A 55,753-nucleotide genomic window follows, 5' to 3' on the forward strand; every position below is an offset into this window, starting at 1 on the left:
CTCTAAACTCTTCCAATGGGAAACCGCTGGAAGAATGAACATGCTGCATCTCTTAGCCACGTGGACACGTTGTGTATTTGTCAGCCAAAACCAGGAGTGGGTGATATATACAGAAGTGGTGACGTGTTTCTATTATACTTTTGGCTTACACATACGGAGGTAAAATACTGACCAAATACTGAACGTGTGCACATGGCCAAAGGGGTCCGAACCCTGAAGCAGTTAATAGAAGTGGCATTAGATGGAACATGTACACAGCTATGCCATTTTGACATTGCTGTGCTCTATTTTCATTTTATAAGGTGCATTTTTAGGCAAATTCCAGGTGGAATCTGCCTGAAAACGATGCCATGTGCACATACCCTCAGGCTTATAAAACCCTATGGACATGTTAAGTGTGTGCACTGGGAGCTTTTCCTGGAGTACATGCTGAACATGGGGCAAAAAGACATGTCCGTAACGGTGCTGATTAAAGTGATACCTTTGGTGAAGAAATCTGACCATTGGTTCTTGTTTAACCCCTTCACCCTGTTTTCACCTTACTGACCAGGCCAAATTTTACAATTCTGACCAGTGTCACTTTATGTCAGAATAATTCTGGAACACTGCAACATATCCCAGTGATTCTGACAATGTTTTTTTTTTGTGACACATTGTACTTTGTTAGTGGTAAATTTTGGTCAACATTTTTGCATTTATTTGTTAAACTATTGGAATTTGTCAAAATGTAGCAATTTTCAAACTTTAAATTTTTATGCCCTTAACCCCTTCCCCTCCCAATCCTGTTTTCACCTTCATGACCAGGCCAAATTTTACAATTCTGTGCAGAGTCAATTTATGAGGTAATGACTCTGGAACGCTCCAACGGATCCCCCTGATTCGGAGACTGTTTGTGACATATTGTACTTCATGATAGTCATAAAATTTGTCCTATATGACTTGCGTTTATTTGTGAAAATATCGGAAATTTGGCGAAAGTTTGGAAAATTTCTCAATTTTCAAACTTTTAATTTTTATGCCCTTAAACCAGATAGTTATATCACACAAAATAGTTAATAAATAACATTTCCCACATGTCTGCTTTTCTGCATTGATTTTTAAACATTTTTTTTTATAAGAAGTTAGAAGGGTTAAAACTTTATCAGCAATTTGTCTTGTTTTCAACAAAATTTACAAAACCATTTTTTTAGGGACCACATCACATTTCAAGTGAGTTTGAGGGGCCTATATAAACAGAAAATACCCAAAAGTGACACCATTCTAAAAACTGCACCCCTCAAGGAGCTCAAAACCACATTCAAGAAGTTTAATAACCCTTCAGGTGTTTCATAGAAATGAAAACAGTGTGGAAGGAAAAAAATTATATTTTGCTTTAGTCCCAAAGTTTTTATTTTCACAAGAGTAACAGGAGAAAATGAAGAATATAATTTATTGTGCCATTTCTCCTGAGTACGCAGATACCAATATGTGGAGGAAAACTACTGTTTGGGCACATGGCAGGGCTCGGAAGGGAAAGAGCACTGTTTGACTTTTTGAACACAATATTGGCTGGAATTGATAGCGGACTTCATGTCACATTTGCAGAGCCCCTGATGCACCTAAACACTGGAAACCCCCCACAAGTGACTATTTTGGAAAGTACACACCTTAAGGAACTTATCTGGATGTGTGGGGAGCACAGCCAGTTTTAATCAAAGAGGGGCCCTAGGAAAAAGTTTAAAGTGGGGCCCCAAATGCGTATTGCGCCATCACACAGAAACATTTCGGTTGTATTTACTTCTTGAATTCAGGCCGTTAAACGACCGTGATCGACAGTATTGAAGTCGTTCGGCGTTTGTTTTCCGGCTTCTTTACAACGGCTGAGGATGAATGATGGGCACAGAACAATCACTAATAATTCAATCTGTCCTCATACAGTATCATGTTATCAGCAGCATATCTGCAGTTTACACCAGGGATGTGCTGCTGAGAACAATGATTTTTGTTCCAGCATAAACAATCCAATCACTCGACGAATAGCCATTTTCCTAGTTTAGTATAATGCACCCTAAAGTCCTCCATATAGTATAATACACTTCCCATAGTCCTCCATACAGTATAACATACTCCCCGTATTCCTCCATAGAGTATAATGCACTTCCCATATTCCTCCATATAGTATAATGCACCCCCCATATTCCTCCATATAGTATCATGCACCCCCCATATTCCTCCATATAGTATAATGCACTCCCCTTATTCCTCCATATAGTATAATGCACTCTCCATATATCTCTATATAGACCCATCCTCTCTAACTAGCTATCGCCCCATATCACTTCTCCCCTATGCCTCAAAACTACTGGAACAACATGTCCACTTTGAACTGTCCTCCCACCTCGCCTCCTGCTCTCTCTTTGACCGCCTCCAATCTGGCTTCCGACCTCACCATTCCACTGAAACTTCCCTGACTAAAAAGTCACCAACAACCTACTAACCGCCAAATCCAAGTGACATTACTCTGTCCTCCTCCTCCTGGACCTGTCATCTGCTTTCAACACAGTGGACCATTCCCGCTTACTACAGACTCTCTCATCTCTCTGCATCACAGACTTGGCCCTATCTTGGATCTCCTCATACCTAACAGACAGGACATTCAGTGTCTTCTACTCACACACCACCTCCTCATCTCGCCCCCTATCTGTTGGTGTTGTCCAAGGTTCAGTTCTAGGACCCCTGCTCTTCTCCATCTACACCTGTGGCTTGGGACAGCTCATAGAGTCTCACGGCTTTCAGTATCACCTCTATGCTGATGACACACAGATCTACCTCAATGGACCCTATATCTCCTTCCTACTAACCAAAATCCCACAATGTCTGTTCGCTATTTCATCCTTCTTCTCTGCTAGATTTCTAAAATTTAACATGGACAAAACAGAATTCATCATCTTTCCACTATCTCATTCTTCCCACCCACCTGACCTATCTATCGAAGTCAATGGCTGTTCACTCTCCCTAGTCCCGCAAGCTAGCTGCCTTGGGGTAACCCTGGACTCTGAGCTCTACTTCAAAGCACATATCCAAGCCCTTTCCACTTCCTGCCGACTCCAACTCAAAAATATCTCCCGGATAAACACATTCCTCAACCACGAATCTGCAAAAACACTAGTGCACGCCCTCATCATCTCCTACCTCAACTACTGCAACCTCCTGCTCCGCAGCCTCCCTTCCAACATTCTTGCAAAAAAAAAAAAAGGGAAACGCGTCGGGAGCCTGCCTATATTGGAACACTGCCAAAGTAAGTAAAAGAAACTCTCCCAGTATATGGTGATGTTGATCCATTTTTGAATATAGCAATAGTGATCATGAAGTTATAAGGTTTTATGTCTCTAGCACTCATAATGCTGTATATGGAGATAAGGTGCCTGTGACAAGCTCTCATGCAATACTATGTACAATTCTTGAGATATTCTGATGTCAGGGCATTTTTCAGCAATGAAAACGCAATTCTTGGTATAACTCACAGTTGCTGTAGGTGAAATGGTTTATTCCACACATATGACCTGCATTTCCCCTTTTGAATAAAACCCTAAACACAATGAAAGGTTGGGAACCATAATTTATAAAGGGGGACTGTGTTGTACCATATGAGTGACAGTGTGCCTTGAATATATACATTTTTCTCAAAAGGCTTACTAAACCTAATAGAGTTATCTACCTTCTATTTTTTTGAGAGGTAGTAATAAAGCTTATTTTAACCCCTTTGCTACATCCATAATTACTATTTGGGTATCACACACGTTAGTTATCTTGGTGTAATCTTCTCTCAGGTTTGAGAGAAGAACCGCATACCTAAACTCTGGAGTCACTACCACCTAAAAACAAAAACTCAACCCGATCGGGGCACGGTTAAGCCAGATGTACAGAAATCTAGCTATAGAAGTAGTAGCAATTAGAGGGTTTGGAGGACAATGTAGATGCCTCCCAATTTTTCTTCAAATAAGCACTGTGCAGACATCTGTGCAAATCGGTCCTTGATTAGACCACAATGCATGAACTGGCAGAGGTCTCCAGACCGGAGCGTGACAGCCTCATAGAAATACATGAAGCTGTCAAGGTGGGGTTGTGAGACCCATGGCCAGTCAGTGCATTAGTCTCCCGTTTTTGGAACAATTGGCACGGACATCTGAATGAGCCCATAATATCATCATTCCGATTCAAAGGATATTTAAAGAACCCAAATCAAAGAGAAGAACTGATCTCTTGCTAATTTTAGCTACAACAGCATCAATTTTAGGGGCTCTTTCCCAATATTCTACCTTTATTCGGGCATTTTCCATTAATTCGTAATGAAACCTTGTTTTTATTTACATGGAAAAAAAAACTTTAGCTTTTCTTGGCTGAAGCCTCTTAAATATGTGGCTATGGACAGACTTAGAACTTTTTCCTTTTCCACTTGTAGCTTTTATTAAAGGATGAATATTTTCTGCCAGCAATTAAAATCTCCCCAATCTTCCACTGAAGACGACCCAGACACCGATACTATTCCACCATCCTCATTATTTCAGAAGCACTATCCCTGAAGAATCCAACAGATAAACCTGAATAGTAGATAGGCCACTTTCTTGGGAAGCATCGGGAAGAGCCCTTTTACTTTTCTCAAAAGAATCACAAACTTCAGCCTTAAACTCCTTAATATTCTGAAGTAGTGATGGAAGTTCTTCTGCAAAGTTGACACAAAGGTTTAGTGTAGGAGTTTAGTAGCTTCTTTATCATTCATCCTATTTTTAGGCTTGTGAGGTTTTTTTTCTAGGGGTATCCTTATGACCTTATATAAAAAAAAACACTATATATAAAAAGGGGGAGAAACAAAAGGACTTTGATAACATCTCTTCCCCCAACAGACTACCTAGTTGCCATCAAGTTATCTGGAATTGCAGCAGAGAACTTTCTCCTTCATTCAGCATGGTTACAGGAGGACAGGAACACTTCTTTCCACAACTGCAAATGTGAGACGACTGCTTTCTCTTTAAATAAGGTGTTGCTTGTGCCTCCTGGCACCACCTCCAGGCTGATAGTCCAAGGGAAGGATAGCACACTGTCCAATAGGAACCCTCACTGCGTATCAATGACAGTCTCCTCCCATAATCACCCACCACCACTGACCACAAGCAGCACCAATAACCGCAAGCCAGGATGCCCCTCCTACAGTGGAGAGGAATATGAGAAACCATCTACCATAGCTTGTAGGACACGTGCAAGGCAGCGGTCTACTAGAGCCAGACAAGAGTCTCACACCAGAAGGGACTAAAAGAAAGGTGCAATCAGACTACTAGTGACTCATAAGACTTATGCCAGCCCAGGAATCTCAGCCAATAACTCTGGGGGAATAGAGGCTTTGCAGCTCCAAGAGAACGGCCAAGTTACTCTACCTTTGCACATGGACAGGAACGGAGGTGGCAAGAGATCCTGGAGGAATTCGGTTCTTTTTTTTTTCCTGTCTGTAGAAAGAGTACTCTCTCACTGGTGCGGTCATAGGCATAAGGGAAATAATCACTTTTCTAAGTCACTTATATTGCCAATTTGGTTTCTAAAAAGCAGGGCTGATATTTTGCATTTTGTGCTGCCGAAATCTTTGCATTAAGAGAGTCATCATGCTCTGGCTCAAAAGTTCCTCCCACATCCAACAGGGAGGTGAGCACTGTAGACTGGCTGCAAAACTGAATACAGAAGGGGTGAGGATCCAGTTGTACTGACGGGGCTTATATAAGGTTTGAATATGGAATGGAGATGGTCTGCTATGAGGTGGGATTATCGCCTGACTTCCATGGCTGATAGTGTCCCAAAACAGTTTCAGAGCATTTGGGCTGAGGCCTCCCTGACCCAGACATCTGCCCAAATGCTCTGGAACTGTTTTGGGACACACTATTGGCCACATCCCCCTCTCTGGCCATGGACGTCAGAGGACTTTTGCCCAAGTGTTCTGGAACTGTTTTGGGACACACTCTGGGCCATGGAAGTCAGAGACAGGGGAGCTTCTGCCCAAATGTTCTGGAACTCTCTCTGGGCAATGCCGCCCTCTCTGGCCATGGAAATCAGGACACCTTTCTGAAGAATATAAAAGCTGTTGGTACGAGAGAAAATCTTAAATTGGAATAATGGTGCGGATTTCATAATGAAAGTGTATTAGTAAGCTAAACTAAATAGTTATTTAAATCTTTTGCAAACAACCTTTGACTCACACAGCCCTGGACATGGTCATTCACATACTATTAGATTTAATTTAAACATTAGAGATAATTGTGACTAGTATGCAGTCTAATCAAATAGAAGATACTACGTTCACAGCCGTGTGTTCTTCACTTGGAAACAAAAACTCCACACGCTCAGATGTAAAACATAAATCCAGCACTTTATTTCATTATGAAGTCCAAGACATACAGTCAATCTCCGTCCATTAACTATTGTATTGTAGGGGGCTCTGTATTGGCCATGGATTTTAGCTTAGTGATAAAATACTTAATACTTTCAGATTGATCTGTTGATGGCGAAATGTGTATGATTAGCCACCAGATACCTGCAGGCATCATCTCTTAGATGACCATTAGACATTTAAATGCCAATTCCCATTCTCCCAACAAGTAATGCATGAAAGGTGCCTGCCCACTGTTCCCTTTCCTCCTGTATATTAATGAATATGTTTTTATATGTTACTGGTGATTGGGGTGGTTATTAGGCACACTTCTAGGTGAAACATCTTTAACCCAACAACTGGGGTCTATAAAGACTTTTAAAGGTTATTCTCATATTAAAATGGGTTAAAATAAGCAACTTTGCAATCTTCATTTTATTAAAAATCTCGATTTTAGAGAATGGAGGGATTTTTTTACTTCTAGAATTTAATGCTTGTTGCCTCCGAGGCGAAGAGCGCAAAGCTCGCAAGACGTTTCCAACTGAGATTATAAAAGCAGCGCTGAAGTGAGCCGGTTGGCTGAAGCCAGCTTTAATGGCTCTGCGCCCCTACGATGCTGCATGGGCAAAGTTGCCTAATATAACAGAATCGGAGGGCAGACAGATTGGGCCAGAGAAAAGGTCACTGGTCTGAACTGTCAATCAGGAGTGCACCGCTACTCAGAAGAAGGAAACCGGGGAGCGGTGCGCTCGTGTTCAGAAGATTGTGTCAAAGTTGTTTCACGTGTCTAAGGATACAAAATCACCGCTGTCTGACAGTCTTCATAGATATTCAGCGTTTTAGAGTAGTGGTTCCCAGCTTCAGTCATCAAGAATGAATCACAGGTCAGGATTTCTTCAGCATTGTAAAACTAGGCGCCACAGATTGGCACTGGTGTTCTCTCCATGGCACAGGTGCACATCTTGCTGCCCTCAATGTCATTGTGGGCAGCCGACAGCCCCATATTTATGATCCCTCACCGTTCAGTACTCCAGAGAAGAAGTAGATGGTTGTGGATGGCCACCTCAACACCTCTTCTCTGGAGTACAAAGTAGGGAAGTAAATAAGTGGAAGTTCAGATGTTTCTAGGATATGTCAGAAGTATGGCTCCGATGGAAATACTCCTTTAAGTTCTGATGCGTCCTTAGGAGTGGAATAATCTAAAAATATACATTCCTGTTCTATAGGAGCCTTCAAATCATGACCTGCTGGGAACAAGGACTGTAGTTTTCTTTTTTTTTTTTGTACAGGCAAGTTTTAAAAAAGCTGAATAGGACTGCAGTTCTGCGCCATTTATTGCAACCACAAGTCATGTTTGGGTCATTAGTACTGTGCACCCATATTACCATCACATGAAATTAGACTCATAGTCTTATACTTTCCTTCAGGATTTTTACCAAAATAAGGTAAGGAACTCCAATAGGTTTTACTTCCTCTACATATAATGTCCTTATTTTTTTTTTTTTTTTAAGAAATAAAATAAATAAAAATAAGGGGAACGTGCAAATAACATGTGTTCCTATAAAGCAAGCCCTTAGTATTGACAGATCAGAACTCTTCTCAATGCAAGTTCTCAGTGTACTACATACATATGGATTGCCGAGTCCTAAAATGAAAAAGGGAAAATATGGCACGTTTTTTTTTTAACAAGTGGATCTGGTGCCTTTCTCCAGCTGAAACACTAATGATAATGGAGCCGTCGCTTCAACCTTGTGTAAACCATAGATTGACTACAGGTAAACGCTTACATCTTTACTTAGTAGCAAATATCCATACATCTTCAAGAATCCTTCAAAGTAAGAAAATGCTTAAAAAGAATAGCCGTGGTAGATGAAAGCGAAATGCACTTGCACCTATGTATTCAGGGTCCAGGACATATTCTCTAGCCCTTGTGTAAAACTTCTTCCTCCGTGGAGGTTGCTGGACGCTCTGGAATGAGAAGAATACAGTCATCCCATGTTCTGAACTTCATTGATTTTCACAATGTCCCATAAAAAGCATGTAGATAAAGAGCTGGACATGACGTACTGACCGATAGCAGCGCTGGAGGGTGGAAGTTCAGTCATTTTGCATTATGTCGTTTGTTTCACATCCATGTTCCAAGTGAGATATGCAGAACAGTAAGTCACAGGCAAGGTGACATTAATGGCGCCGGTGGAGTGGTCTCACCCCCCTTGTGCTGTGGGAAGTTAGTTTCCCAACTTTATAGTTGGGGAAGGCACTTGGGTAACAATTCTATCCAGTTTTCCATTTGGGAGGAGGGCAGCTATAACTATGTAGTCCAGGTTCTCCTTCCTCACTGGCAGTATTGCCGCAAGTTCAGCTATTTTAAACACTGCTCACAGATTTCTACATGTAACCTAAGAAAAAAAAAAAAATCTTGTGTCTCATTTTGCAGAATACAAGAGTAGAAGTTGTAAAACGGAGGCTCCAAGTGATTACAAGGCATCTCCTGCCATGCCGTGGACTGCAGCCTCAGGAGAGAATACGAAGGACGGCCAGATTAAAACCATTCGTACCTGGACAGTATATGTTAAATAAATGCTACTGCTGCCCTCAGGGTCCACATGTGGTTTCACAGTACAAGTAAATCCAGAGTCGATATGCCTAAGGTGCTCTCACATTAGATGGTACGGCGGGTGAATGATCGTATGTTGTATGGTATTACAATGCAATAGAAGCCCAAGGAAGGCATCAGGGATCCTGGACAGTGACCCAACAGGATGCTGAAAGGCAACGTCTGACATGTCGTCCATATTCTGTACAAAAAGTAGACTTGAATTTGAAGGAATTCTGGCACAAGTGGGAGACCCCTCTCCAAACATTATCATGTGGAGATGCTTGGTCCCGATGGGGGCATCCCTGCAGTGGCTTCTTATTTTATATGTAGAGCAGGAAGCTCAGGTCCTAGTGTGTTAACGTTGGTGCTTTGGTCCGAAAGATGAGGTCAGACGAAGGTTTACATGGCCGCTGTGTCTATCTGTACGTACAGCTGCCTGACGCCAGCCTAAAAAAAAAAAAGAAAAGTATGTTTTAGATGATTTCTCTGATGGCAGATCACATTAGAAAGCCCCAAAATGTAGTGTAAATAGACACTCCAGTTATTATTTTCACTTTCTCTTAGGGAGGGAGTCTCGGACCACCAGGCCCCACACACAATGTAGGTCCTGACTTTTAACCACTGTTGAACTTATTTTGGACCTGTGCTTTCAGGGGCACAACATGGCCCAGTACCTGTGGATAATGATAATGTGGAAAGATTAAAAATAAAACCACAAAGTTTTTGTTTTCATTTAATGCAACTCTCCATTAAATATTTTTTTTTACTTTAAAGGGAACCTATCAGTTGTATTAAACATCCTGAAGTGCCACCAATGCCTCAGTGTGGCTGAATCGCTTTGTAGACAGCCCCTTTGCAGAGGTTGCCTGGCTGGGTGGTAGGATGAGCAGCTACATTAGGCTGTGACACCTTCTCATACAGTGTCAGCAGCCAAGTGCTGAGAGCCTGAGATCATAGTGTACAATACACGCTGGGGAATATGGAGTAAGACTAATGCAAATGCACAAGTGCTAATATGCAAAGGACCATGACAAACCTGTGTGAAAATATTATGAGTCTGACTGAGAATCCAGCGGGCGTCTGCCTCTGGTCCCACCACCAGTTTCAGGGTCCCAATATAAACATCAGTACAGAGAGTCCAGAAATGGGGGTCGTGTAGATGATAAACGCCCTGGAGCTGTTGCACCTAGAGAAAAAGAAAAAAAATAGACTAAAAATAATTACATGACCGTCCAAATGCCACATTAAACCCCAGTAGCAGAATTTTATTCTAACTCCACTAGTGACATCCGGTGAGTTGGCGAGGCGTCATGCACTATGCCCCCTTCTTCTAATTCCATCTACAGTATATTATCACTTCTGACTTGTCACGGACATGACAAGTTTTCATGGACTGTAACAAATGGGTTGTGGTGCTCTGCATAGACGGGACAGTCAGGGGAAGTAACATCCACAGTGGACGCTGCTCTGCGGAGCCCACAGCCCTGTATGGCAAATGGGAAGGGCACTGCCCATAGATCTGAACCAGATCTGTGCACATTCAATACAAAGTTACAAAGTTTATAAGGCCGAAAAAAGACAAGCGTCCATCCAGTTCAGCCTATTTCTTGTGCACTGCAGCTATTCGGCAGCGTTGATCCAGGGGAAGGCAACAAAAAACCATGAGGTATAGGCCAATTTACATCACTGAGGAAAAATTCACTTCCCGACACCAATCTGGCAGTAAGATTAAACCCCTGGATTAATTAACTAAGCATAAGATGTAATTTTATTGTTCTCAAGAAAGGCGTCCAGGCCTCTCTTGAACTCGTTAAGTGAGTTGGACATCACCACTTCCTCTCCCAGAGAGTTCCAGAGTCTCACGGCTCTGACCGTAAAGAATCCCCTTCTATGCTGGTGCAGGAACCTCCTTTCCTCCAGACGCATAGTGTGCCCCCTCGTCTTTGTCACCATCCTTGGTATAAACAGGTCATGGGAGAGATCTCTGTACTGCCCCCTGATGTACAGGGGGAGATGAACGCACAAAGCAGGATCAGAAGGTGGCACAAGGCTTTATATACATGCACAATGATGTGGACGTGTATACTAACCCGCTGGTAACATTCAGGGAGCAGATTATCCAAGGCTGGGGGAGTTCTCTGCATGAGGATCCCAATTGACTGCTTAAGTAAAGGAATAACACTGGAAGGAAAAAACATTTTCTCAGATTAATCAAACATTTCTTCTATTCCCTGCACACTCCATAGAGAACAATCTACAGCAATCTGTTCTATAGTAGCCACCTGCAGACAGCACCAGGAGTTTCCCCACTTATATAATACCTTTCTGGTGGCATTTGTTGGGAGTCTTCCTGCAGAGGTATATATCTGGAAATACTCCATACCTATGTCTCCAATAGAAGGCAAAAAACAATTGTGGACAAAGCTGTAGAACAGCAGTATCGGATCTGTACCAGAACCCCAGCAGATATTGTGGCCACATCTTGGCGGAGGTGTAGCTCAGCCCTTCCCAATACCGCTGGCATCATACTGTAACGCTAGGTACCAGAATGCACATTTATGTGGTTACCAAAATATGCTAAAAATATATACTTCGTTTTATCTTACGGACAGTCAAATATTCTAATCTGATCCTCATGTCTATCCTACACTGAACACAGAATATCCCTTACAAAATAAAAAGTATCTCAGCACTTCTCTATCTCATCATTTTCTTTTGTCTCATTTTACAATAAAAAAAAAGTAAGAAATATAAGATAACATATGATCTCAGCTATAGGACGTACACCTCCACCTCCCGTCTTGTGTGTGGCTGTTGGGCTACTGCCTGCAGCACAAGCTTCCTGCAGCGACCTGTCCACAGCAGGACAGAAGATCACTAAGGCACTCCCCCTTGGCTAAAGGGGCAGGACATCAGCCAACCACTGGCCAACTATGGAAGCGATCAGCAGGAGAGTCTCTGCAGAACTTCTCCAAGACAGTTTTAGGATTATTGAGAAAATGCCGCAGACTAACTAACAAGCAGTGAGGACAAATATATCTCCAGTCTTAATGTAACGTTCATTTCTAGGTTTAATGTTCCTTGAGAAGTCACAGACAGAGGAGGAGCCCTTGACCTTGGCAGATGGGAGACCATGTGGGCCTATTTTTAGTTCTACTTCCACATTTGATACATTGTTTCTCTCTTGCACATCTGTTCTGGGGAAAGATTTCAAAACTGGCCTGCTGTGCCCCAGGCACGAGTATGTACACAGGTCAGGAGACCCCCGGCCCGGAGAGACCAATGCCCCGTGCACCCGGCCCTCCCAAGGCTCCATGCAGCACCCTCTCACCCTATTTAAAGAGGACCTGTCATCTGTTTTTGCTCTTACTTTATTCCCGCTGATCCCCTGAGTGTGCAGTTTTTCATTTTATTAAAATTGCCATACAATTCCAAAGATATGGGGCCTTTTTACACAGAGCAAATTTTTCTGGTTTTAATCAAGGGGGCAGAGCTTCCAGGATAATAATGCAGCGCAACCTAAAGACACGCCCTCAGAGGATCTGTGACCACGCCCCCTTGGTAAAGGTTAGAATTTTTTTAAAAAAACAAAAAACATTATGTCCAAAACTGTATAGTGGATTAAAAAAAGATGGAGTACTAAAGGGAGCAGCAGGAATAAGAGCAAAGCAAAGCCTGCCGCCTGCCCACCTTTACCTGGTGACAGGTCCTGCATAAATAATTGGGAAGGAAAAGGAATGACAATTCCCTGCATGATGCATCACAGGCCCTATTCTGGCAGCACACTGCCCTGCTGGACCATAATTTTAAAGTGTAACCATCATTTTCTAAAACTTTATATATTATAGGCACTGGATTATGTTGCAGATCAGAGGTGGTCTGGGTCCTAAGACCCCCACCAAGTGGTCTAAACACGGCTCTGTAGTGCCCAGCTCCTGCATTAGAGGTGTAAGAGCTCAATATTAGGTGTATGGGTCCGTACATTCACTCTCACAGACACAGATGTACTATTGAGCCCGTACAGCACTCTGTGCATGTCAAAGCAGTGTTCTGAACAATCAGTGGGGGTCTCAGCACCCGAGCCCCTACCAATCTGCCACATTAGGCAGCCCTTTTAATAAAACGTTTAACAAAATGACAGTTACCTTATGTAGTTTAGACAACATTTTAATAAAAAAAAAAACGAAGTCCGCTGCTGCAGAATATTTTTTTAAAAAGACGTAGAACATTTTCTAAAGTGGATTTGCCATCATTGCGGTGGGGAGAGGAGAGTGCAGCTGCTGAGCTCTCCTGTACAGCGGCTTCCTTGCACAGAACGGTGCTGTGGTTCTCTGCACAGCAGGTGTCAGAGCTCCGCTGTGCAGGGTAAAAACAGTGGAGGGCTTCAAGTGCTGATTCTATGCTGCGGCTCCCTTATTCTCAGGATCCTGGGGATCCCAGACTGAACATGGACCCTCGTGGATGACAAAAGTGATGGTATCGTAGGAAATGGTCATCACTTTGAGAGATGGGAAAGACCAAGAAGGACATTTTTGTCCACCATTGATGGATATGAAGCACCCTTATAAGTTTCAAGAAGAGGGTCTGAAGATGTGGGATCTCACAGGAGCTAGGACACACTGCACAATACAAAGAATAGGAGAGGACCATCAGACATGATAGGAGAAGAAAATTACTCAGTCGGATTATTCAAAGAGATATTCTGATTCAGCGTTGTAGTCCCTTCACAGTTTTCCCTGTGCAGCGGCTCCCGGCCGTTCAGGACCTGCAGCCAGCCCTATTCACCAAAATGAGCCCAAGCCTCTGTTCTCTTGTGGATCGATTGGTCAAGGGCTGCTGAGCAAGGAAAGACTGAAGGGGCTCAGTCCTTACAGCCCATCACTACTGCAGGTACAGATGGACTAGACATCACTACTGCAGGTACAGATGGACTAGACATCACTACTGCAGGTACAGATGGACTAGACATCACTACTGCAGGTACAGATGGACTAGACATCACTACTGCAGGTACAGATGGACCAGATATCACTACTGCAGGTACAGATGGACCAGACAGGAGAAATTAAACATGGAAGTTTAGTTCTAATTCAAGGTGGCGCCATCTTCCTTTAACAGAGAGTAGACATGCAGCTGTTGGTAAAAGGTTCCCTATTCATGTACCTGAACTAGGGATTAGAAAACACATTACATCCAAAGAAGGAGGAACTGAGAGCAACAAAAATTTGACTATATGAGGACAGGTATCACTTTCTGTTTCTGAAGAAGCCACAAGATCGAGTACTGCCAATTCCATATTATACATACAAAGTGTGTGCGTGCATGCATGTATGTATGTATGAATGAATGTTGTATCTATGAGTATATATTTATGCATGTCTGTGAACGTATCTATCTAGAAAGTGCCACATATAGCTGTTATGTTACTTATTTGTACATTGTAAAATCCATTTAATGCATAAATGGGAACATAGAGGTACTGAATGGCTAAATCAAATAATTTCAATTATTAAACTTGATAATCAAATCCCTGATTTTTGGATCCTTTTAGAAGACACAGCACAGATATCCAGAGTTTCTGGATTATCTCATTATAGCTGCATACCTGTCTTGATGCGCTAAATTAGCAGATTCGTTAAGAATAGCACTAATAGCATTTCTGTACCAGTGGACGGTATAAAGATTGCATTATACACGCTGCTACATCATGCTACAATCATCAGGCAAAAATAAGAGACATTTTTTGCTGCACTCACCTGACAAAGATAAGCAAAGCAATAAGCATTGAGCAAATTGGGTCTGCAATCATCCAGCCATACCGCTGCATCAGGATAGTGGAGATGATCACACCGACACTCCCCAGCGCGTCCGCCACAATGTGTAAAAATACTCCTACAAGAGAAGAATGAAGACATTCAGAAATGGGCTTCTTCACAATGTATGTCTTAAAGAGATCCATTTTCAGGGACCGTATTAATGAAGAAAATCATGTAGGATGAACACGTCATGTCGGCATCTGAAAAACTCGGAGAGTTTCATTACAATCTGGTTCCATCTGTAGCTCTGTCCAGCATCAAAGGTCTACAGAAAGCCTTGTCCTCTCTCTCCATCTATAAGAAGGCCTCCACAACAGAAGTTCACAAATTAATTTCTTAACATATATTTATACAGTTATGTCTCCATTTGTCCGATATAAAACTCAAAAGCAGAATGTTATATAGTTCTTCAAAACTGTATCCTCAATAGTCTATCATAAGAAAAGGATTTTATTGTTAAAGAAGTTGTCCACCAATTTTACATTGATGCCCTATCTGTAGGATAGGGCATCAATATATGATCGTCCGGGGGCCTGCAGTGGCACCCCCGCCGATCAGCTGTTATCGGTGCCGGCGGCGGCTGTCGGAAGTGCTCACCTGCGGGGTTCCACCGTCAAATGGTAGTGGCCGCCGCAGTGTACTGCACATTCGCCTCCTATTCAACTGCAAAATTCTAGTGAGAAGCCAAAGTAACTTCTACACTAGTGCTCTGCTGCTCTCTGCAGGTACGCAAGAGATTTACAAGTGGTTCATTCCCAGCTCACATGAGGACTTTACCTATGCAGCAAACATTGGTGCAAATTATCTAAAAGTAGTTTTCCTCTTACTGCCATTCACCTTACAGGAGGAAATTGGGGTTATTTGAGCTAAACGTATGAAATGGTGCACAACTCTACATAAATTTGGTCTATTTTGACCTCTAACAAGCAGAAAATAAAACCTACAGTATGCCTGCTACGAGGTGGTGGTGAAGAATTCCCTCCGAAGTTAGGACATGTTTTCCCTATCGCATAAATGTGGCTTAAAATAAATCTGTTTGAAGACCAAAACCACTTTTCTTGAAACTTCAATTTGCAGTGAAAAGTCTGAAACATTAGTGAGAACTCTGCTGTGCATCAAGTCTGTAACCTATTGGCATAATTTAAGACAAAAGGTGATGTGATCTCATTAGTAAGTGTGGTGTGTTGTGCGCAGCCTACGCTAATGAACAGCTCAGCAGGTATAAAGCATTTGATACAGTGTCTTTAAAGATTTCATGGCAATGAAAAAGCTCTTTCATTTTGACTCCATTGGTTGACACCATATGCAATAGCTTGACCTTCCTAAAGGTCAAGTGATACTGCTCATGCCACAGCTGAAATCAATCAGCAGAGAGTGATCGGCTGCAGCACTCATTATTCCATCTGAGTGGACTCAAAGGTGTTTTCCCTCATGGATTCTGTGTCTGACAGTTTGTGCAGACACATGGATGTTAGTGATCTGCTGGAGGTCATTTTGCAGGGCTCTGGCAGTGCTCCTCCTGTTCACCCTTGCACAAGGGAGGTGGTAGCGGTCCTGCTGCTTGGGTTGTTGCCCTCCTACGGCCCCCTCCACATCTACTAGAATCTGCTCCAGTCTCTGGACACTACGCTGACAGACACAGCTTCCCTTCTTGCCGCACCTCGCATTGATGTGCCATCCTGGATGAGCTGCACTACTTGAGCAACTTCTGTGGGTTGGGACACCGCCTCATGCAACTGTACCTCTAGGGGTGAGAGCAATGACGGTATGAAAAAGTGACCAAAACAACAGCCAAAAAGAATGAGAAATGGTCTGTGGTCACCACCTGCAGAACCACTCCTTTATAGGGGGTATCTTGCTAATTGCCGATCATTTCTACCAGTTGTCTGTTCCATTTGCTCAACTGCAGGAGAAATTGATTCACAATCAGTGTTGCTTCATAACTGGACAGGGTGATTTCTTGGAGTTACATTGTGTTTTAAGTGTTCTTTATATTTTTTTCAGCAGTGTATTTTGCACACACACATAAAAATACATACATATTTAAATACAAATACATCCCATACTGGTGACTGTGGTCACGTGTCGATATGTTAACCCTTCGAGGAAACTAAACAGTGACTGATGGTCCCCTTTGGAGCATCATACTGAAGCAGTGGGGATTTAACCTCTCTCTGACAGGGCCAACTTTCTTTTTAGAACTTTATTTGGAGGTATACCAAATCTGTATGTATTTGTTTGTGTATATCTAAGATTATAAAAATATATAACTATATATAATGTTTTTAGGTTATTTTTTATATATATTTTTTATAGTTCTCTTTCTATAGTCCCCCCCCAGATGGAATATTGAATATTATTGATAGATATCTATTATGAAGCATTTGTGTGTTCATACAAGAGCCATGACACTTTGCTGACTTCAGCTGTGACCTTTTCCCATTTACTTTTGCACTTTAAACTATTGATTCTTGGTTGTAACACTTATTGTTTTCAGTGCACTCATAGCAATATCCACACTATTTAATACTGACTATTCTATTGATTCATTCTTTCTATAAATCAATACTCCATATATTCTGTACTATGGGAAACTTTTCTGGCTCACTCGTAAATCAGTCTTTGTGTCTTTACTGTGGGATGTACATATCCCTTTAATTGCCATTTAATAAAATTGATTCTTTTTATTATTTGTATTTCCTCCTCCCGAACATTTTCCTTATTGGTTTTGTTCTGTTTTTGAGCATCGGGATGCTCTACTCCACTAAGGGTCATGTTTATAGGCTTCTCCAGTTTTTAACATAAGGTAATTGTCAGGAATCTCTTCTAGGGCAATATGCCCACTCACCTTCTAAAATCTGTTTGCTGGATCCTCTATGCTCCTCCGGTGGTTCATCTACAAGGAGAACAGAAGTCACTTTCATATGTAATGCCGAATGTAAATTTAGATGAACGGTGATTATAGCATCCAGTTACATAAAATGTATGATTAAGTGATCGGAGATTAACACCAATTTTGTGGTTTATGAAGCATCACCTGATAGTAATTTTCTATTATATAACATGATTTAAGATAAAAGATAGAAAACCCCTAAACAGAATCTTATAGAACCCAAAGATTTAACCCCTTCGCGACCATGGGATTTTCCGTTTTTGCATTTTCGTTTTTTGCTCTCCTTGTTCCCAGAGCCATAGCGTTTTTATTTTTTGGTCAATATGGCCGTGTGAGGGCTTATTTTTTGCGGGACAAGTTGTACTTTTAAACGTCATTACTATTTTTATCATATCATGTACTGGAAAACGGGAAAAAAATTCCAAGTGCGGTAAAATTGCAAAAAAAGTGCAATACCACAGATGTTTTTTTTACCACATTCACTGAATGCTAAAACTGACCGGCCATTATTATTCTCCAGGTCATTACGAGTTCGTAGATACCAAACATGTATAGGTTCTTTTTTATTTAAGTGGTTAAAAATTTTTTTTTTAAAAAATGGCGCCATTTTCCAAGACCCGTAGCGTCTTCATTTTTCGAGATCTGGGGCTGGGTGAGGGCTTATTTTTTGCGCGCCGAGATGACGTTTTTAGAAATACTATTTTTGGTAGATCCGATGTTTTGATCGCCCGTTATTGCATTTTATTGCAATGTTGCGGCGACCAAAAAACCCTAATTCTGGCGGATCGGATTAATTCTTTTTTTATATTGATAGATCGGGCGATTATGAACGCGGCGATACCAAATATGTGTATGTGGGGTTTATTTTTTATTATTTTATTTTGAATGGGGCAAAAGGGGGGTGATTTAAACTTTTATATTTTTTTAATATTTTTAAAAACATTTTTTAAAACTTTTTGCTTGCTTCTATAGTCTCCATAGGAGACTATAGAAGCAGCAACTCCGATCGCCTCAGCTACATACAGGGGACGAGTAGATCCCCTGTATGAAGCAGAAATGGTCCTGTACTATGAGCGCCGACCACTAGGTGGCGCTCATATTAATCTTTACATGACAAGCACTGGGGTCTGCTGCACACGATCACGTGACGGGGTCACCGATGGGCGGGGCTAATGCCGCGCTTCCGGCGCGGTGATGTTAAATGCCGCTTTAACATGTTAACAGCCGCGAGTGGATCGCGATTCCACCCGCTGCTGTTGCGGGCACATGTCAGCTGTAAGAATCAGCTGACATGTGCCCGGTTCAGTGCGGGCTCAGCGCCAGAGCCCTCACTGAACCGGGGGGTGATGGCCTGGGGCGTACTAATACGCCCTGGGCCAGTAAGGGGTTAAAGGGGTATTCCCATCTCCATGATCCTATCCCAATATGTAGTAGGTATAATAATAATACCTCCAATTAAATATGTAGTATAGTTCTTCTGATATGTTATGTTGCTTACCCCATGTGCAGGGCATTGCAGCAGCTTAGGTATCCATGGTTACAACCACTAACGACTAACTGTCACTATATGAGTGGTAGTAACCATTGATACCTAAGCTACTGCAATGCCCTGCACATGAGGTAAGTGACATAGTGAATCAGAAGAACTATAATACATTTCTAATTGGAGGTATTTGCTAATATTATTACGTCTACTACATATTGTGATATAATCTTGGAAATGAGAATACCCCTTTAAATATTGCATACAGTATATTAGAAAAATGTGTAAAAGCACAATACAGCAAATGTGTTGCCTACTATTTAAAAGGGGTTGTATTAATTTGCCTCCTCAGGCTCCCGGCTTTTGAATTGCCGGAGGAACGCTGAACTCCTGATTGACTGGCAGACAGTTTGGGCCAGCGGCCGGCCTGAGCTGCACGATCTCTGATTGCAGGTCCAAGTCACCAGCACAAACGCGAGCAGTGACAGCTCACCACACCGGCATCCATAACATCCTGGGGGCACGGCAGCCCAAGCAGGCAAGGGAATATATCCAAACAGAAGAAGGTCGGCACTCTGTTTTCCTCAGTTCAACACTATTGGAAATCTGAGTGCAAAAATGACAGTAAAGTGATCAAACAATGTGACGCGTTTCGGAATACAATTCCTTAGTCATAGATGCTGAACAGAGGAGAACGCAGACTTTCTTCTGTTTGCAAGTCACCAGAAGGTACAGTGCTTTGTGTACTCTGCATCTTTCTACCTCCAGCTTCTCTCCATACCAGTATCCATAGACGTCTATAGGCAGCAGCTGTAATTTGAACCCTCAGTAAAAACAGAACTAAAGACAGATTTAACCAGTGTGGGATAAAGTAGTAGTGACTGATAAGTGCGAAGAGGCATTTTTGTCTAATAAAATTAAAGTTTACTACATTCGCTTGAATGGCTGAAAAAACAAAAAAAAAGGTACTTATATACTAGCATTACATTAAACATTGTTAAGTTTTTTAAATAAAATAGTTAATAATTCTTCATTACTAGAGAGGTGGCTTCTTCATTCTAAATTTTTAACAATCCCAATATACCATCACTTACTATGGTTGAAACCCTCCTTTCTCCCAGGAGAACTTTACTTTATGCAAAACATAAAAGACCAAACAATAAATAACACAACTGTATCGTACCTGGACAAGACGACCCAAAACCATGTCCATGTTTATGGCTATGATCCCCTCCGTGGCTGTGGCCATGATCCCCTCCGTGGCTATGTCCATGATCTCCTCCATGACTATGTCCATGATCTCCTCCATGACTATGTCCATGATCTCCTCCGTGGCTGTGCCCATGCCCACCCGCATGGCTGTGCCCATGACCTCCACTATGGCTATGCCCTTGACTTAAGGAACCATTAAATAAAGAATGACTGTGCCCATGACCTAAAAAAGAAGAATATTACATAGACTTAAAAAATATTTCAACAGCCTGGACTCAAGACTCATCAATTTTACCCGCTTATAAAGCGCCATCATATTCCTCAGTGCATTACAGATATTGTCATCATTGTCCCCATTGGGGCTCACACTCTAAAATCCCAATCAGTATGTCTTTGGAGTGTGGGAGGAAACCGGAGAACCCGGAGAAAACTCACACAAACACGGGGAGAACATACAAACTCCTTGCAGATGTTGTCCTTGGTGGGATTTGAACCCAGGATCCCAGCGCTGTAAGGATCAGTGCTACATAGTACAGGGGGCTTAGACTTTTTCTACTGCCTTACTGAGTAAAAACAAATCTCTGTCTTCAACAGAACTCTGACACTTTTCATGCAAAGTTAGAAAAACTAAAAATGCAACAACATACCGCCATCATGTGAGTGCCCATGACTCCCGCCATGCTGGAACACAAATATTCCAATAAGGTTTACAAGAAAACCAAGAACAGAAACTGGAAGTAACCGTTCATGATGGACCTCAGGAGTATCCAACGCTCGCTAAAAAACAAAAACAACCCCAACACATTAGACCTGCTAGACTGGAATAAAACTTTAGAAGAAACGTAGAATAATAGAAAGAGCTGCCAAAGTGGAAATCTGTTGTGACCCCACCAATCAGATATTAAAGGGGTTGTCTACTACTAGGACAACCCCTTCTTAAAACTAAATGTTTCAGAGAACATCTAATAAGTTTGGGCACCTTACAAGGACCTGTGCCAGATCAAAGAAGCCAGTTTTATTGCTCTTATTTTCTTCCTGCTACTTTCCCAAGTATTCAGCTTTTATCTTTTTAACATCTGCATTATGGTTGCAGACATGTGGGTTTTCATTCCGTGCCATTTATCTGACCGTACAAGGGGGCGTGGCTCAGTGTTCTCTGGGGGCGTGGCCTTAGGCTGCGCTGTATAATTACCCTGTGACTCACGCCCCTTTAGTAAAGGCCATGAAAAGAAAAGGGCCAAATCTCTGAAACCGTATGATGGATTATAAAAAAGAGAAAAGCGGAATAATCAGTGAAGCAGCAACAATAAAAGAGGAAAAACTGGACAATTAGGATTTAGTGACAGGTTCTCTTTAAGAGGTATATTTCCCCAGGGATCGTCACCTAAACTGTAAAGGGATTAGCCATCATTCACCGTGTGAAGTTTGCTATAATGAGATTATACAGAAGGCTACGTATGGATAAACCATCTATCAATCAGATTACTGACTGTGGTCTGGGCATAGCAGTGTCACTAGGGCTGGACACACAGGTCCGCCTCTGTCCCCTCCCCAGATCCTATTTGAACAGGATATTTCCCTTTCTCTAGCTACAATAGCAAACATGAGATAAAAGTGAAGGCAGCATTCATAGAAACCTTTATAGGCTGAAATAAATCATACAGGTTGTGTTCTGAGAACTACAGATGGGAAACAATCACCAGTGAGAATGAGATGGTGGGAGACTTCAAGACTTCTGCCAACACTATAGAAGTTGCTATGGATAATTGGGTACAAACATGGCGACATAGCTGTTCGAATTAATCACAGGTAACAGTTCACACAGGGCAGAGGGTAACGCACCTTAAAGGGAAACTGTCAGTAGAATCAACCCTTCTAAAGCAGTCTATATGGCCACGCAGGTCATAGGAAGCTGAATAACATGATACCTTCATATCTGTCATCTGATGTTTTATTCCAGAGAAATCCACATTTTTCCTATATGTAAATGTGCTGTTAAGATCTATGGGCCGGGCATAGACCTCCATGAGAATCTGTCTCCAGAGATTATTATAAATTAAAGATCAGGAGAGCAGACTGTCAGTCATTACATGTCTCACACTGGTAATGTCTCCTATGCACTTAAAATAACCTATGGAGGTGGATTCTCAGGGAGATCAGTGTCTGGCCCATAGATCTTAACAGCTCATTTACATATATAGAAAAACATGGAATAAAAATTAGATCACATATCAAGGTATCATTTTATTCAGCTTCCTATGACCTACATGCCCATATAGACGGCTTAGGAGGGGTGATCCTATTGACAGGTTCCCTTTAAGTCTCTGAAGTCAAAGAGTTATTCTAATAATGCAGCAACAAGCAGCTAAATAACCAACACAGCTCTGCTACATATGGAATGGTTTAATCAGTAACTAGAGGAACACAGAAATGCATTAGTAAGCTCTGGAATTATATCTATGCACATGAATGGTGGCGCTCATGATGTCCCATAGACCGGTGCCTACCAGGAGGAATCCTAATGGATAGGAGAGGCCACAATACCTGCAGGCCGCACACGTGTGATGGGACATCATCGGCGCCACTCATCTACCAATACGGAAGAGTGCGGGCCGGAGCATCTCATACATCTTCCAGAATCCTTACCTCCACTCCTTCTGAGAAGATGAAAAATGCTGTGAAGATCAGGAAGAGACCGTTCACAAAACCCGCCAGGACTTCTGCCCGAACGAACCTGGAGATGCACAGAAAGAGGGAATGAATGAACACAAGACCACACTCCAGACCAGGCACATTTACTGCTGGTCCTACTTTGTCAGCATTTTTCTGGCACCCCCAGTTTATGACCCCCCACTGTCCTATCACATTATGAATGGTAATACCCTCATAGACCCAGGGAGTGAGCCGGTGATAGCCAATATACATTGTAAGGATTACAATTGTTCCATCAATACCACATCACAGTACACACAAGATGGAAAGAAAAGTGGAGATTTTTTTCTGTGCATCAAGGCTTGAGGGGTTAATAAAGCCTAACCATAATGTGTATATATGGACAAGTCTGGTTTCCATCTCCAAGCAAATATACAGTATGTAAAGAAGAAGAGTGTCTGGTGTGAGTTGCCACTCTACTAGCACGAAGGTGTGTGTACAATCATCTCACAAAACTGGATTCTTCTCACCCAATCAACAGATTTACTGAATTTTTTTGCCCATTAATTTCATTGTTCAGATAAAGGGTTAATCTGCAGATGAATAGCGTTTAAAGCACATGTCAAACTCTGGTCCGCAGGCCAAACCTGAGCCTCAGGGTGATTACATTTGGCCCGCGACACTGGGACTACGCGGTGGCCCCATCACGCCATTCGGAGGACCACGCGGTGGCCCCATCGTCGTACGGAGGACTACGTGGGGCCCATTATACCGTACGGAGGACTACGTGGGGCCCATTATACCGTACGGAGGACTACGTGGGGCCCATTATACCGTACGGAGGACTACGTGGGGCCCATTATACCGTACGGAGGACTACGTGGGGCCCATTATACCGTACGGAGGACTACGTGGGGCCCATTATACCGTACGGAGGACTACGTGGGGCCCATTATACCGTACGGAGGACTACGTGGGGCCCATTATACCGTACGGAGGACTACGTGGGGCCCATTATACCGTACGGAGGACTACGTGGGGCCCATTATACCGTACGGAGGACTACGTGGGGCCCATTATACCGTACGGAGGACTACGTGGGGCCCATTATACCGTACAGAGGACTACGTGGGGCCCATTATACCGTATAGAGGACTACGTGGGGCCCATTATACCGTATAGAGGACTACGTGGGGCCCATTATACCGTATAGAGGACTACGTGGGGCCCATTATACCGTATAGAGGACTACGTGGGGCCCATTATACCGTATAGAGGACTACGTGGGGCCCATTATACCGTATAGAGGACTACGTGGGGCCCATTATACCGTATAGAGGACTACGTGGGGCCCATTATACCGTATAGAGGACTACGTGGGGCCCATTATACCGTATAGAGGACTACGTGGGGCCCATTATACTGTATGGAGGACTACGTGGGGCCCATTATACTGTATGGAGGACTACGTGGGGCCCATTATACTGTATAGAGGACTACGTGGGGTCCATTATACTGTATAGAGGACTACGTGGGGCCCATTATACTGTATGGAGGACTACGTGGGGCCCATTATACTGTATGGAGGACTACGTGGGGCCCATTATACTGTATGGAGGACTACGTGGGGCCCATTATACTGTATGGAGGACTACGTGGGGCCCATTATACTGTATGGAGGACTACGTGGGGCCCATTATACTGTATGGAGGACTACGTGGGGCCCATTATACTGTATGGAGGACTACGTGGGGCCCAATATACTGTATGGAGGACTACGTGGGGCCCAATATACTGTATGGAGGACTACGTGGGGCCCATTATACTGTAGGAGGGCTTTATTCTAAGATCTATTAATTAAAATGTACTTTGTTCGTGGGACAAGCCCTTTAAGTTAGTTTCCTTATGAAAAGTTTCATCACTATATTTGATCAGGAAAAACTTCCTCAATTGTAGACTTTTTTTTAATAAATATGAAGGTTGGCCAGCGACTTTGTCCACGCTTTTAATTTAGGCCCTATGTGCATTTGAGTTTGACATCCCTGGGTAAAGCAACCGTCAGCACAGAATGATTGTTGAAACCAAGGACATGCGCTCAGTGCATCACAGCGGCCAATCATTTATATACACCTTCCCACCTGCTTGTTTTCCCACCTATCTCCACCCTTCTCTGGCTCTATGAAGCCAGAGCTTTCAAAGAGGTAGGGCAGGTGGGGAGTTTGATGGAAAACAAGCAGGTAAGAAGGTGCACATAAATGATTGGCACCGCCATGATGCACCGAGAGAATGTACTTGGTTTCAACAGTCATTCAGTGCTAACAGAGTCCCTTTAAATCTTGTTTAGCAGACTTATTGGAAGCACAGCTACAAGAGAATCAACTTCTCGCTGCAGCCGCTGGCTTACAGTCATCAGGGCAGCAATAGTCACAGCTCACTATACAATGAGCGCAGCTGTAATCACTGCCCTGAATACTGAGTGAGCCTATGGAGCAATTACAGTGTATTCATTGTATAGTAAGCAGGGCTGTGGAGTCGGTAAGCCAAACCTGCGACTCCGACTCCTCAATTTCCCTTACACCAACTCCAACTCCACGACTCCGACTCCTACTCCCACATATATTGCTTATATTTAAATAGATAGAAAGATAAAGTCATAGAGGGATGGATGGATAGATAGATAGTGGGATAGATGGAGGAATAGATACATTATTAGAGGGATGGATAGGTAAATAGAGGGATGGAGAGATGGATAAATATATGGATAGATAGATGATAGATAGCCATATGGATGGATAGATAGATGAAAGGATGGATAGATAGAGAAGATAGATAAAGTCATAGATAGATGGAGGGATGGATAGATAGTGGGATAGATGGAGGAATAGATAGATTAATAGAGGGATGGATAGGTAAATAGAGGGATGGATAGATGGAGAGATAGATAGATACAGGGATGGAAGGATGGATAAATATATGGATAGATAGATGATAGATAGCCATATGGATGGATAGCTGGAGGGATAGATGAAAGGATGGATAGATAGATGGATGGATAGATAGAGGGATAAATGAAAGGATAGATGGATGGATAGATAGAGGGATGGATAGATGGATGGATAGATAGAGGGATGGATAGATAGATGAATACATGGAGGGATAGATAGTGTGTGATAGATAGATGACAGCTACAGACAGCAAATAGTACATTGCACATATCGCACATATAGTTCACACATTGTACAGAGAGCACATAATAATCACCTACAATATTAGCATTAGTTACCTTCCTGTGACAGAGATGAGCAGTAGTACTTTCATTTTCTCCAGCTCGGGGCCCAGGAATCAGATCCTGTGCAGGGCAGGCACCCCTCCCCCTCCTCTCTCCGGTGAAGACGGCAGAAGACAGGACAGAGGAGGGGAGATTGCCTCTTGCAGTCTGGAGCCGGTGCAGGACGGGAGCACTGCAGCATACAAGTAAGTTTTGATAGGTGGGTGCCCCTGCTTCTAGGGGGTGGGCAGCTGCCCCCCTTGCCCCTGGCTGGCTACGGCCATGATTCACACAGAGCGTTTTTGCGAATCTGTTTTTTGCAGTAAAATGCAGTGACTCTGGGCATCCCAGCAAAGTCAATGGGTTTCAAGATAAGACATTCAGACACATTGTTTTGTGAGGATCCATTTTTGGGCTCAAAAACGGACCCTCACAAAGAATGAGCATGTCAGTTTGTGCGGCGTTTTTCTAAACTGCTTTTGCTATTGAAAACATTATCTATGAGCTCAAAAACCTTTCAGGTGATGCGGTTTTTTAAAAAGTTGATCTGCTTTTGCAGCTGAAAAACGTATCCTCAAAAAACGCAGCAAAAACGCTGTGTGTGAATGTAGCCTTAGATCAGGAATAGAACAGCTATGTATAGGACATGTCATAACTTTCCCAAATTCTTATGAAAAAATATTCAGCATATTCCGCATTAAACTACTGTACCCAATTTATTATACACTGCTCAAAAAAATAAAGGGAACACTTAAACAACAGAATATAACTCCAAGTAAATCAAACTTCTGTGAAATCAATCTGTCCACTTAGGAAGCAACACTGAGACAATCAATTTCACATGCTGTTGTGCAAATGGAATAGACAATAGATGGAAATTATTGGCAATTATCAAGACACCCTCAATAAAGGAGTATTTCTGCAGGTGGGGACCACACACCACGTCAGTACCAATGCTTTCTGGCTGATGTTTCGGTCACTTTTGAATGTTGGCTGTGCTTTCACACTCGTGGTAGCATGAGACGGACTCTACAACCCACAGAAGTTGCTCAGGTAGTGCAGCTCATCCAGGATGGCACATCAATGCGAGCTGTGGCAAGAAGGTTTGCTGTGTCTGTCAACGTAGTGTCCAGAGGCTGGAGGCACTACCAGGAGACAGGCCAGTACACCAGGAGGGGGCCGTAGGAGGGCAACAACCCAGCAGCAGGACCGCTACCTCCGCCTTTGTGCAAGGAGAAACAGGAGGAGCTTTGCCAGAGCCCTGCAAAATGACTTCCAGCAGGCCACAAATGTGCATGTGTCTGCACAAACGGTTAGAAACCGACTCCATGAGGGTGGTATGAGGGCCGGACGTCCACAGATGGGGGTTCTGCTCACAGCCCAACACCTTGCAGGACGCTTGCCATTTGCCATAGGACACCAGGATTGGCAAAGTCGCCACTGGCGCCCTGTGCTCTTCACAGATGAAAGCAGGTTCACACTGAACACATGTGACAGATGTGACAGAGTCTGGAGACGCCGTGGAGAGCGATCTGCTGCCTGCAACATCCTTCAGCATGACCGGTTTGGCAGTGGGTCAGTAATAGTGTGGGGTGGCATTTCTTTGGAGGGCCGCACAGCCCTCCATGTGCTCTCCAGAGGTAGCCTGACTGCCATTAAGTACTGAGATGAGATCCTCAGACCCCTTGTGAGACCATATGCTGGTGCGGTTGGCCCTGGGTTCCTCCTAATGCAGGACAATGCCAGACCTGATGTGGCTGGAGTGTGTCAGCAGTTCCTGCAAGATGAAGGCATTGAAGCTATGGACTGGCCCGCCTGTTCCCCAGACCTGAATTCGATTGAGCACATCTGAGACATCATGTCTCGCTCCATCCACCACAGACTGTCCAGGAGTTGGTGGATGCTTTAGTCCAGGTCTGGGAGGAGATCCCACAGGAAACCATAAGCAACCTCATCAGGAGCATGCCCAGGCATTGTAGGGAGGTCATACAGGCACGTGGAGGCCACACACAATACTGAGCCTCATTTTGACTTGTTTTAAGGACATTACATCAAAGTTGGACTGAAAGCAAGCGGCTACAGGGAGACTAGAACTTAATTTTCTCCCTGAAGATGCTCTTCCATGCAGCCAGGCGTGACAATCTGTGTTTATCTGCACATTACCACTATATCTGCAGTAAATAGCATTTTTTGTTGGTGACAGATCCCCTTTAATTGCCCACCGGCAGAGATTTTTGTCATCAACTCCCAGTGATCTCTGCTGCAATCTCATGTCTATGGTCCAGTTTTAGGATTCCCATGAAGGAAGTGGCCGTGTAGGATTTAAACTCAGTTCTTTGGATGATCAGTAGTACAGGAGTAGACTGCATATAAAGGTTTATGGTGTCATTTCAGAATATACCCTATTTTGCGGATTATAGGAAGCACTTTATTTCCCCCAAATTTGGGAGGAAAAAGGGTGTGCGTCTTATAATGCAAACTTATGGTTTTACTTGGGGGGTGTGGCATTGGATCTGTGTCCCAAAGGTTGGTGACGACTGCGGTGGTGGCGGGGCAATGCTGCAGGCCCCGTCCTCAGAAGCTGGGGGTGAGCGGAAGAAAGGTTCCCTATCCGGTACATAGCGCTACGCTTTGGCAAAATGGCCGCCGGAGCATGCGCAGATTGAGATCTCGGGAGAGGAGATCTCGTCTCTCGATCTGCGCATGCTCCTGCGGCCATTTTGCCGAAGCATAGCGCTATGTACGGGAATGGGAACCTTTCTTCCGCTCACCCCCGGCTTCTGAGGACGGGGCCGCAGCATCGTCCGAGTCCTGCCTCTGCCGCCAATCTCCGGTATGTGTGACCCCTGCTCCACCACCGCTGCCCCCCAGGTGAAAAGGATTATAAGAGGCACCATTTTATTTAAAAAAAAAAACATTTTTTCCTATTTTGCACCCCAAAATTTGGGGTGCGTCTTATAATCCGCAAAATGCGGTATGTCCAATACATAGAATGCAATAACAGCGTATGTTATATAAGCTGGACATTCAATGTATCTATACAATGTAGCTGAAAAACAAGGTCTGAACAGAGCATAAAGTATACAAGTATAGCTAATCCTGCAGGGCATGTTACACTATCCTGTGTTTGTTCTTCAAACAGACCTCTCCGACGATTAAACTCTAATTTACAAACGAAAGTAAATGAAGAATTGTAAGCAAACATTTATATAACTGTACAAATGAGAACTAATGCTGTATTATGTAAAAAGGAAAAAGCGGAAACAGGTAAAGAATTTACAAAACAAACTGGAGGATTCATTGTGTGCCTGCGGCTCTGCTTACATCTGTATAGGAGGCACTGTTAGTACTGGAGTTGAGCACAGAGATTCACACTGACCCGGTCCAGCGCCCACTTCGGTACTCGGTAACAACGGGGAAAAGGCAATGTGAACTTCCCAGGCTGGCACTTCATTGCTGGCATCCTGGGCGCCTCTGCAGATTACTAGACCCCTGTGGGGTCATGATGTAACGCACATTGCGACATCTCAAGAGTCCTAATCACAAGACCTCACGAGGTGTCTAGTAATAGTAACAGGTGCCCAGGACACTGGCATTCAAGTGCTGGCCCAGGAAAACCGCACTGCCACATTGTACCAAAGTGGACCCTGGGCCAGGGTAGAGTGAATCTTCATGCTGACCTTTAGTCACTGACCATTGACGCAGATTCAGCTGTTTTCTTATGGAGTGACGCACAGCTCTGCAGCATCCGGACAAACGGGATATATTATAATGCCAGCGCTATGCATTACAGAAATATGACATCATAGGAATGCATCTAGGTAGCAATATACAGCCACACGCACACACCTTACCCGTATGAGAACGCTTCATTGGTTTTCCACCGGGAAATTACAGAAGCTGCCAGGCCGGCTAACAATGCTGTGCAATCGAAAAACATGTGGAAGGAATCGGAGATCAAGCCCAAGCTGAAAGAAGAAGATACAAATCTTACTAGTTTTCCCTTCTAATGAGGCAGTAGAAAAAATAAAGATTAAAAAATAAATAAATAATAACTTTTACTGCAGCTGACTGCATAATTACATGGAGACGATGGACAATGCGGATATAAAGCCGTGCATCCGGTAAATGGCTGCCAGGACGCATTGCTGGATTGTGAGTTTCTTACTATTTCTTTATTATTTTTATTATGGCTTTGGCTGGGGCTTTGTGGTAAAATAAAATCTTAATGTCAAACTCGGCCGCTGAACAAAAGATGTTATATGAAAGGTCACCAATCAGTAATAATCTGCCTGGCAGCTTCAGAAGAAGGGGACAGTCAGACAAAGCAGGCGCCCAATTCTGGGAAGGGGGAAAGATTTTGCTACCATATAATTTTAACATAATAGAAAGTTGTGCGACCTTAAAGGGAACTCGTCACGTATAGAAACACATTTTACCTACAGATACAATGGTAGTCTGCAGGCAAATAGCATTTAAGCCATGTCTGACTGCCTTACTGGAACAGCGGCTACAGGGAGAAACTGATGTGATATCCTCCCTGCAGCCGCTCGCTTCTAGTCAATGGGGTGGTGCAGGGAGGTGTAGCAGTCACTCCTCATTATACAATGAGCGCGACTGTTATCAAGCACTCTGTACATTGACAGGCTGCCTACGAGTAAAAGACGTAGTTACTTACCGGTAACGGGATTTCTCAGAGCCCATGACGGCACCATGGGGAGAGGTTATCCGCCCTTCAAGGACAGGAAACCTACAGATAAAAGGGCGGTGCCTCTCTCCCGCATCAGTTGTTTACAGAGCATGAGAGGACCACCAGGTTAGTAACACAAAATTTTACAATTTAAGACCTCGCTAGACACACCATGTGGCTACAACAAGTAACTAATAAGTGTGCGCACCCACACGTGAAGGAAGGGAATGTACGGGTGCCGTCATGGGCTCTGAGAAATTCCGTTACCGGTAAGTAACTACGTCTTTCTCCTTCCCCCATGACGGCACCACGGAATTACAGAGAAGTGACTCATTAGGGGGGGACCACAGCTTCCAGAACCCTTCTCCCGAAAATAAGGTCCGAAGAAGAGGTTAAGTCTAGCTGGTAGTGATTAAAGAATGTAGAGGGGGAAGACCAGGTTGCCGCTCTACTGTACATATCTGCTCTATCGTAGCACCAGCCTTCTCCGCCCAGGAGGCTGCCACCGCTCTTGTTGAGTGGGCCTTCAGTTTCTCCGGGGCAGCTTCTCCACGTGAGGAGTACGATAGTGTGATGGCCTCCCTTACCCATCAAGCCAGCGTGCTCTTGGAAGCTTTCTTCCCTTTACGAGGGCCCTGAAAGCAAATAAAGAGAGAACTATCCTGCCTACACTCTTGTGTCGCCTCTAGATATCGGATTAGGCACCTTCTGACGTCTAGTGTATGCAAGACCTTCTCTTTCGTGTTCCTAGGGTTAGGGCAGAAAGAAGGAAGGGTGATTTCCTGGGACCTGTGAAATCTTGATGCCACTTTTGGTAGATAGGCAGGGTCAGTTTTCAGAGTAACCCTATCCTCCAAGATTTGTGTGAAGGGGGGGCCTGCCGATAGAGCCTGAATATCATTAACCCTACTTGCGGATGTTAGAGCTACCAAGAGTGCTGCTTTTAAGGACATAATTTTTAGGGATGCTTCTGACAGGGGTTGAAAAGGGGCCTCCGTTAAAGCTGAAAGGACTAAGTTTAAATTCCAGGGTGTAGTATTTCGGGATGGGTCGGGATCTAGCTGATGCCTTAATAAACCTAGATACCCATTTATCCCTAGCTAGGTCAAAATTATAGAGCTGTCACACTGTCACAGAATACTGGAGGTAGGGGGCCTAAGCTGACCCTAAGCTGGGGCCCTGACTAATCCCTCATCCTGGAGGTACTGTTAAAGGTACAGAGGTCCAGGCCGCCAGCGTAACCCCTACCTTCTGAGGATCCCTGCACCTAAGTAATCTAGTCCTGAGAAGGACCCCGATCACAACAATAGGGAACCAGAAATAATATGCCCACACACAGTATTTAGACGAACGAGACAGTACAAGGGAAAAACCAAAACCACCTTGCATACAACTTCTAAACAACTACAACAGAGGGAACACCAACGGGAAAGGAGATAAATGATAAAGCGAGGAAAGGGAAAACACACTTCCAAATACACTTATCTCAGCAACTCCAGACACCACGATCCGCTCTGTCAGTCTGAATGAAAAGCTTTCACCGACACCTCCCAAACAGACCTGCAGGAATATAAAGGAGTCTCACTAAAGAAGCATTGATTGCAGCTGGGCGAGGCTGGACCTCAGCTAGCCCAGAGAGAGAGAGAATTAACTCCTACACTGCCGAGAAAACACAAAGCACCAACAAGTCAGCTGCGAGAAGTCAGGCTGTGTACTCGTGACGATCTTCGTGGCAACACACCCGTGACAGTACCCCCCCTTCTACGAGGGGCCTCTGGACCCTCAGGGCCAGGTTTATCCGGGTGAGTCGTGTGGAAGGCCCGAACTAATCGGACTGCGTTAATATCCGACGCAGGAACCCACATCCTCTCCTCAGGACCATACCCCTTCCAATGAACCAAGTACTGAAGGGACCGGCGATTAAAGCGTGAATCAATGACCCTCGATACCTGGAACTCCAAGTTACCATTGACAACCACAGGAGGGGGAGGTAAAGGTGACGGTACCACCGGCGCCACATACCTCTTAAGCAATGATCTGTGAAACACGTTGTGAATTTTAAACGTAGGGGGGAGGTCAAGACGGAATGCCACCGGATTAATAACAGAACTGATTCTGTACGGCCCGATGAACCTGGGACCCAGTTTCCAGGAGGGAACCTTAAGTTTAATATTCCTGGTAGACAACCATACCTGATCGTTCACACTTAGGTCCGGACCAGACACTCTCCTCCTATCAGCCATACGTTTGTATCGGTTCCCCATAGTATTCAGATTCTTCAGCACCCCTCTCCATACTGAAGCGAGAGATGAGGAAAATCGTTCCTCCTCCGGAACCCCCGAAGAGCCCCCCCTACTGAAAGTACAAAACTGGGGGTGAAAACCATATGCCCCAAAAAACGGGGACTTACCAGTGGACTCGCTCCGCCTATTATTGAGAGCAAACTCTGCCAGAGGTAGGAAAGAAGCCCAGTCCTCCTGGTTCTCTGACACAAAACACCGAAGATATGTCTCCAAGCTCTGGTTCATACGTTCCGTCTGACCATTGGTCTGAGGATGAAAAGCCGACGAGAATGACAAATGCATCCCCCGCCGTGCACAAAACGCCTTCCAGAACTTGGACACAAACTGAGACCCCCGATCAGACACCACCTCGGAGGGTACCCCGTGAAGCCTCACAATCTCCCCAATGAACACCTGCGCAAGAGTTTTAGCATTAGGGAGAGCCGGAAGAGCGATAAAATGTGCCATCTTGCTGAACCTGTCCACTACAACGAGTATGACCGTTTTACCCGAAGACGGAGGGAGGTCAGTAATAAAGTCCATAGACAGATGAGTCCAAGGACGCTCCGGGATCTTCAAAGGTAAGAGGGCCCCAGACGGACGGGTATGTGAGGTCTTAGAGCGCGCACAAACCCCACAGGACGCGACAAAAGTTACCACCTCTTTATGTAAGTTAGGCCACCAAAACCGACGCGAGAGGAGATCCACAGTTGCTTTACTCCCCGGGTGTCCTGCAAAAACTGAGTTATGGTGTGCCTCGATCACCTTTTGTCGCAACTGATCTGGAACGAACAGTCTCCCCGGAGGTCCAACAGGGGCGTCTCCCTCAGCCTCCAATATCTCCTCCTCCAGCTCAGAGCATACTGCCGAAACCACCACCCCCTCCTGAAGAATAGGAATCGGGTCGTCCGTATTCCCGGCCCCAGGGAAACTACGAGATAAGGCATCCGCCTTTACATTTTTAGACCCAGGACGATATGTAACGACGAAATTAAACCTGGTAAAAAACAATGACCACCTAGCTTGTCTGGGATTCAGACGTTTAGCGGACTCCAGATATAGCAGGTTCTTGTGATCGGTGATGACGGTGACCGGATGAACTGCCCCCTCCAAAAAATGGCGCCACTCCTCAAAAGCTAACTTAATGGCCAAGAGTTCCCTATTGCCGACATCGTAATTCCTCTCAGCGGACGACAATTTTTTAGAGAAAAAGGCGCACGGATGCCACTTACCAGGGGACGAACCCTGTGACAATACTGCTCCCACCCCTACCTCGGAAGCGTCTACCTCTACAAAGAATGGCTGAGACGCATCAGGTTGAATGAGTATGGGTGCCGAGGCAAAACATTTTTTCAAGGAGGAGAATGCTTGACAAGCCTTGTCAGACCACCTAGAAAAATCCGTCCCCTTTTTAGTCATGTCTGTGAGAGGCTTAACCATGGACGAGAAATTACGAATGAACTTCCGGTAATAGTTAGCAAACCCCAGGAAACGTTGTAGTGCCTTAAGATTCTCCGGCCGATCCCACTCAAGAACTGCCCGCACTTTCCCAGGGTCCATACGAAAACCGGACGCTGAAACCAGGAAGCCTAAAAACTGGAGTTCCTGTACGGCGAACACACACTTTTCCCACTTGGCATACAGTTTATTATCCCGCAAGATCTGTAACACCTGTCTAACGTGCTCCTGATGAGACACCAGATCCGGCGAGTAAATTAAGATATCATCCAGATATATGACAACAAACTGTCCCACCAGGTGGCGAAAAATATCATTAACAAAGTGTTGAAACACCGCCGGGGCATTAGTCAGACCGAATGGCATGACAAGGTTCTCATAATGCCCCTCCGGAGTGTTAAAAGCCGTCTTCCACTCATCCCCCTCCTTCATCCTAATCAGATTGTACGCCCCCCTGAGATCCAACTTAGAGAACCATTTGGCGCCCACGATCTGATTAAAGAGATCGGGAATAAGTGGGAGCGGATACGGATCTCGGACCGTAATCCGATTAAGTTCACGGAAATCCAGGCAAGGGCGTAGGCCTCCATCTTTCTTCTTAACAAAGAAGAACCCCGCGGCCACCGGAGAAGATGAAGGTCTAATATGCCCCTTAGCCAGACTTTCAGAAATATAATCCTTCATGGCCTGCCTCTCAGGACCAGAAAGGTTATACAACCTAGCTTTAGGTAACTTGGCCTCAGGGAGCAGTTTTACAGAACAGTCATACACGCGATGAGGAGGTAGTTCCTGACACCCATTCTCCGAGAATACATCCTCAAAGTCCGCCAGAAATGGAGGTAAGACCCAAGGAGTAACCGCACCGATGACCGTGTTCATGCAGTTTTTATTACAGAATTTACTCCATTGGCTTATCTCTCTGGTTTGCCAATTAATAACCGGGTTATGCTTAGCTAACCAAGGAAGGCCCAACACTATAGGAGTGGGAAGACCCTCCAACACGTAGCAAGACAACAGTTCTTTATGTATTGCCCCCACTTGAAGTTTTACGCCATGCACAGCTTGCAAAAAACTTCCCTGACCGAGAGGTCTGGCATCGATCGAGAATATGGGGATGGGCTTAGCCAACTCACTCAATCGCATACCTTGAACCCGGGCAAACCGAGCATCAACCAGATTAGCCCCGGCCCCACTATCCAGAAGAACAGATATCCTCTCAGTTCTCGTACCCACCACCACCTCCGCCGGTACGAGAAACTGAGACGAACCTAGGGACGAAATACCTACTCCCAGATTGCCGTCCACCACACAACCTGGGATCAACAGTTTTTTCGACGACTCTTTACTCTGCAAGGGACGGGATGGACACCCCCCAATAAAATGTCCCTTTTTCCCGCAGAGAAAACACCTTCCTGTCTTATGGCGCACCACCGGTCCCCTTCCCCGAAATGATGTCCCTCCTAATTGCATAGGCTCCTCCGGACTGACCAGGGGAACCACCATATGAGGGGACCTTGTAGGAGGTGGAGACATTACAGGGGGTAGAGTTATCCCGCACCTCTCCCGAAGCCGTCTGTCAACGCGAATAGCAAGGGCCATAGCGGCTTCCAGTGACGCGGGAGAGTCATACTGTGCCAACACATCCTGTAATTTGTCGGATAAACCATGACAAAACTGGCTCCTAAGAGCCGGGTCATTCCACTGGGTGTCCGTGGCCCACCTACGGAACTCCGAACAGAATTCCTCCGCCGGACGATCTCCCTGCTGAATCCTACGTAACTTAGACTCAGCAAGGGAGATCCGATCTGGGTCATCATATACGAGTCCCAGAGCAGCGAAAAACCTATCCACAGACTGGAGAACCGGGGAGCTTGGGGGAAGAGAGAACGCCCAAGATTGTGGGTCCCCTTGTAGGAGCGAGATGACAATTCCCACCCTTTGTTCTTCACTGCCCGATGACCGAGGCCGCAGCCGAAAGTACAATTTGCATGCCTCCCGGAAAACAAAAAACTTGTCCCGCCCCCCAGTGAACCTGTCAGGGAGAGCTACTTTAGGTTCTGGTCCGGCTTGCTCCAGAGGATGCAAAACCTTGGACCTAACGTCCGCCAGCCCCATGGACAAACTCTGCAACTGCCGAGCTAGACCGGCTACTGGATCCATGGTAGCTGGAGAAAAACTAAGATGGTCGGTGAAAATGTCACACTGTCACAGAATACTGGAGGTAGGGGGCCTAAGCTGACCCTAAGCTGGGGCCCTGACTAATCCCTCATCCTGGAGGTACTGTTAAAGGTACAGAGGTCCAGGCCGCCAGCGTAACCCCTACCTTCTGAGGATCCCTGCACCTAAGTAATCTAGTCCTGAGAAGGACCCCGATCACAACAATAGGGAACCAGAAATAATATGCCCACACACAGTATTTAGACGAACGAGACAGTACAAGGGAAAAACCAAAACCACCTTGCATACAACTTCTAAACAACTACAACAGAGGGAACACCAACGGGAAAGGAGATAAATGATAAAGCGAGGAAAGGGAAAACACACTTCCAAATACACTTATCTCAGCAACTCCAGACACCACGATCCGCTCTGTCAGTCTGAATGAAAAGCTTTCACCGACACCTCCCAAACAGACCTGCAGGAATATAAAGGAGTCTCACTAAAGAAGCATTGATTGCAGCTGGGCGAGGCTGGACCTCAGCTAGCCCAGAGAGAGAGAGAATTAACTCCTACACTGCCGAGAAAACACAAAGCACCAACAAGTCAGCTGCGAGAAGTCAGGCTGTGTACTCGTGACGATCTTCGTGGCAACACACCCGTGACAAGAGCGCTCCCAGGGCCGCAACTTGAACTTTTAAGGTACTTGTGGCCAGGCCCTGCTCCAAACCCCTCTGTAAAAATTCCAGGATAGCAGTCAATGGAACCTCCCCATCCAACCTGCCACCTGAGACTGAAAGGAATTTCTTCCAGGTTTTCCTGTACAGTTCGGTGGTCACTGGTTTTCTACTTTGAAGTAGTGTGGTGATAAGATTTGGGGAGAAACCTTTGTCTTTCAGAAGAGCCCTTTCAAATTCCAGGCTGTCAAGTGTAAGCTTGAAGCCCGAGGATGGAGAAAAGGACCCTGAGAAAGAAGGTTCGGGAGCTCCGGAACAACCCATGGGTCAGAGATTGATAACCTCCTCAGCCATGAAAACCATGCCCTCTTTGGCCAAAAGGGGGCTATCAAGATTACCCTCGCTTCCTCTTCCCTGATTTTCCTCAGAACAGCTGGAATCAGAGCGGTCGGAGGAAAAGCATAAGCTAGAGGGTAACTCCATGGGATCATGAAGGCATCCACGGCTACGGGGTTCCCTTTGGGATCTAGGGAGCAAAAAGAGAGTGTTTTTTTGCTCCAATTGTTGGCGAACAGATCTATGGAGGGCTGGCCCCACCTTTGTACAATCTGCCGAAAAACTGCCAGATTAATTCCCAGTCGCCCTGCTTCAGCTGTGTCCGACTCAAAGTCTGCGGTGCGATTTTCTATCCCTTTTATGTGTAGAGCGGATAGGGATTGTAAGTTCTCCTCGGCTAAGTGAAAGATGACCTCTGGGACCGTCTACCCCCCTGGTGGTTCAGGTACGCCACTACTACTCGGTTGTCTGAAAAGACCCTCACGTGATGTCCTTGTAGTGTATGCCTGAACTCCCGGAGTGCCCGCTCTACTGCTAGGAGCTCCTTCATGTTTGAGGACATTAGTTTTAGGCGTTCTGTCCAGACCCCCTGAGCTACCAGGTTGTTGAGGTGAGCCCCCCAGCCCCCAGGATTTGCATCTGTGGTCAGGACTTGCGGTGTCGGGATTGTCCAAGGAATCCCCTGGGCTAGATTGTCTATGTTCCCCCACCACTCTAGGGAAAGTGTGGTTTTTGCAGATAGGGTTAACAGCCCTTCTAAACGCCCTTTTAGGACTTTTTCTGCCTGTAGGATTTCCCACTGAAGGGTCCTGGTATGTATTTGAGCCCATTGGACGACCGGAAAGCATGCTGTCAGGGAACCTAGAAGGGACATGGACGGGTGGGACTTTGCCCTTGATATCTGGCCTAAGATTTTTTGAATTTTCCCTGAGGGGAGACGACACTCCTGACTTTTTGAATCCAGCATGATGCCTAGGTATTCCTGTATCTGGCATGGTTCTGTGTTGGACTTTTCCAGATTCAAAAGCCATCCTAAGCGAGTCAAGGAATCCATGACCTTTTTCAGATGGGATTTGCAGTCTAGGAAGGAGCTGCCTATTATCAGGAAGTCGTCTAGGTATGGGACGACCAGGGTGTTCTGTTCCCTTAAATGAGCCATCACCTCTGCAACAACTTTGGTGAAAACCCTTGGGGCTATGGCGATGCCGAATGGGAGGGCCGTATATTGATAGTGTTTGACCACTCCGCCCATAGGAACTGCTACCCTGAGGAACTTCCGGTAGTCTTTGTGTATCGGGAAGTAATAATAAGCGTCTTTTAAATCCAGGACGGCCATGAAACAACCGGGAAACAGCATTTTTACTGAAGATTTTATTGTTTCCATTTTGAAGGCTTCCACCTTCAGCTTTTTTAGATTCACAATCGTCCTGAATGTCCCATCTGTTTTTTTTCTCAGGAATAATGGAGAATAGAAGCCCATGCCTTTCTCCCCCCCGGGACCTCCTGAAGGACTGCCTTCCCCACCAGTCCCCGGATTTCCTGCTCCAAGGCCAGTTGCTCCTCGTTTGAAGACCTTTCGGGGGTTATAACAAAGTTTTGCTGAGGGAATTTGAGGAACTGGAGTTTCAGGCCCGATTGTATTAGGCTCAGAATCCATGAGCTGTTGGATATTAGCTCCCAGGCCGGGAGAAAACTTGATAGCCTTCCCCCCACCCGGGGCAAATCTTCATTGGGGGGGGCTTTCTGTTATCATTGGAGGGCTTGTTAAATAGGAATCCTTTGGTCTTCCTTCTCCTGTCTTCCCACCTATCCTGCTCTTTAGGGGGTTTTCTACGTATAAACCTTCTACTCCGAAAAGGTTTCCTGTAAGCAGTGTTAGACAGGATAGGAAACCGCTTCTTATTGTCCCCTGCCTTATCCAAGATGTCATCAAGGGCGGGCCCAAATAGAAACTCGCCCTCGCAGGGGATGGAGCACAATCTAGATTTAGTCTATAGATCCCCAGGCCAACATTTGAGCCAGAGGGCTCATCTAGCCGCGTTAGCAAGCCCTGCCGCTCTAGCACCTAACCCGACGGAGTCCGCGGAGGCGTCAGCAAGGAAGGCCGCTGCTCCTGTCATTACCAGGATAGCTTCAAGGATTGTGCCTCTAGATGTGTTCTGCCTCAGTTGTGATTCAAGCTGATCCAGCCAGACCATTAGTGACCTGGCCGTACATGTGGCAGCTACCGCAGGTTTTAACCCCCCCAGCGGTTTCCCAGGAACCCTTTAGGAAGGTGTCTGCCTTTTATCCATGGGGTCTTTTAAGACGCCCATGTCCTCAAATGGAAGGGAGTATTTCTTTGAGGCTTTGGCTATGGCGACATCCAGTTTTGGTACTGTCTCCCAAAAGGAACACGCAGGGTCCTCAAACGGGTACTTTCGTTTAGGGGAAAGGAAGCCCTTCCTCTCCGGTCTCTTCCACTCTTTTTTAATCAGAGAGTGAACATGTTCGTTGAGAGGAAAAGATCTCTTTTTTTTGCTCTAGACCGCTGAACATCACGTCTTGTATGGATTTTTTGGGCCGGGGATCTGCTAATCCCATGGTAGACCTGAATGCCTTGATGAGGCTGTTTCCTCGATAGGGAAACAGCTCCGTCCTCCTCTATCTGTAGACGAGGAAGAGGAGGAGGAAGAGATGGAAGTGTCCGAATCTCCGCCATCCTCAGAACTGCTAGATCTGGACTCGGGGGAAATGTTTTTAGTTTTCCTTAACCTTTTGCCCCCCTGAAAAGATTTAATGGTGTTTTCGACCTGCCTAATTAGGTCTCTAAGTTCATAGGCAAATCTCGGGGTTCCCTCGCATATAGTCTGCTCAATGCAGGAGCTGGAGAGTCTCTTATCCCAAGTAGTGGGCAAGGCTTCAGTGCATAGTACACAAGTCCTATTTTTTGTTGTCCCTGTACTCTTTTTTCTCTATAGGAGACAAAAGAGAGAGAGCAAGGGCTCCTAGTTATAAAGTGGACTTTCACGAAGCTCACTTACCAACCAGACGGAAGAGCGGGTACCGGTTCAGGAGGTGGAGCCATCTTTGTAGATGGAGTCCTTCTGGAAGATGCCGAGGTGGAGTCCTTGCTGTGCTGCGACGATCTGCCGGAGCGCCCGCTTCCACTGTTCCGATCCTGGTGCCCCGTCTCTTCCGGCCTCTTCTTCCGTTGGGTTGGCGGCGACTGAGGATGTAGCTCTTGCTCCTCAGGTAGCTCCTGGTCACTCATTATTAATATATATATATATATATATATATATATATATATATATATATATATATATATATATATATATATATATATATATATATATATATATATATATATATATATATATATTTTTTTTTTTTTACAGCGTGCCAGAGCTGTAGTGACCCAATGCCCCCTCCTCCCCCGCACCTCCGGGAGGACGCCCGCCCGCTCAGAATGGCTACCCAGTCATGCATTGCGGCGCCACTTCATGCGCTTGCGCGGCAGACCCGGAAGTTCAAATGCACGCCGCCGGGCCGTGCTCTCACCTCCGCGACCAGGGGGGTCCAGCACAGTCCTCAGCGGCCCGACAGGCTCTGTCCTCTTCGTCTGGACACTCCTTCGCACACCCTCAAGGCCCACTGACCCCAGCAGTGGCGCTTCAGGACACCGCACCAGCCGGGGCAGGGGACTCCCGCTGCCTGGATCGGACTGGCATCCCACGACGCTCCATCTTCTAGCACCCCGCAGGTATGCCTCCTCCGGACTGTAGGATCCTGTCAAGGACAGGAAACCAACTGATGCGGGAGAGAGGTACCGCCCTTTTATCCGTAGGTTTCCTGTCCTTGAAGGGCGGATCCCCTTTCTCCGTGGTGCCGTCATGGAGGCAAGGAGAAAATAGCGCACTCAGTGTGTAGTGAGCGGTGGCTAACACCCCAAGCAACGTTCCAATGACTGGAAGCAGGTATCTGCAGAGAGGATATAACAATTTCCTCCTTGTGGCCACTGTTTCAGTAAACCAGTTACTACTTAAAGGGCTTAGACTCTGATTAAAGTGATGTCACTTGCTGTGCTGCATACTGTCATTTTCATAGAATCCCTGTTTTCCCTGCTGTAGATGTAGCAGTGGTCAGAATGCTGAGCTGTGTATAACCCCGCCCACACCCAATTGTCCGCTTTCTCTCAATATACAGTGTACACATGAAGCTGCCAATCTGTGGTGTGGGCAGGGTTACACAGACCAGCAGGACAAGGTGTCACGAGACACCTAGCTATAGTGATAATCTCCAGATAACACACTGATTTTATTGAAACAGCAACACACAGCCTAGTAAATGACCCATTGCAGGAATCAGGGTCTGAGCCCCTAATGTCATGATACTCTCATATTACATACCCAAAAAACTGCTGACAGATTCCCTTTAAATGCTATTTACCTGCAGATTTCCATTATATCTGCATTTGAATCAGTTTCTGAAGGTGACAGGTTCCCTTTAAACATTGATGCCATACCCCTAGGATATGATCCTAAGAATGAAGGGGCCGCAGCACATCCCTTATACTGTTTTTTTCTCCGTACAGCAGCCCCTGGCCACCCGCCTGCACAGTGAACGGCACAGTGATCCTAACTAGAGCAGGCTTGGGCAAACTGCGGCCCGCGGGCCACATCCGGCCCACTGACCGTTTCTGTGCGGCCCCCTGACACAGCCAGCCAGAGGGCAGGAGAAAGTCTGAGCTAATTCTGATTTTACTCAGGCTGGTCATACTGATTATACCACAGCCCCTTATGGTGCTGTTTTCTCATTGCTGGATGTGGGGATGCTCAGTTCCTTGTTTGAAGAGCTGCTCAAACTTTCAGGAAGAGGGAAGCTTGGACTACTACACCCATCTGCTGCACATAATGGGCAAATAGCTTCTAAGTGGAGCCCCATAGTGTAAAATAACAGCTAGGAGCTGACATTGTGTCTGCGGTGCACAGCGATACCTCCTTTCTCAGACTGCAGTTTACCTTCAGTGAGCGCAGCTAATTAGCAGCATATACATCTCCCTGAGTCTTCTCCTGAGCTCAGGCTGATAGGAGATAACACTAGTATTCCTAGTGAATGACTTCCCCCTCACCTGGGATATTCTATGGGCTCCCCACACTGCCCCACCACATACTCTACTGCCTCCCCACCTTTGTCTGAGGGTTAACCCTTACCTCACCCTTTGCACTGAGCTTTTGAGTTATTGCGCTGTGTTGTATGTCCTGTGCAGGAGAGGTAAGGGTTAAGCCCCTCACAGTGCTCCCTGCTGTGATCTGTGACTTATCACAGCCATAGACTGAAATAAAGATCCCCTTTCCCACCTGTCACCTCCTGCACCACATATGAGGTAGGACAGGGGTGGACAAACAACTTTTTTCTCAATGTTCAATTTATTTATTGCTTGATCAATTGTTAATACTTGTTACGATAAACTTTATTGCAGCAAGTATTACCAAAAAAATACAGCAAGAACAAAAAAAAAAAGAAGGGCAGCAGTGTTTACCTGCCCAGATCTCAGAACTAATGCACTACCAGGGTGCAGCAAACCACATAAAGATGGCGGCTACACAGGTGCAAAATACTGATGAGACAATCACTCACAACCTACCATTTCATGGAGGGGGTGATTGCTTAGTATTAGAATTGCACACAAAAAGGCTTGTATAGGGTGCTGATCACACTAGGGTAGTGCACAGCATCCGGCTTAAAGCCTATTAGTTACGCCCATACTATTAGATTAGGCGCACTGCCCGGTACTATCCAAGTGCACCCCATGGGAACAGACACCCCAGTTTACAATGCCTGCACCCAGGAAAAAAAGTGCAAACACAAAACGCAAAGCCTCAATAAGAAGAATTAAAATTCCCCCAAGATTCAAGAAAAAACACAGCAGAAATGTGTGAATGGGGTGCACTTGGATAGTACCGGGCAGCCCTCCTGATCTAACAGTAATCAATGTAATCACTTTTCTAGTACAGTTCAATTAAAAATTCCCTACCGTTTCCTCTCTACTCTAACTTTCTGTCTGCTTGGTTTTTTTTTTTTACTTCCAATGATGTTTCGTTGAGAATTCCAGTGCATTTTGGGATACTCACATGGGACGTCATCAGGGGGGCAGAGGCAGCGATCACTGTCAGCAGCTTTCCCCACCTTTAAACAAAGTGTCATTAGTGACCTCTGTTTCAGAGGCTGGGTTAGTCCCTGCTTGCTGTGTTGTCTCCTTACAATTTCCACTGACAGTGCACGCTCTTGCTGGCTCGTCACTTCTCTTTAGAGCCGACAAGGGAGCGCACTGTCACTGTGCATTCAAAGGAATATAGCGCAGGAAGCTGATACTGTGCATACGTCACAATTTACAACCGGTGCATCACCAGTAGAGCAGGGACTAGCCCAGCCCCTGAAACAGACATAATAGATGCCGCATCATTTCAGGGAGGGGGCAGAAGTTGCGGCAGTGACTGCAGCTTCTGCCACCTGATGACGTCCTGTGTAAGTATTCCAAACAAAATGTCATTGGAGGTTAAAAAAAAAAAAAAAACGATAGTAAGTCAAACTGGAGAGAGTACATTAGGGAATTTTCAATTAAAGTATATTATAAAAGGAGATTAGAAAATTACATTAATTAGATAGATGTTTAGTATGAAATTCACCTTTGTTCCAGACCGTCCCTTTAAGTTCAGCCAACTAGCTCGGCCCTCCACAGCAGTGTTAGCTTCTCATGTGGCCCCTTGGGAAAATTGCCCACCCCTGTACTAGAGTGAATGGGCCTGGCAGCAGCACTCTTAAAAGAATTTAAAGGAAATGAAGGGCTAAAATGCACCCCTCATTCTCTGCAGCAGAAAGTCTAAAATGTGTGACTCACAGAATACAATAAAAGCCCCTTACCCTGACCCCAAAAAATATCAAAGTACAGTTATTAGTACAGACAATAGGACTGCACTAATCACATCACCTGCCACATTATCCAACCATCTATACAAAAATAATTTTAGAGATTTAATGGAGCCTCGTACAAAGCAGAAGGGGTGGTCTCCTGTAGTGGTCTCCTGGGCATTGTGCGGACTCTGGGGAAGACCACACATTCAGGGATATTGGGGAATCATGCACCTACAGTGAGGGGACCTTCTCTCTTCCCTAATGACTTGGTGACTATCATTACAGGTATGCTTGGTCCTAGTAAAACCTTTCCCTGTGACTTTCTGAAGCTTGTCATGGTAGAGGGCCGGGAGGGATCCTGCTCTTCATGGTCATTTGTGCATCCTGGAACCATTTTAGTTGCATCATGCAAATCTAAATAATTACAGACATGACACATTACCTTTAAATACCGGAAACAAAACCGTAATAAAAGTATAATTAGTAACCATGATGTCCTGTATTACCTGTTACTCCATATCCCATAGAAAAGCTCCACAAATGCAAAAGAGAGGTTCAGGCAGAGGAAGCAGAAGAGGTTTCTAGATGTAGAGTCTGAGAAGATTGACCTGATGGAGAAAGCAGAAAAGAACATATAAATGACCATAATAAACCAGTCAGCGCCGTCCCAGACATTCTATATAATCGCTGTACATGGGCCGAGGGTCCACAGGAGACATTGGAACGATGAGATCACGGTTTTATTAAAAAAATGAAGGTTTCACAACACAGCATGTACTGTGGGATCACTACAAGTAGGAGAGACTTTACAGTAAGACAATTTCATTGTAATAAGGCTGAAAAATATTTAGTGAGACCCCAGAATTGGTGCAATTGTGGTCTCTGCATGTAGGAGGCACGGACACATCCCTAAGACGGCCTTTCCTTACAGATAAAGATGATTTACCCAATCCCTCAGCACACGGATATTCTCACATAGACGAGACAAACTGATTAAACATCTGCTCTTTGTGCTCAGAAGAAAAGACCAGAGGCAGCACATGCCTGAACAAGGATACTGACATGTGCAGAGAAAAGCGGCCATGTCTGTACACTGGAGTTGAACTAATTTATTCGAGTGGAATTGAACAAAAACCTGTATCCTCCACAAAACAGATTTTTTTTTGTAATTCGCTCCATGCAAATTCAGCAAGAGGGTTAAAAGGTTAAATGATAAAAAAAAAACAAACATGAAAACGAATAATCGGCTCACAGAACGCCTTCTGGCCATCTCCATGACACGCTCTCCCCCGTACAGTTCTCAACACCTATTTCCACGTGCTGAAACCCAGGTCCTCTACTTAGGCTGGGAGCACCGGCAGTGACCGGCCTGGGATGTCTTTGTGCAAGTGTGCCATAAGGTTGCGGCGATGTCAGGACATGTACCACGTCCAGACATGACCATCCTGAGTCTAGTTGTGGCTTTGTATGAAGATGTTCTGGGATTCAGCACGTGGTGGAAAAACGAGGCACCGGAAACAGTACAGGGGACCGTGAGGAACGGAGGAGAGCTGGGAGGGCAGGATTGGGTGTTTTTTCTCTACATCTTCCGTATATTATGCTCTGGGGTCTCTCTGGACCACTGAGCATTATAAGCAGGGCTGTTGAGTCGAAGTCTGTATAAAATGGACCGACTCCTAAAATATATAATAAATTGGGTACAGTAGTTCAATTCAGTTTGTGGGGAATATTTTTTTCACAAGAATTTGGGAAAGTTATGAAATGTCCTATAAATGTCTGTCCTATTCCTGATCTAAGGGTCTAGACTTTGAGCTGAGATGAATCTGTGCTACAGTAAATTTATCACTTAAACATGAGCCATGTATGATGGAGTCTGAGTCGGTGTCATGGAAATTGAGGAGTCGGAGATTTGGCTTACTGACTGCACAGCCCTGAATATAAGGGACATTCAATTCGCAGAGAATCGCATTTCTGGGTAAAATCTGGCAGATGTGAATCTGGTCAGATCCGCTCATCTCTATTGTATACCAGATATCAAAGTGCAGAAATGCAGGAACCCATCTGCTGAAAACGCTGCTGTCAGTGCACAGGGAAGCTGCAGTCAGTCAGCGCTTGTCCTGGCTGCAGAGGGTCTAAGTGTAGGACAGGGGTGAACACCACCTTCAGGCTCCTCGTTTAAAAGACCCCGTCCATGTATTACATACAGCTGAGAGTCCGAGTCCTCCGCATTGTACACAGCACACGGCAGGAACGACCGCTTGTTACAATGGTCGCCTTGTTGTAAAGAGCAGCACACACAGTTTCCAGCATTGCACAACTGATGGGGCAGCAGCAATACTACACATAATGTGGCCAGCACATAGGTTGTGCAATAATCTAGTGTACTCACTACATACATATATACATACAGCACTAATGGGCTGAGTGAGAGATACATACCGTATTTTTTGGACTATAAGACGCACTTTTTTCCGCCAAAATTTTGGAGGAAAGTGGGGGGTGCGTCTTATAGTCCGATATATAGATATACAGTACAGACCAAAAGTTTGGACACACCTCATTTAAAGATTTTTCTGTATTTTCTTGACTATGAAAATTGTACATTTACACAGAAGACAAAAAAGTGTGAAACAACTGAAAATATGTCTTATATTCTAGGTTCTTCAAAGTAGCCACCTTTTGCTTTGATGACTGCTTTGCACACTCTTGGCATTCTCTTGATGAGCTTCAAGAGGTAGTCACCGGAAATGGTTTTCACTTCACAGGTGTGCCCTGTCAGGTTTAATAAGTGGGATTTCTTGCCTTATAAATGTGGTTGGGACCATCAGTTGTGTTGTGCAGAAGTCTGGTGGATACACAGCTGATAGTCCTACTGAATAGACTGTTAGAATTCGTATTATGGCAAAAAAAAAGCAGCTAAGTAAAGAAAAACGAGTGGCCATCATTACTTTAAGAAATGAAGGTCAGTCAGTCCGAAAAATTGGGAAAGCTTTGAAAGTGTCCCCAAGTGCAGTTGCAAAAACCATCAAGCGCTACAAAGAAACTGGCTCACATGAGGACCGCCCCAGGAAAGGAAGACCAAGAGTCACCTCTGCTTCTGAGGATAAGTTTATCCAAGTCACCAGCTTCAGAAATCGCAGGTTAACAGCAGCTCAGATTAGAGACAAGGTCAATGCCACATAAAGTTCTAGCAGCAGACACATCTCTTCAACAACTGTTAAGAGGAGACTTTGTGCAGCAGGCCTTTATGGTAAAACAGCTGCTAGGTAACCACTGCTAAGGACAGGCAACAAGCAGAAGAGACTTGTTTGGGCTAAAGAACACAAGGAATGGATATTAGACCAGTGGAAATCTGTGCTTTGGTCTGATGAGTCCAAATTTGAGATCTTTAGTTCCAACCACCGTGTCTTTGTGTGACGCAGAAAAGGTGAACGGATGGACTCTACATGCCTGGTTCCCACCGTGAAGCATGGAGGAGGAGGTATGATGGTGTGGGGGTGCTTTGCTTGTGACACTGTTGGGGATTTATTCAAAATTGAAGGCATACTGAACCAGCATGGCTACCACAGCATCTTGCAGCGGAATGCTATTCCATCCGGTTTGCGTTTAGTTGGACCATCATTTATTTTTCAACAGGACAATGACCCCAAACACACCTCCAGGCTGTGTAAGGCCTATTTGACCAAGAGCGAGAGTGATGGGGTGCTACGCCAGATGACCTGGCCTCCACAGTCACCAGACCTGAACCCAATCGAGATGGTTTGGGGTGAGCTGGGCCGCAGAGTGAAGGCAAAAGGGCCAACAAGTGCTAAGCATCTCTGGGAACGCCTTCAAGATTGTTGGAAGACCATTTCCGGTGACTACCTCTTGAAGCTCATCAAGAGAATGCCAAGAGTGTGCAAAGCAGTCATCAAAGCAAAAGGTGGCTACTTTGAAGAACCTAGAATAAAAGATATATTTTCAGTTGTTTCACACTTTTTTGTTAAGTATATAATGCCACATGTGTTAATTCATAGTTTTGATGCCTTCAGTGTGAACGTACAATTTTCATAGTCAAGAAAATACATAAAAATCTTTAAATGAGAAGGTGTGTCCAAACTTTTGGTCTTTACTGTAAATATACATACTGTGGCTGTGGTAGTGGGGGGAGCGGCAGCGGAGCAGGGTACAGGAGGCAGTAGTCCGCTGCAGCATCCTACACTGTGTCCGCTGCTAATGAAAATGAATATTCACTGCTCCCCACACCCATGGTGAGAAGTGAATATTCATTTTCCTTAATAACGCGTATACTGTACCTGCAGCGCGGCTTCTGGTATGTATGGCCCCCCTCATCCTGGTATGCTTGGCACCCCCTGATCCCCATCACGCTGCACAAAAAAAAACAATCATACTCACCTCCTCTCTCCCCTAGCGCTGCGTCCTGCTCTGCTGCCGACAGGGATCTTGCTGTGTGATCCACACATGGCGTAACTGCCATGCACCTTCACACTGTGAGATGGTCTGTTGGATGAGGGGCAACCATATACATACCAGGATGAGGGATGAAGGGTGCCATACATACCAGGATGACAGGTGCAATACATACCAGGAAGAGGGATGGGGGTGCCATGCATACCAGGATGGGGATGGGAGCCACGTATAAGAGGAAGGAGGGGGTCATATATACCAGGATGGGGGATATTAACAGAATTGAGGGACATTACCCCTATAACAGTGTCAGCAGCAGACCCCCTCCCCCATAACAGTGCATCATGACCGCATTTTTTCGCTTACATTTTTTTTTCTATTTTGCTCCTCTAAAACCTAGGTGCGTCTTATGGTCCGGTGCGTCTTCTTATAGTACGAAAAATACGGTATGTTCGAGCAGTGACATGAAGAAGATGATGACAGAAATCACAAGAAAGTTTTCATGTAACAAGGTGGCACAACGGGGAGTGTACACAAATGTGTGACACACAGGACAATATGTAAGTAAAAAATACACATACAGTCCTATATACACGCATGCTGCACAGGAACTGAACAGCCAGAACATTAATACAAATCACAAGTGAATGATAGGGATCATCTCATGGTAATGGTGTCCATCAAGAGTGAAAAATATTGAGCAGCAAGCGACCAGCCAGTTATTTAAGATTAACTGTCAATTTAATTTTCTATTTCATGAATAAATAATGCACATTAAAATAAACTTTGTAATATCTTATCAGAGAAATCCGCTTCTTTCTCCAATTACTGAGATAAGAGATGACATTTGGTGCAATTAAAATCCTATGGAGGCAGGTGTGGGAGGCCGACACAGACATTGTGCTGCAGGTTCTCCACAAACAGGTACAGTTCTCCATAGAACGTAATGAGCACAAACTGTCATCTATTTCAGTAATGGGAAATTTGTATTCACTGATTTTTCATTTTTAAAATTCTCAACTAACTGGTAAAATCTGTCATCAGTCCTAGAGGAGAAAGTGGCGCAATGGGTCAGAGCATTTCCAAAGTGGCAGTTTTTGCTGGCTATTCACCAAATGTGGTCACTGAAGCCTGTGGGAAGCAAACACTAGCCATTCTGGTCTAAGGCCACACACTGCCAGTCACCCCCCCTTCCCAACAACCGCTGTCAGCCCCCCCCCTTCCCAACAACCGCTGTCAGCCCCCCCCTTCCCAACAACCGCTGTCAGTCCCCCCCCTTCCCAACAAAAGCTGTCAGTCCCCCCCTTCCCAACAAAAGCTGTCAGTCCCCCCCTTCCCAACAAAAGCTGTCAGTCCCCCCCCTTCCCAACAAAAGCTGTCAGTCCCCCCCCTTCCCAACAAAAGCTGTCAGTCCCCCCCCTTCCCAACAAAAGCTGTCAGTCCCCCCCCTTCCCAACAAAAGCTGTCAGTCCCCCCCCTTCCCAACAAAAGCTGTCAGTCCCCCCCACTTCCCAACAAAAGCTGTCAGTCCCCCCCCTTCCCAACAAAAGCTGTCAGTCCCCCCCCTTCCCAACAACCGCTGTCAGCCCCCCCCTTCCCAACAACCGCTGTCAGTCCCCCCCCTTCCCAACAACCGCTGTCAGCCCCCCCCTTCCCAACAACCGCTGTCAGTCCCCCCCTTCCCAACAACCGCTGTCAGTCCCCCCCTTCCCAACAACCGCTCAGTCCCCCCCCTTCCCAACAACCGCTGTCAGTGCCCCTCCCCCTTCCCAACAACCGGTCAGTGCCCCTCCCCCTTCCCAACAACCGGTCAGTGCCCCTCCCCCTTCCCAACAACCGGTCAGTCCCCCTCCCCCTTCCCAACAACCGGTCAGTCCCCCTCCCCCTTCCCAACAACCGGTCAGTCCCCCTCCCCCTTCCCAACAACCGCTGTCAGTCCCCCTCCCCCTTCCCAACAACCGCTGTCAGTCCCCCTCCTTCCCAACAACCGCTGTCAGTCCCCCCCCTTCCCAACAACCGCTGTCAGTCCCCCCCCTTCCCAACAACCGCTGTCAGTCCCCCCCCTTCCCAACAACCGCTGTCAGTCCCCCCCCTTCCCAACAACCGCTGTCAGTCCCCCCTCTTCCCAACAACCGCTGTCAGCCGTCCCCTTCCCAACAACCGCTGTCAGCCGTCCCCTTCCCAACAACCGCTGTCAGCCGTCCCCTTCCCAACAACCGCTGTCAGTCGTCCCCTTCCCAACAACCGCTGTCAGTCGTCCCCTTCCCAACAACCGCTGTCAGTCGTCCCCTTCCCAACAACCGCTGTCAGTCGCCCCCCCCTTCCCAACAACCGCTGTCAGTCGCCCCCCCCTTCCCAACAACCGCTGTCAGTCCCCCCCCCTTCCCAACAACCGCTGTCAGTCCGTCCCCCCCTTCCCAACAACCGCTGTCAGTGCCCCTCCCCCTTCCCAACAACTGCTGTCAGTCCCCCCCTGCGATCCAAGAACTGCTATGGGCCTGCTGGAGAAAGGGGAGTACAGCACTCGGCTCTCCTACAATAAATGTCAGGGAGGTAGAACATCTGCTTAATTCAAGAGTCCGGGGAATCGTTGGAGGCCTAGTGATCAGTGTGTTACCCCCATTACATGGATAGGGGCAACATTCACTGGTGTGAACAGACCTGTAATGTTATGGCTGATACGTGCAAAGAAATGGTGTGTGCGTGTGATGAGTGATGCACTGGACATATACAGGTATGAGACATATGATGGACAGGTCCGTACTCATATATATACATACATGTCGACTCAGCTCTGTACCACTATATACACACCGGCTCTGTCTGTACATACAGATATGATGGACAGGTCTGTACTCATATATATACACATACACACCAACTCAGGCTTTGTGTCACTGTATACACGTATATACACCGTCTCGGCTCTGTACATATACATATGATGGACAGGTCTGTACTCATATATATATATATATATATATATATATATATACATACACACCAGCTCAGGCTTTGTGTCACTGTATATACACTGGCTCAGCTCTGTACATATAGATATGATGGACGGGTCTGTACTCCGGTATCATGCACATATACACACCGGCTCAGTCTGTGTACATACACACATAATGCACACATATATACACATACACACTTGGTCTCTACACCACTACACACACCACTAGGTGCCGGTTCCGGGTGAGGTGCCCGGGTCACTACCTGATCCATCCGGACACTTTCCGCGCCAGGTTGTATTTGGGCGGCTTGTACTCATCGTCCTTAATAGACAGCGGCAGCATCCTGACCGCCGGACCGACACTCCCGGCACCTCGGCTCGCAGCAGCGGTCACGTCCCGGCCTCTCCCCTCACAGTCTCCGCTATGTCTGCCCGCTGACTGCTCCTCCTGTACGGTCCGAGCAGAGCGAGCTCCGGGAGCCGCTTCCTTCTTCCGGGGGAGGTGCGGGCGGCTGACACACAGGCACTTGGTGACCAATCACATGAATGAGCGGAGCGCTGACTTCCTGGTGTGAGCATCACAGAGCGCAGCGCTGACGGAGCATTACTGAGGCCGGGGCGCCAGGCACAAAGATGGCGGAGCTGTTACAGGACGTGGTGACGTCACGGCGTAATATCGCAGGAATAGCTGCGGTTACAGTACGGTGCACAGAGACAGTGCGGTACTGGTACCGGAGACCCCTGCCCTGTACACCGTGGACCAAGCGAAGGTCTCTACGGATCCGTAAACGGTCACTGCGCAGTTTGGCAGTCACATGACTGCTGAAGCCTGTGATTGGCTGTAACAATCAGGTGACCAGAACAGCACATCCTCAGTCAGATGGTTTTCCAATGACGCGATGTTCTGGTCACCTGACTGTTGCATCCAATCAAAGACTTCAACAGTCATGTGACTCCCAGATCCCTTGTGGAGCCTATAAATACTTCCGGTGCGGCCCAGGCTAGGGCCATAGGGGTGACGGGAGGGGAACATACCACTATTGCAAAATCTGTATTCCTAAGAAGCATGGTTTACCAGCAGACAGCCCTGCAGGTCACCACATTACAGCCATACTAAACTTGTATCATTTTTTTTAGAGTTAATCCAGACCTTTGTGAAAAGAAAACAATATATTTTGCCGACGCTCAGTGAGAGTGGTAACGTCTCTACTTCTACATAGATGATGGTGCGGGGTGGGGGCTTGTAGATTTTATTAGTACGTTTTTTGGGGCTACATACTACGGTTTCATTTTCGGGATGAGAGATTTTGACTTTCTTTTTTCTCTTTGTGATTATTGTATGGAGGAATTACATTTATATTTTATTTATAACCTAACAAGTTAATTTTTGTATATTTTTGAATTGGTAAAAGTGGTTATTTAAACTTAAAGGGGTTCTCCACTACTAGGACAACCTCTTCTTGATCTAAATGTTTGACCCCGATACAATAATAAAGCTTATACTCCTCTCCCGTGCTGGCGCCATTCCCGCAGTGTCTGTTCTCGCGGTCCCAGAGCTCTCGTGCTGTTGTTGTGACACAAGACCCCGGTGCGCAATCAGCTCTGGTGTCACTGTCTCCGCATTTGGACAAATCGAATATGAAGAGAAAGTCTGAACTGCAGCTGATCTGGCTTCCTCTTTTGTTCAATTTGTCCAAATGTGGAGACAGTGATGCCAGCGCTGATTGGGTGCCGGGGTCTTGTGTCACAACAACACAGGAACCCAGGACCGCAAGTGCTGGAACGGCACCGACACGCAATGTGAGGATAAGATTTTTTTTTTTTTTTTTATTGGAGCCAAGCGAGGGGTATGACAAGGGGTTGTTCAAGTAGTGGACAACTTCTTTAAATTGTTCTTGAAAAAATGTTTTTAAATATTTTCTAGTCGTCCTGGGGCTTTTACTCTGTGGTCGTTTGATCTCTTGTACTATATACTGCTGCACTATAGTATTGAAGCATATAGTATAAATGATGATTTATGAGGATTGTCACTTTAATCTTGTTTTCATTGTGTGGGTAACATGGTTTTTGTATATTTTTTAGGGTATGTTCACACTTCTTTTTTTTTTATGTGGATTATTCTTCCTTGAAAAATCTGCCCCAGAACCCTAAAGTGTTTGTGCCTTTTTTCTTATATTTCTCCCTGCTTCTGGTTTATTCCATAGTGCAGTTCTGCTCATTTTTTCAGGTTGAAACACCAAGAATTGACGTGTTGCTTTTTTCATATGATAAAAAACACATGGAAAATAAAACCGCATTATGTGCACTGAAGGTATTTATCCCCCTTGAAATCAATAGTCAGAGCAGTTGAAGCATTTTTTGATGTTGGTGAAGATGTCTGTCATAAGTGGTGTGATTTACACATATCAAAGGCTGGGGGCATTGGATCACTGCCTGTACCCCATCCCCCGCTGTGAACATGTAAGTTAGACAGGTGGTCTGATGAAAATCCGACATGGAGTGTGTACAGAGTATTTACCAGGCAGCTGTCAATGGTGGAGAACTATCTGGACCAGCAGATGGGTCCCTGTGTGCCTCTACTGGCACATAGGTGTAAAACACGGGAATCAATGCTTTCATGTTGTGGTGCCACTCGGTATGTACTGCATAGACACAACAAGGTAAAACAATATTTTAGGGGTTTTTTTGTATTATAATTCTAGTTTTACAGAATCCATGGATATATCCATGATCAGGGAACATATTCACATCTGGGGGTTAAATTGCAAAAGTTTGGTAGCTGGCGACCTAGAGGAGCTCAAGATCTCCCTGAATAATAGATGTATCATATTCTTGTGTGGAGTGTATCGAATGCTTGAGCTATAGGGGAATTCTGAAAAGCAACTTCTGAAGTTGTGCAAAATTATTTAACTTCTGTCCCACCCATTAATTTAGCCTCTGCCCCCTGATGACCACTCATTTGAGTATCCCAGCATGCACTGAGCTTTTCAAATAAAGCTTCATCACACAGGCAGTAGTAAAAAAATAAATAAAATAAAGCAATTAGAGTGTAATGAGGGAACGATAGGGACTTTTTATTTAAAGTATATTAGAAAAGAGATTAGATTATAACATTAAATAAATAGAGATTTACCACTAAAATAACTTTTAGTTTCAGACCACCCCTTTAACTCCAGAATTCTGGAGTAATCACTATGATGACTCACGGCCATTGTGTGCACATACCCTAAGAATACAGAACCTACAGGGTCCACATAAGTTGCACCTTCAGGACCCGACAAATTTTTTTCATTCGTCTTATTCCAAAACCTATAACATAAAGTTGTAAGATGCGTCTACTACAGGGCTTGTCCACTACTCAGACAATCCCGTCTCAATCTGAGCACTTATACTCATCTGCAGCGGCGTCAGCACTTGCAATCTCGGATCTCAAGTGAGGTTGTTACATCATGCAAGCCCTGAGCCCAATCAGCGCCGGCTTCACTGGCCCGCTTTTGGACCTTTTGAACAGGGCTGTGTCTGCTCTCTTACTTGATGTTTGATTTGTCTGCAGGGCTTCCATAACATAACAATGTG

General features: G+C 45.3%; 1 protein-coding gene across 2 annotated transcripts; it reads right to left on the reverse strand.

Moving 5' to 3' along the window:
- Positions 1-6,372: 6,372 nt before the first annotated feature.
- SLC30A7 (solute carrier family 30 member 7) lies at positions 6,373-52,711 on the reverse strand. Of its 2 annotated transcripts, XM_073643034.1 has the most exons (12): positions 52,441-52,711; positions 45,318-45,419; positions 30,169-30,282; positions 23,041-23,128; positions 21,042-21,171; positions 20,470-20,617; positions 20,366-20,421; positions 17,655-17,702; positions 14,747-14,882; positions 11,081-11,171; positions 10,027-10,176; positions 6,373-9,437 (listed from the first exon to the last, which is right to left on the reverse strand). In XM_073643034.1, the coding sequence occupies exons 1-12, from the start codon at positions 52,518-52,520 to the stop codon at positions 9,390-9,392; spliced, it is 1,191 nt and encodes a 396-aa protein (XP_073499135.1). In that variant the 5' UTR covers positions 52,521-52,711; the 3' UTR covers positions 6,373-9,389. The 2 variants fall into 2 exon arrangements, with proteins under 2 accessions (XP_073499135.1, XP_073499133.1); XM_073643032.1 differs by having other exon boundaries at positions 20,366-20,617; positions 52,441-52,709.
- Between the last annotated feature and the right edge of the window lie 3,042 nt (positions 52,712-55,753).

Source organism: Phyllobates terribilis, unplaced genomic scaffold (genome assembly GCF_046119375.1).
Source record: "Phyllobates terribilis strain yellow unplaced genomic scaffold, ASM4611937v1 Scaffold_8__6_contigs__length_399053987, whole genome shotgun sequence".
In the NCBI taxonomy this organism is placed as follows: Eukaryota; Metazoa; Chordata; class Amphibia; order Anura; family Dendrobatidae; genus Phyllobates; species Phyllobates terribilis.

Bases quoted from the DNA above. Each gene is read 5' to 3' on its own strand.
- SLC30A7 (XM_073643032.1), bottom strand. From the start codon at position 52,520: ATGCTGCCGCTGTCTATTAAGGACGATGAGTACAAGCCGCCCAAATAC. The intron at 20,618-21,041 runs GTATGTTGTTGC...CTTCTTTTTTAG, and splicing joins TGGGCACTCACATGATGGCG to GTCATGGGCACAGTCATTCT. The intron at 11,172-14,746 runs GTGAGTGCAGCA...TTTTCCTTCCAG, and splicing joins GCTTTGCTTATCTTTGTCAG to TGTTATTCCTTTACTTAAGC.